Raw genomic sequence first — 66,830 nt, forward strand, 5'->3', positions numbered from 1 at the left:
TTTTTTTTTTTCTTTTTAAGGGTTAAATACTCCAAACCTCCTAAGGTTTTCCAACTTTATTTTTTTCCTCCTGGGGTTTCATTTTTATCACAGGAGGTCCTTGTGGTTTTGATAAATGAGCAAGTTAGTCCATCTGTTAGTTGACCGTTAGGACTGACACGTGGACCAATCAGATGCTGACACGTGGCACCTATTTAATTTTTTAATTTTTTTTAAAATTAAAATAATGTTTTTTTTTAAAAAAAAAAAAGAAAAGAAAAGGAAAAAAAATTGGGTCCTTTTTTATTTTTTTTTAAATACTTTTTATTTTTTTAATTTTTAAAAAATTTAAAAAATTAAATATGTGCCATGTGTCAGCATCTAATTGGTCCACGTGTCAGTCCTAACGGTCAACTAACAGATGGACTAACTTTGTCATTTATCAAAACTACAAGGACCTCCTGTGATAAAAATGAAACCCCAGGAGGAAAAAAATAAAGTTGGAAAACCTTAGGAGGTTTGGAGTATTTAACTTTTTTTTTTTTTTTTTTAATTTCTAGTTGAGATGTCATTTCTTAATTGGAGGGTGCATAATATGATATGACGTTCAAATTGGAGTCAATTGATTACGAGGGTCGGAAAGATAAGGCTGAGCGCTTTATCTTGCGCACTCATCTCCGCGTATCCTGCGCACTCTTCGCCGGGTTCGGACCTCAGACCTCACACACACACTGATTTCAAGCGCACACAGAGCACTTGCTCTATCTCTGATTTCAGGTACCGATGAGTCTCCGTAACTCTCCGAATTTCAGTTTGTCGTTTGTGAGTGATTTTGACTTTGAATTTGGTGGATGAAGAAATTCTGAGTAAGAAACGCAATGTTAGTTCTTTTATGTAAGCCTGTAATTGATCTGCATTTTTCTTTTACTAGTTTCGCTGTATTTGCTTTTTGTTTATATTTGTTTAGCTCTGATTTTTGGTGGTGATTGGTTTTGGTCTGCTGACCTGTGTATGATAGCTGCAAGTGGATTGATTGGATGATATATAACTAGGTGAAAATTTAAAATAGTGATGCAAAAAGTGAAATGGTTTGAACCGTAATGTGCAAATGATTTTCGTTTTCTGATTAAATTCTAGAGTTGAAGTAACCATGTGGGATTGAGGAGGTGGCTGTGTTGTCAAATTTTAAGGTGGATATGGTTTGTATTGAATTGATATGAATGGGAAGTTGAGTAAATATCACTAGATATTTGTGCATTTTGTGTTACTCAGAATTGTCGTGCCGAGAATATAAGGAACGTTGTTGTAATGTGCTTACATGCATGCTAAGTTTGGGTTTGGTTAAAGGAATTTCGTTGTAGAGTTGTTTATGAGCATGTGTTTTGCATTAACTCTAGCGGAATTTCACATGTTTGAACATGAGTTAATTTGCACGGAGGTCGGAATACGATTTCGGTACTGAGGTGGTATTGCAATTATGGGATCACAATGACTGTATACGCATGGAATTTTGAGTTGTTATTTGCATGCCCTTGCAAAAGATTTCACCATATTGTTTGTGATAGATAGAAAATAAAGTGTTTATGAAATAAGTGTTGTCATCCATGGGCAACGATTAGTTTGTTTTTATTGGAAATGCTAAGAGTGTAGCCAATTATATTGTAACATTGGTTAACGAGAAGTCTTAATAAGATCACTTTTAGTCTTGGGAAGATACTTTTTATATGTTGTTTTTGCACAACTCGGATTGATTTAGCTCAATAGATCCTATAATCCCAGCTACATAGACTTGTTACATATATTTCTTCCTTCTCATTTAGCTTCACATAGGTTCATATGGTTCATCTATTGTCACTTCTTCCTCTTGCAAATGACAAGTTTTCTTATAGAGAGAGCTGTATGTCATAGGATAATGGGGGAGTACTCTGACCTGAAATGGGGACTGGCACTGATGTGCCTCAAAAATGCAGGAAGCCCAATGTCTTTTTGCGCATTTATTTTTAATGAATTACTTACTCGTTTAAAAAGATGAAGGAAGTGATTGAAGAAAATTTAAGATTGCTATTTCTTTGTTTCTTTTCCCTTTTTGAAATGGTTCTTTTGTATGCTGACCAGCTTCTCATGAAGCGCTTGGCTGGTCTGTTCTGTCTTTTCACCTCCTATATATCTTATTCATAAAAGTTAGAATTGCTGCTTTGTTTATTTGAAATGATACTTTTTGATCAAACAGGAGGCTCACTAGAGGACTTAGCGAGAGAGAGGAAAGAAAGAATGGAAGCTAAGGCAGTGTTTGGCGGAAGTCCATGTCTTTCATCATCTCTTCCGCGCTTACCAGCTCATAGAATTTGCAGCTTATCCTACACTCACAAGCCTATGCTACGCACCATCCACCACGACCACCACTTAGCTGCATTCCACTCAAAATCCCATCTTTTCTCATATTCCCCATCTAGTCCCCATACCAAAACCACCCTCTCCCGTAAAACCCGTATCTTCCTTCCCCACTTGGTTGCTTCAATGGTTTGCTTCTTTCCCTCTCTCTTTTTGACTTTTGCCTCAAAGTACAGAAATCCAATTTAGCTTTCTCCTATTTTATTCAGTATTTGCAAAGTGTACTAGAACCCCATTTGAAAATTTTCACTTCATTTTGTGCGTGTCATTGTGTGTGCAGGAAGAAGTTGAAGAGACTTATATAATGGTGAAACCAGACGGTGTTCAACGGGGACTTGTAAGCTTTACTCTAATTTGTTTGCCATTTTGAAACTCTTATGTAATGTTTAGTTGCTGAGAGAGCATGGAGAAAAAGTTTTAAGATTTTTACATTATACCTCTAATAGATTGAGGCTTTTAGCCTAATTGCTTGTCCTGATTAAGGGAATTTTATAATTTCCTGGAAACCCTTTTTCTTGGCTTTCTTCGCTGTCGTGTATTTAGCTTTTATCTTGGATAAGTGATTATTTTAATTGTCTCTCTGGTCTGAATTTGTCTTCTTGGGTTGAGTTGTTGTAGGTTGGAGAGATTATTTCAAGGTTTGAGAAGAAGGGATTTAAACTGACTGGCTTGAAGCTCTTCCAATGTCCAAAAGAATTGGCAGAGGTTTGTTGTAGTATTGATACTTGTACTTACTTATTTTGCTCGGAGAAGCCCCAAATCAGTATTTCCATTTCATTATTGTGAATTGAAGTGTTTTCTGCATGAGTTTACATTGTCTGGATTGAAATAAACTAAAGGCATTCAGCAGTTGTGATGTAAAATAATTGAAGAAGTCCTGCATATGAGGATAACAGAACATGTTGCTCCCATTTTAATTAAGGAGAAAGTTGTAGGTGATGTAATGAACTTGAAGTAATATGACAGGATGTTTCCATGTTTTCTGGACATTTAACAGCACAGCAATGTTATTGACCAACTTCATATCTCTTGTTATAGTTGGGGTTGATTGGATGTATGGTTGATGGTTACTTGAGCATTGATTTTTACATCGTCTTTGGGATGCTTAAATTATTATGCATATCATGTGCATTGTTAATGGTTACAGGAGCATTATAAGGATCTCAAGGCAAAGTCTTTCTTCCCTAAGCTGATTGAGTACATCACTTCAGGTCCAGTTGTGTGCATGGTGCGATTTACTCTTTCTTCCCTGTCCCTAACACATCTACATTGTAAATAATGAGCACGAGATATTTGCAAGTATTAAGTTGCGAAAAAATGATTATGCTGTTATTTTTGAAGGCTTGGGAGGGTGTTGGTGTTGTTTCGTCGGCACGTAAGCTTATAGGGTCTACAGATCCTCTTCAAGCTGACCCTGGCACAATAAGAGGGGACCTTGCTGTTCAAACAGGAAGGTTAGGGCCTTTAATCTCTTCTGGTGTTTCACTAGTTTGTGTAATTTAATCACAGTGGGTTGGAAAAAGTTGTTTATTTCTTGAGAGCGAATTACTTGTCTACAGACAAGGTCTTATGATGAAATTTTTTTCGCAGGAATGTGATTCATGGGAGTGACAGCCCTGAGAATGGCAAGCGTGAAATAGGTAATATCGTCATATGGTTAAATGTGATCTTTTCTTGAGTTCTTAATCCCAATTCAGATGCACATTATGGTCAAAACTATAATAAATCAGATAACTAGTAGACTACAGACATGCACATATAGATGTATGTGCATGTGTGTGCCTGGGCACGTACGTGTGGTATGTGTGTGCTTGTGTGTGTCATATAGACCCATACAAGAACCAAAGTTCAGGCATAACAGTCAGCTCTGCTAGACTCCTTTTTGTGTCTATAATAGCTACTTTTCGTGTTATTGTTTTGAGCTGAGATTGGTAATCAAGTAATGCTTGATGGACATAACTCTCTCTCTCTCTCACACACACATAACTTGCTTCTCTGCAGCTCTCTGGTTCAAAGAAGATGAACCATGTCGGTGGACACCAGCTCAAGCACCATGGCTAAGGGAGTGATCTTTCGCCCAGTTCTTTGACCCGCGCAATTTTGAAGAAACTCTCTGAGCACATGTACTTCCAATGCCAAATTATTCTCTCTCAACTTTTTATTTTTTATTTTTGCGATTTTAAACAGTACATGGAATATTTAATGTGAAATGTGAAACTTTGCTGAAGAAGGTTTTGGAAAATTTCTAGTCATAGTTCATAATTCTCTGGCCCATGATGTTTCTTTGTTTGTTGGGGCACATGGAACTTTGGAAGTGGATTTGTTGCAGACAGGAAAAAGGTTGGCGTTTGGATTCTAGGGTAAGCAATGCGTGCCACCTGAAGAAAGCCTTTTAGTGATTTATCTCAATAACATCATAAATAGGGTAAGCAATGTATGTCACATGAAAGTTTTATTTCAAATTTGTTAATTGGTTGGAATGCAAGCTTCAAAACTCTCTGCTTGTTCTGAATGTAAAAATGACTGCCCAAATTCCTATTATGCAGATTGATGTGGATATTGGATCATCCTCTGTAGCAAGGAGTTTCATTGCCCTTGTTCCTGGATATGTGTCAAGCATGGTTGTTGATCATGCGTAGGATAGGCTTGTGAGTGTAGGATAAGCTGCCGTGCAAGTTCTCTGAGCTGGAAAGCGTGGAAGAGATGATGAAAGATGGACTTCCGCCAAATCACTAGCAATTCAGTGCGCCGGCATTTGATTTCTTTTCCTTTTCCCTTTTTGATTATTGTAAGAGTGGGCTATGGGTGGGCACATGAGCCCACGAATCCCACCAAGAGTAGCAGATCTTCAATTTTCTCAATTTTTTTTTTTATTCTGTAGCCACTCATGATTTTTTTATGTGCATGGCAGCATAGGACCCAAAAATAAAAAATAAAAAAATTGATATGTAGTCAAAATGCATGTGATTTTGAAAAAGAGTATAGTTAGAAATCATATTTTATGTTATAATTATTTTACAATACTTTTTTTTTTTTTTTTTTTTTTTGAAGGAAAATCATTCTTATCTCATTAATAGAAAAATCAAGAGCATTAAAACTCTTACAATCACAGAATATAACGTTCTGAAAGATCCTATCCGAAGCTAAAAGATCAAAGTCGTAACTAAAAGATTACACATCAAAGACGCCAAACATCCGCTAACTTATAACTAATTTTCAGTTGGAATAACATATCTGCGTTAGACAAATACAAACTAATGCATAGGTAGCTCTTATTCCTCGATCCTAGGATCAAAAAGACTTCATGCCGACACACATCCTCTTGAACCCGAAAGTCAGGATATTGTTCACATCCACAACCCCAGGGATCTGGACCAAAATAACATCGAGGAGATCAAGAAAGAGGACATGGCCTTATTACAAGCAGCAATAAAAACAAGAAAAATACAGGAAAAAACAAAGCAATACAACTAAAAATTTAAAAATAGGAGCACACTAGGCGGATGACAGCAGCCGGAAGAAAAGTCGATCACGTGCTTGCCGGAAACCGATGCGTAGAAGGCGTTGGAAGCACATCGCGGTGGGGACGTGTGAAAAGACCCAGCAGAAGACAATAAACGGCAAAGCTAGCGCGGAAGAGATCGGCGACGCACTCAAAGAAATTGGGGGAAGTTTGAGTGAATCCCCCATGAGCGGCACCCACAAAGTGTGCCAAAACAAACACCTAGGAAGAAAAAATAAACAAGCAAACAAAGAACAACAACAGGGAAAAGAAAGCGTAATCCAAAAACAAACACAAAAAAGAAAAGAAACACAGATCGGGGAAGAGAGGGGGGAAGGAAAATGGGGAAGGGAGGGGGGAACAAATCAAGGAAAGAGAGGAGGGGGGGAGGGGGAGAAACCCCTCCCCCTCTCTCTTGCTTTATGTTTATATCTCAATGTCAGACAATTAAAACGTATATAATTATTTTACAATACTAACATGGCAGTCTTAACCAATTCTTGAATCAGTCCTAGTAAAAAAGAGTAATGATATAAACTATATTTTTATTTTACACTATTACAAAATGCTGAAGTGTTAGTTTCAACCAATTATTAGATTAGTCTTTTTTTTAAAAAAAATAAAATAAAATTAAGGATTGGTTGAAACTTACACATCAATATTGTGGGATAAAAGAGTAATGCTACACACAATAATGTCACAAATATCCTATTAAGCTGATGTGGCAAAGTTTACTAACCCTTAGATGTCATTGGCAAACAAATATATTCAATGGCTACTAGACCTTATTACCTTTTTACTCTTAAAAAAAAATGCACACGAGAATTACATCCATTTTGAATAAATGGTATAATAAACTGAGTTGAAAATTTCTCCAACCCTCTAACCTAGTTTAGACAAAAATAATAATAATAATAATAATTACAAATTTATCATGCAAATATTCTCAACTGTTTCTTTGGTCCCACCGAAAAAAAAAAAAAAATTACATAAAAGAGAAATGGGAAATGTTTGATTCACAAAAGGCCAATTATTGCAATAACGATTCTACATTAATGTGAACATACATAACGCATGACATCTCACATGCGGTATAATTGCAAATTACAAAATACTAATTTCTTAATCAAGATATTGTCGTATAACAGGACAAAAAACTGCAGTATATGTTAGTTGAACAATCCCTATCCACCATAAATCTAACTGGAGCCGATAAATTTTTTTAATAATTTTGTTATTTGAATTGCTAGTAATTCCAATAGTAAAAATAAAAGAGTTTCTACGAAACTTACTTGTCCGATCGAGCACATGTCAAACAACGTATTTACGTGTTTAGACAGTGAATTTCATATAAGCTCACTTACATTTATTATCTGAATTGCTAGTGATTTGGATAGAAAAATTGTTGATTTGGACAGAAAAATTGTTGGAAATCCAAATGATTTTAATTTTAAATCCACTTTTGTACAAAAGGAAACTAAAGACATATCTCAAAATTTAGAGATAATGATGTTTCATAGTAAAAAAATAATGCCACAATAATTACTGATCCGTGAGTGAGAATTTAATATAGTATGAAAATAAATATTTAAAATTTAAACTTATCTATGTAATTAGAGTGATGATAGAGAGAACACGGGCATGATGCACACCCGTATTTTTTAATATAAAATAATATATTTTTTAATATTTTAATTTTATATATATATATATATATATATATATATATATATATATATTTTAAAAAATATTAAAAAACACAAGCGTAATGCACGCCCGTGTTCTCTCTATCATCACTCATGTAATTAACCGTTTATTTCAATTTAATCTTTCACTTTTTTTTTTTTTTTTGGTTCACTTGTTGAATCTTATTACTTGGTAAAAAGAAGAGTGTTAGAAAAGATATAATGATTAAGAGTTGGAATTTTTTCAAAATGGTTGATGATGAATCGACAAACACCCTTTGAAGAGTATTGACTTTCTGCATTCAACTTGATTAATCAAATCATCACTAATTCAACACTTTTTCAACCTCATCAGCTCACACGAGGAATCCGCAATTCACTAATCACATCTCAATAGTAGCATTACATTATTTTTATTTTAATCTCGCTCTATTTTTTTTTTATTTAAAAAAAAAGGACTAATTATTAATTAAAAAAATGTACAAAGTACTCATTTGTTCAATTTTTTAAAGAGTATTTTATTTTTTTTATTTTTTTTATTTTTAAACAATATTACCGAATAGAGTCGGTTTTATAGAAACTGTTAGACGTGATTTTACTGTTTAACCCCTGGTGTCATAAGTGTGAGGTAGACTGATTACTTAACAATTAGCATGGCATTTAGTAATCAGAAAAATCTGCAAACCTCTCAATTTCAAACCAGTCAGCCCCCGACACGTGCCCAGAAATTTCTTGCAAAATTCAACTTAATTGTTTGAGCGGTCAAGTCTGGCTAGCTTTCTCAGACCAAGAAGAACCAACACTCTTAAACAAATTTAAAAAATAGAAAATAAAATTAATTAATTAATTAAGCAGTATTTAAGTGTTTGTATTAGCAAAAATCCCTGTAATAATACGTACAAATTGGAGTCAATGATTTTAGAGTCGAAGAGAAAGGTCTGAAAGCTAGACAAGGCTGAGCAATCTGAGGTGCTTTATCCTGCCCACTCATCTCCGCATATCCTGCGCACCCCTTCGCCGGTTTCGGAGCTCAGATCTCTCACGCACACAGAGCTCTTGCCTCATCTCTGATTTCAGGTACCGATCCGTCTCTGTAACTCTCCGAATTTTTCAGTTTCTCTTTGTTTTCCTAGTCAGTTTGTTAGTGATTTTGAGTTTGAATTTGGTGGATGAAGAAATTCTGAGTAAGAAACGCAATGTTACTTCTGTTATGTAAGCCTGTAATTGATCTGTATTTTTCTTTTACTAGTTTCACCGTATTTGCTTTTTTGTTTATATTTGTTTAGCTCTGATTTTTGGTGGTGATTGGTTTTGATCTGCCGAATCTGTGTGTATGATAGCTGGAAGTGGATTGATTGGATGATATAAACTCGGTGAAAATTTAAAATAGTGATGCAAAAGTGAAATTATTTGAACCGTAATGTGCAGAAGATTTTCTTTTTCTGATTAAATTCTGGAGTTAAGAGTAACCATGCGGGACTGAGAAGGTGGCTGTGTTGTCAAATTTTAAGGTGGATATGGTTTGTGTTGAATTGGTATGAATGAGAAGTTGGGTAAATATCACTAGATATTTGTGCGTTTTGTGTTACTCAGAATTGCTGTGCCAAGAAATACATTAAGGAACGTTGTTGTAATGTGCTTGCATGAATGCTATGCTTGGGTTTGGTCAAAGGAATTTCGTTGTAGAGTTGTTTATGAGCTTGTGTAACGCATGAAGTCTTGTGGAATTTCATATGTTTAAAATTCCACACGAGCCAATTTGAGCGGAGGTGGGAATATGATTTTGCTACTGAGGTGGTATTGCAATTATGGGGTCAGAAAGAATGTATACGCTTGGAATTTTGAGGTGTTGCCCTTGCAAAAGATTTCACCAGATTGTTTGTTATAGATAGAAAATAAAGTGTGTATTAAATAAGTTTTGTCATCCATGGGCACAGATTAGTTTGGTTTGATTGGGAATGCTAAGAGCGTAGCCAATTATATTGTAACATTGGTTAACGGGAAGTCTCAATAAGATCACTAGTCCCATATCTCTTTGAGACACAATTGTTACTCTACCAGCCCCCAGCAATGGCAGGAAGCGAAGCCTCCAGTCAAAATTCCATCAAGGCAACCGATCCCCTGAAAAAGCAACAACAACAACAAAAGCAAAAAGAAGAGGATCGTACCCACTTCAAAGAAAAAGAAATTGATACGGCGAGGATGATGACAATGAGCTCATACAGAAGGTTCTTCAACCGTTGAGCAAGAAATAGAAAATAAGCACAAAAGAATTTAAGGGTGGTTCGGTATTAGCTCAAATGGTTACGGCTAATACTAATCTAATAAGTGAAGTAGTCGTCGTATCCAATTGGCTTACTCTTATTTCTTGATGTTATAGGAGAATTTGGGTAGGTGAAGATAATACAAGTATGGTAGGTGGAGATAAATATCAAATCAAAAGTGAATACAAGCAAATCTGATTACCTAAAATGTAGGAGATTATAATCAAATCTAATTACCTACAATGTAGGAGATTATAATCAAATCTGAAATCAATTACATTCGAGTAATGCTAGGGACCATCTTTTTATCCTCCTAAAGTTGATGTGGCTTTCAAAATTACCATTGGATCAAAATCCAAATATGATTCATCTAAAATTTAATGGTGATTTTGAAAGCCACATCAACTTTAGGGGGATAAAAAGATGGTCTTTAGCATTACTCATTACATTCAGATTTGAATATAATCAAATCTTTTCATATATTCTAACATTGGGAAGATAGTTCTTAAAGGGAAATTCTAGGTGTTCTTTTAGTGTTCTCTTAGTGTCCTCCCAACTGTGATGTAGCTTTTAAAATCACCAATAGATTAAAAGTCAATAATGATAATCTTAAATTCAATGATGATTTTAAAAGCCACATCATAGTTGGGAGGATATCAGGAGAACACTAGAAAAACACCTAGCATTTCCCGTTCTTAAATGTTGTTTTTGCACAACTTGGTTTGATTTAGCTCAATGGATCCTAGAATCCCAGCTACTTAGATTTGTTACATGTCTTTCTTGCTTCTCATTCAGCTTCACATAGGTTCGAATGGTTCATCTGTTGTCACTGCTTCCTCTTGCAAATGATAAATTTTCTCATAGAGAGAGTTGTATGTCATAGGATAATGGGGAGTCTGACCTGAAATGGCGACTGGCACTGATGTGCCTGAAAAAATGCAGGAAGCCCAATTTTTTTTGCGCATTTATTTTTTAATGAATCACTTAATTAAAAAGATGAAGGAAGTGAACGTAGAAAATTTTAGATTTTGATTTCTTTGTTTCTTTTTCCTTTTTGAAATGGTTCTTTTGTGTGCTGATCAGCTTCTCATGAAGCACTTAGCTGGTCTGCTCTATCTTTTCACCTCCTATATATTTTATGCATAAAAGTTAGAATTGCTGCTTTGTTTATTTGAAATGATACTTTTTCATCAGACAGGAGTATTCTTGAGGAAAAGAATCATGAGCTGCTTTGGTTGTTGTGAAGAAGATGATGTCCGTAAAGCTGCTGACAGTGGAGGTCCATACGTGGTGAAAAGTTCAGCAGGTAATTCAGTGGGCCAAGCTAGAGCTGTTGCATCATGACTGAATTAATTTAAGTAAATATGTAATGTATGACTGTTTTACATCTATATAATCAACATTTAGATCAAAGTAGTTTCTAAAATCCACTGGCCAGGTTGGTTGGAGGCTTGGATTAAGCTGTATGAGTTTTTGATGCTTATATCCATTTTCACTTGACACACACACAGATGTAGCGTTCACATACCAACTCTATGTTGTGTTTTTTCTTTTTCTTTTTGGTATTTTTATTTTATATTCTGTGTGTGTTTATTCGGTTACTGTTTTTATTACTGTAATCTGAACGCACCAACACTATCTTGTTTTTTTCTTTTTCTTCTTGGAATTTTCCTTTTATGTTCTGTGTGTGTTTATTCAGTTACTGTTTTTATTACTGTAATCTGACTTGAATCCTATCCTGTAGGAAATGATGGTGGCTATCATACATCAGAAACTGCACCGAAGGGTGCACAAGCTGTGAAAGTTCAGCCCATTGAAGTTCCTGCTATACCAGTGGATGAACTAAAAGAAGTTACAGATAACTTTGGGACAAATACTTTGATTGGAGAGGGCTCATACGGAAGGGTATATCATGGGGTTCTTAAAAGTGGGCAGCCTGCTGCAATCAAGAAGTTAGATGCTAGCAAACAACCTGACGAGGAATTTTTAGCCCAGGTTTTGGCAACCGTAACTTACTATTTTTCCCGAGTAAATGAAATAAGTTAAGCTTTACATGACAATTAATGTTTGATTAACAGGTTTCTATGGTATCAAGGCTGAAGCATGACAATTTTGTTCAATTGCTTGGTTACTGTGTTGATGGGAACTCCCGTATTCTTGCCTATGAGTTTGCGTCTAATGGATCTCTTCATGATATTCTACATGGTATGTAATATTGAGCTGCAACTGTAAAAGGCTGAAAGCCTAATGATATGTTTATTGTTTTTAGCTGCATTATCTTGGTTCATATATTATAATTGGGAGCTGCTATATTCACAGTTTTAGAGTTGTGTTGGTGTTTCTACTTATTATTCAATTTTTATGCAGGGAGAAAGGGTGTTAAAGGAGCACAACCTGGTCCTGTTCTGTCATGGGCACAACGAGTAAAAATTGCTGTGGGGGCCGCAAAAGGGCTTGAGTACTTGCATGAAAAGGCCAATCCTCACATCATCCATAGGGACATCAAGTCTAGCAATGTACTAATCTTTGATGATGATGTTGCTAAGATTGCGGATTTTGATTTGTCAAATCAAGCTCCTGATATGGCTGCACGTCTTCATTCCACTCGTGTTCTTGGAACCTTTGGTTATCATGCACCTGAGTAAGCAATTTATGGATGCATCATGTTTGTTTTATCTAATATCCATTCATTTTTTGTATGGAGTATGATATAAGATCACGAGGGAAGCTAATCTACTTAATGACATGAAATTTGCTGCCAAAGATTTCACTGAATGACAATGATATGCATTGCCTTATGTAAATCAATTAATGATTCTTTTGGCTGCTTAGATATTTTCTGACATGAAATAAATACTTGGCATTTTTGCCAATGCCAATCAGACTTCAAAAAGGTTACAAGTCTTTTACTTGCCTTTCTGGCAATTAAACTGGGTATCAGCTTGAGCCAGTGAAGTATTCCAATATTTAAAGCATGATGTGAGACTGCATTCCTTGAGCACCATACATTTGTCATTCTTTATTTGTGGTTGGCAGGTATGCAATGACCGGACAGTTGAATGCTAAGAGTGATGTATACAGCTTCGGTGTTGTCCTTCTTGAACTTTTGACAGGGCGAAAGCCTGTTGATCATACATTACCACGTGGGCAGCAGAGTTTAGTTACATGGGTACTAAATTGTGTTACTCTTTTCTCACATCCAGCACCTCTTCTTTGTTTTCAAGCATTTTAGACATAAAAATATGTTGTCCATGCAACCAAGCTGATTACAGGATGGTTTTGACATGTGTTAGGCTACACCAAAACTTAGTGAAGACAAGGTTAGGCAGTGTATTGATACAAGACTTAATGGAGAGTATCCTCCTAAGGCTGTTGCAAAGGTACTTGCTCCGACTCCTTTTTGACTGTTAAATACCACTTTTTTTCTTTTCTTTTTTAAATGGGTTTGTTGTTTGGGGGAGGAGTCTTCTTCCCCTTTTCATGTAAGGTAGAACTCATAACAGGAGCTATCACATGTGGTTAGATAGAGTAAAACTTCTATTCTTTTCATTCGTTTGATAGAGTTCTTGGTGGCTGAAGAGGGGTGGAATCAGAATATGAGTAAAAAAGATTTGTAAAGTCTTAGCCCTAGAAAAATTTATTAACAAAAAGAGACACAGTATAAATAAAATTAAAAGGCAAAAAAACAAAAAAATAATATAATAGTGTAAGAAACTTAATTCCCACCTGGCCTGCGTGACTGCATCTATTAGAACTAGACTAATAAGGCCTCAAAATATCTATCACTTCAAATCATTTTTTGACCCCAAAACATCTAATATAACAAGTCCTTTGCTTGTCTTGATTTGCAGATGGCTGCTGTTGCTGCCTTGTGTGTGCAATATGAAGCTGACTTCCGGCCAAACATGAGCATTGTAGTCAAAGCCCTCCAGCCACTGTTAAATGCCCGGTCTGGACACGCCGGCGAAACACCAAGCTTGTAAACTTCTCTCTCACTCTCTCTGTGAGTTTGTGCATTTGTACACTCATGTGAGTAATGCAAATATAACAAAGGGATTGTTTTAGAAAGTGGTGGTAAATTGTTTGAACAAGGTTGACATATGCTTTCATTATTTACACTTGAATTGTTCATAATTTGTGGGCTGCTTTTCCTCCCATCTGAATTACTCAGTTTTGGCTTCTTTCCTTTCCCCTAAAATGATCGCCATAAGAGGTTTGCTAAATTGTTCTGGGCACTCAAGTGGGGGTTGCTCTTTAGAACGAAAGCCTGTGGCCAAGGAAAACTTAAGCTGACGAATGGATAGTCCCACTCGGCAAATAAAGTTGGTTGGCCGTCTCCTTGCACCTGAAGAAGTTTATCATCGAAGGAGGCTCTATCGTAGGGTCTCATCTCTGATTGGAAGATCTCCACCATTTCCGACACCCTATCCTCTACCCCAACTCTTCTGATTAGGAAGTTTGGAAGATAAACAGAAAGTGTCAAATTCTGTGCAGACAATACGGCAAAATGGGCTGCAACCAGAAACTTCTCTTATTGCATTCCCATGACCCCTCAACCCCATTTTTGTGTATCCCCTTAGATAGCGGACGGATCTATACAATTGTTATGCGTATTTTAAGTAACATGCGAAAAGAACATGCTTTTTTAATAGTTCCAAGCCTCTTTAGAAGAAATTTGTGTGCCAAATAAACAGTTTAATTTGTTCCTCCTTACTTCATCAATCGTTTAAAGAACAATCAATTCATTTCTTTTGTAATCACGGCAACTCCCAATGAAACACAACCTATCATCTTTGTGCTCCAATTAGGTTAGTTCTTTCTATCCACATCAACCATACACAGAATAATAATCTATGATCCAAGGAGTTCAACTTGATTGATTTTGCATTTTTTTTCTTCTAAGCCAATGAAACAAGGGTTACATTTTCATTCTTGATCCAAATCGAAAAGAATGTGTTTGATTTTGCATTTGCAGTTAGCCTCTCACTTTATAAATCAAGTTAGGCTATGCTAATGCTTATCTTGAAAAATAAATAAATTTCTATTTTCACATGCGTCTTCTACAAAAGTATCTTAAAATTTTTGAAAAAAATTGTTTGGCAAAATTTTGGAAAACTATTTTTGATCTTCAAATGTTAAAACTCACCATAAGGGTGGTAGTTGAGTTGGTAGAAGAATTCCTTTCATCTTAGTGATCGCGTTTTCGAATCCACTTGCGGTAGTAGATGCGTGAACCAGATGCTACTTTAAAGGGGCTCTACTGGCTCACACCTTTGTGTGGTTGTGGTGATGGGTTCACCTTTCTAGGCAGTAGCTATGGCTCAAACTGGACATTCCACAGCGAGTGGGAACCCCGATGGTAACGCTCAAGGGGGAAAACTACACTGGTCGCCCCTTCCCACCTTTTAAATTTTTTTTTTTTAAAAAAAAGAAGTTAAAACTCTTCTCAAGTATGAGTTTTCTAAACGAGTTTTCACATGTGGCCATCATCGATGCCACATTAACACACTTTTCAAAACAAACTATAAATCTCAATTTTTACCCTATATATATATATATATTTTTTTTTTTTCAAAACCCAAAATCCAAAACATATATATCTCAAAATTTTATCAAACCAACCAAAAAAGTGTTCATAACAAGCAGTTATCTTAATTAAGATTTTTATAAAACCCCTTCAAGCACTGAAGTGTCAATAATTCATTAATTTATTTTTAGCCTATGTCTTGTGAGCTTAGTGGTGTGTGTTAGGTGGACTTGACCAAAAGCTTACCGCTAGTTACTAATGTCAAACATGGCCACTGGCGACGGCGACGTTTTTGGAATATCTAGATTTACAGACACGACGTCGTCTTCCTCCACCGGGTCTATAAAAGAAACACGCTAATTAAGGGCGCGATTTTCTTGTCTCTACGGATCTCTCTGGCTCACTCCCCATCTCTATCTCTGTGAAGTCCGCCATTGTCTCTTTCGAATCAGATTCGCACTTCTCACTGCGTGAGTAAATCACATTTCTATTTGTTTCCGTTCAGTTTCCATGCTTTTAGTTTCACAAAAAAAAATGAATTGTTTGTCAATGTAATTGTGAGAAATTTAGGACAAAAAACCTGTGTTTAGTAAATGTTTTCTAATTTTGGCGAATAATTAGCAATTTATTAGTACTGCGACTGATATCTATTCTTGATTAGCATATGATCTGAGTTGCTGAAATGCATCTGTATTGTTTAGTGTTTTTAGTTGAAAATTGGTTTGCTGAAAGCGCTGCCAAGATCTGTATTGTAGTTGTACAGAAATATGTGTAACTCAAGGAAGAGAAAATGCTTTGTTACTAATCGTGTTGCTTGGTTTGCGTTTGATAAAAAAAAAAAAATTGAAATGAAGTGTTTTTGTGAGCTGGCTTGCTTTTAATATAATTTTTTTGGGGAAGTGTTTTCTAGGCTTGCCATTCGTGCTGGACTGTGTGATATAATGGCGATCTATGTATGGTAGTTTTAGTGATATGAATTCGAAATCTCAGTGACTTTGCATTTGTATTAATAAATGGCATGTTGATAATCATTGGTGAACAGGGAAAATCTCTGATTAAACGGGAGAATTGGACCACTTTTATTGGGGATTACGTGTTCCTTACCCTAATTTTTTGTTTGAAAAGCTTGTATTCATTGATGATGCTTGGCAAGCAAGTGGTTGTTTGTTGAAGGGCTTTTGTAGGACTCGTCTACCAGAGACAATGATAAGCAGGCAGCATTTGCTGACTTATATTTATCTCCTAGTCTACATATTGCTTTCATCAGGGGTTATTTTGTACAACAAGGTAAGCCGTTCACAGTATAATCTGTCACCTGAACCACGGATATTTTTCAGCTCCTTTTGGTGTCTTTTATACTTTAATCCTGATTTCCATCTGAAAGATTAAATAATGAATGTTGCCTGATTTTCATTCATCTGCAGTGGGTCCTTTCAACAAAGTACTTCAATTTTCCATATCCGATAACCCTCACCATGATTCATATGGGATTTTCTGGTGCAGTTGCATTCTTTCTCATTCGAGTTTTCAAGGTAGGACCGTTTTTGATCTTGTGATGCCGTCACTTTCTTCTATCTTCCCTTCACTGGGTTTGCTACTATCGGTCATTATTATTATTTTTTTTTTGATAAAAAGGGCGTTTGGGAAAAAAAAAATCCATTGAAAATTTTTTTGTGACAGACTCACCCTGAGTAGGCTAATGGACGCTGGAGTCACTGAAACAACTATAGCTTTAATGGGTGGCAACAAGAATGTGATATGTGCTCTCTTGATTTCATTCCCATCTTACTGCATTCAGAATCATTGCACATCTTATGATTTTTACAACTAAAACTTATATAGATTCTTAATCCTTAGATTGGAAGATTTAGTATACAAGAGTACTTATCAAAAAAAAGATTTAGCATACAAGAGTACAATACTTGCACAAGTTCTTGTGAGCTGACCTCAATGTATCAAGGATGCTATAAACTAAGTCTCAAAACATTTTTCCAACCCCAATAGATGGGATTAAGACTTGGTTGAGTGGAGTTGGCTCGAGTACTGGCTTATGTCTTTCTTCCTTTGTAGATCCTTTATTTTTAATTCTTTTCTTTTCTTCTCGTCAGTTTAAAATTAGATTGAGATCCTATGAAGAGTTTGCCTATAGCTATGAGAAGAAATGATTTTTCTACGACATGAAAAAGGAAGATAGGTATACAGATGTACTAAATGAAAACATTGATCCTGCCCCACCTAAAAGATATAAATTTTAAGAAGGGTCTATGAGGGGATAAATGATGATTGATAACTGCTCTAACTTTCTGATATGTTTTTCTTTGATTACGTCTCATCCCTCTTTTTCTTTCACTTTCTTCTCCCATCTTTGATTTGTTCTCTCTGCCTTGGTATACCTTTTCTTTCCTGCAATGTTTTTTACTCTGCAGTGGTCAAACATTTTGATTTCTTAAATTGGTGCAGGTTGTTTCTCCTATTAAAATGACATTCAAAATGTAAGCTTGTTACATGCACTTTGATTTTTTCCAACGTCAAAACTTTCTGCCCTTTGGTAACTTTCCTGGCTTTGCAGATATGCAACTTGTGTCATTCCTATAAGTGCCTTCTTCGCAGCTAGTTTATGGTAAGTAACTTATATTGTAGAATTTAAACTTCTAGTTTGAATCCAATTATTGTTGTCCATCTTAAGTAAAGGCTGGGTAAAATTTCCTGCTATGCAACATAAATGTATGTACATGTTATTACCTGATGTATCTGGGGAAAATTCCAGGAGCCTATCTTGAGGCATTTTGCAATTTATTTTACCTGGGTTTAGACAAGAAGAAATAAATTGTAGCATGTTAGCCTGTTATTTTACTGTTGTTCTATGTATAACTTTGAAATTAAACACTCACCTGAGCTTGTCCCAACTATCGCTATGCAGAAAGGCTTGGGATAATATGGACTTTTATCAATTTTAGTTGGTAGATATTAGCACTTTTTATTGGAAAAGAACTTCTGGATTCATCATCATTAACCCCAATTTAGTTGGGATTAATGCTTGCTTGAACTTATTTGGTTTGTGAAAGAGATCCTTCGCTCTTTTTCTATTGCGGGGTGGGACATGTATCTTCTTTCCATGCTATTACTAAAATCTACATTCAATGTAGAATTTAATGGGCTACACGCTAACTATCAACTGCTTTATAATCTACATATTTTTTTTCTTACTTGAAGACAAGTGAATATGATCACTAGTAAGCCTCTTGGATACGTTCCTGTTAAGATTTTAGCAGTTTTCTTACTTACTTTTGATCCCTTAATGTGTTCTTGATTCGAATAGTTGCTTTTGCACCATAATGTAGATTTCTCAAGATTAATGCTCCTAATCTGAAGCTCGTGATTTCCATATCCACAATGTCGTGGCTTTCACATTGCTTTTCACATGTTAAGTTTTATATTCCAAATCTTTAATGCATTTCCTGTGTCTATACAGGTTTGGCAACACGGCTTATCTGTACATTTCTGTGGCCTTCATCCAGATGCTTAAAGCCCTGAGTATGCTAATATTCTGTTTATTTGTATGTCGTTGGTATGCCTTGGAAAATACTAAATGGCTAAACATTTATTTTTTATTTTTTATTTTTTCACAGTGCCAGTGGCTACATTCCTCACTGCAGTTGTCTGTGGCACTGACAAATTAAAGTATGATGTGTTCTTGAACATGGTGCTGGTCAGTGTTGGAGTCGTCGTTTCCTCATATGGGGAAATTCATTTTAATGTGCTGGGTACAGCTTATCAGGTCATGGGAATGTTTGGTGAAGCTCTCAGGCTGGTCTTAACACAAGTTCTTCTACAGAAGAAGGGATTAACTCTAAATCCTATCACCAGCTTATATTACATAGCACCATGCAGGTATCTTGTTCTCACACATTTGGAACCTTTAAATTATTGTTCTATTTTTGAGTTTGACATGTTGATTCAGGCATCAATGGTACTTCTCTGGTGGTTCTGGAATAACACGGCACTACTAGGCCTCAAACCCCGACTAATTGGGGAATTCATGAATCCTCTTTTGCAACTCAGTTTTTCTTAAAGCAATCTGCTTTAATCTTTATTACATCCTTGACACATGCCGCTCCTAACTACTTTATGTCATTCTTGGCATTCCTTTGGCTCTTTCGGTTCCTTGAACTTAAATCACTCATTTGTATCATTATATTTGTAGGTCTTTAAATAACTTTTAAAAGTGCTCTATGCGTAGTTTTTTATTTGAACTTAGAGGAAAGCCAATCCAGCAACTACATTCTGGAAAATAACATCTTGGGGAGTGTTGGAAAAGAAAACTAAAATTATTGCAGATATGATTCCAGATAAATCAATTGATATGCACTCTGAGGGTATAATTATGATTTTTATGCTGTTTGGCTGAATTACTCATTCTCATCCTGTGTCCTGTGCAGCTTTGTCTTTTTGTTTGTTCCTTGGTATTTTCTGGAGAAGCCTGTAATGAATGTCTCACAGATTCAATTCAATTTCTGGATATTCTTCTCAAATGCACTATGTGCTCTGGCTTTGAACTTCTCGATCTTCTTAGTAATTGGTAGAACCGGAGCTGTAACTATCCGTGTTGCCGGAGTTTTGAAAGACTGGATTCTCATTGCCCTTTCAACGGTTCTATTTCCCGAGTCTGTGATTACTGGGCTCAATATAATTGGTTATGCGATAGGTAAAATATTGGTCGGTCATTAGTTTTAACTTAAAACTTCCAAATTGATATTTAATGTCTACTATAATTCTGTCTTTCTGCAGCTCTCTGTGGTGTTGTCATGTATAACTACTTGAAGGTCAGGGATACTCGTGCATCTCAAATTTCTTCTGAGAGTCTCCCAGATAGAGCAGTAAAGGTCGATATTCTCAGCTATTCTTATCATGTTTTAGGTTGATTAGTATTTATGCTCTTTACCTTTACGTCTTATTCTTAGATATGTTGAAACTTTCCTAAACATTTGGGGAGAGTATGCAATAACCATTTTACAGATGGCCATCGTAAAAATATGATATCTGTCCTTGTGAGGAACCTCATTGTGGACATTTTTCAATGTTTAAAGGGTTATTGCCTAGGAGCAAGCACATAATCTTAAGCTTGTTGCCTCCAATTTTTTGCATCCACTCTGTAACTGTGGCCATCTGATTGAACTGCTTTACCACGGCAAGTTCCTTCAAGAGGGGCAGATTAAGTTGTGGGAACCATATTTATTTTATTTTCACTTTTTAGTAAGGGAGAAGTAATTATCTTGTGCCAAAGTAGTTTTGGAATGGGTGGCAATTTTCAAGTAATTATCTTGTTCTTCTTGTTTCCACATGTTGCAGTAGTTGAAGATGGAGAAGGCATCTGATCTATATGTCCCCCAATGTTAATCGAAACAATAGAAGTGGTGGGAGGAATGGTTCTGCTCCTGATTCAGATGTGGATGAAGAAGCTGGCATAATTCCTCCTTTCAAGGATGTCTCGTGTAGCAGCTATACGGCCTAGGAGCTGATAAAAAATTGCAGAAAGTAGCCAGTCAAACTATACATTCATTTTTGTTCTTAAATGTGGATACAATATATATTTTTTTTAACATAGCATCTTTTCATACGAGTACTATACACTAATCTGCCTAATAGCATGGTTTCAGCACACGATCAAGGTTTAGTCTCATCCATAACCCTAGATTTCGTCAAGTGTCTATTTGGTAATAATTGGAAGGAAGGAAAATGGAGGGTGGATGAGGGTTTTTTTCTTATTGGGTAGGGAAAATAAAGGGAAGCGCACCAAAGGCAAAGGAAGTGGAGATGTTTGTTAAAATTCCTGTTTGTGTTCTCAAAGAAAACGTTTTGCAAGCAACAATTGGACCTGTCTAGTCAATTCGAGACCTACGCGAATTTTATGGAAGTCCTGAGTGGCAATTCAAACAATCAACCGCAGGAAACCTCGGTCGGTCCAATCAAGTGATGGCTCCAACCAAACTTTGTGAGTCATGGGAACAATAATAGTTTAACAATTTGAAGCAGCCAATAGATGTTAGTCTACTTTACTTAGTCGGCGCCATGAAAAAAAAAAAGAATTTGTTGTCGCTGTTTAATGAAAGGTAAAGTAGTAGTGAAAAGCTGGCGAGGCCCAGGGGTGGGTTTGGTAGAGCTTTTCCGGTGACTTCATATCCAACTTTACTTAGGCCTCTTTATTATCGATATATACCTTTTTTGTGCCACCAATCTTCCTACTTTAAATTGCCGAGTAAAAGTTAAAGGCAAAATGCTAAAAGCACACCAACGGACACGACATAGGGCATATATTCCAATTGGACTAAAAGAAGGTGCTGGCCGGCAGGGTTAAGCATCCTAAACAAAAATTTAAAATTCTATCTAATGTCTTTACTGCAATTGTAATTTGTACCCTATATAAATACTTCTATTTTATTTTTTTTTAATTTTTTTTAATAAGGGCCTATTGGCACTAGAAATAAGAAATACAATAAAATCAAAATCAAAATATTACCGTGCAAGATGAAATTAATACGAGTAATACTATAAGTCTTTTTACAGTCCTTTTAGAGTCATTCCAAATATTATGTGACTTTCAAAATTATCGTTAAATTTGAGATGTAATCTGTTGACTTTTGATATATTAGTGATTTTAAAAGTCCCTAAGAGGTAGATTAATCAGCTGGGACCACGCCTAATGAAGCGAAGGTCACTAGTTTGAATCCCCTTTCCCCCTCTTGTGCGGACATATAAAAAAAAAAAAAAAAAAAGTCACATCACACTTAAAATGACTCTAAAAAGACTCTTAAGACTCTAAGAAGACTCTTGAAAGACCTATAACATTACTCAATTAATACTAGGGGTGTAATAATGGTAAAGATGTCAACAAAATGAAATTATAATATTATAAGATATATTTGTAGACCAAAATGCAGTGAATGAAGGGGTCTAAGTCAGGGAGTAACTTATACGCGCCCGTATCTGGAGCGGTGGTCTTCCCGTGGGCCCGTTCATTTAGAAGATGGTCATCTTGGATGGCACACTAGGTTAGACGAAGTAGTTCCTCAAAAAAAAGGTTAGACGAAGTAGCTTCAGAGGCTCCAAGACAGAAAGACACAGCGGTGGATAGACAGACGCAAGAAGCGAAGAATCGCCGTTCAATTCAACTACCAGAAGAAAGATTAGAGAGAGAGAGAGAGAGAGAGAGAGAATTGCAAAATCGAGCGAGTGGTTGATTTATGCTGTAATATAATCGCACGCAGAGGATGGTTGGGGATGTGAGCGGAACGACGTCGTCGATGGCGGAGGCGCAGTATGTGGGGGCCAAGACGTCGGTGTGGTGGGACATAGAGAACTGCCAGGTGCCGAAGGGGTGCGACCCGCATTCGATCGCGCAGAACATAAGCTCGGCGCTCGTGAAGATGATGTACTGCGGGCCCGTCTCCATCTCCGCCTACGGCGACACCAACCGCATCCCCGCCTCCATACAGCACGCGCTCTCCAGCACCGGCATCGCCCTCAACCACGTCCCCGCCGGTACCCTTCTTTCTCTAACCCTACTGCGATATTTCTTCGGATTCTCTCAGATCTGCGATCTCTGCGTCGTATTTTATTGTTATTATTATTAATATTTTTTTTGTGACTTTGGATTCTAAAAGATCTGCTCTGAGCGTGGTTTGATTTAGCTTTTCTGCCTCTTTATTGTCGATGGATGTGGCTGTATATTTGTTGGGTTTTGGTTTTATCTCCGCTTGTTTGTTTTTAGGTCTCATGTTTCGTGTTCGATTATTGCTTTATTGGTAACTTCCTAACGGCGCTTTCGTTTCGTCTATGAATGAACCCTAATTTTGCGATTTAGGGTTGAGATTTTGACTTCCGTCTTCGGTTTTTGCATCGATTTTTCTTTCTTTTTTTTTTTTTTTGTGAATAAGAATTTGGTTCGTTTTCGTTGTGTCCAGCGAAGATTGAGTTTAAGGTGGATTTGGTATTTTACTCTTATTTACGTGAATACTAATTTTGATTAGGAGGCATTAGCTAAATTTATTCTTTTTCTTGCCGTTCAGAGAGGCTCATGTTTTGTTCGGTACTTGTTTTCAAGAATTGTTAATTGCACTTCTATTTTGTCTATGAACCCTGTGTTGCAAATAACTTTGAATATCTCTATCCACGATTTTCATTGTCTTCTTTTCTGGCAAACTCTTTAAAACTTACTGATGGACTAGAAGATAAGATTGTGTTTTTTCGATGTGTATTCATTTTCATTGACATGTGAATGTGTGTAACAGGTGTGAAAGATGCGAGTGACAAGAAGATTTTAGTTGACATGCTGTTCTGGGCAGTAGACAACCCTGCTCCCGCAAACTTTATGCTGATTTCTGGTGACAGGGATTTCTCTAATGCACTCCATCAGCTGCGCATGAGAAGGTATAATATTCTTCTAGCACAGCCGCAGAAAGCGTCTGCTCCCCTAGTTGCTGCAGCAAAGACTGTATGGCTTTGGACGAGCCTCTCTGCTGGAGGACCCCCGCTTTCAAGTGGTGAGTCAACACAGTTACAGTTTACTAACGGTTACCATACCTCTAATCAAGAAACGTCACAATACCCAGTTTCTGAACCCATTCAATTAAGCCAACCCATCAATTCTGAAAGCCCTTCTTTGGGAAATCAAAGACCTCCTAGTACTGGAAGGGTTGGTGGTGATAACAAACACAAAGGGAAATATAACCGAAAATCGACAAATGACCCGAGCATATCAAGAGCCTCAAGCGTGCCAGTATCCGTTCAAGAGAGTAAAAACGGTGATTACACTTACCAACCGGATTATACAGAAGCAAAGCAGTTTAAGAAAGCCCCACATGAATTCTTTGGCAGTAATGAACCTGAACTTTCTGTAAGTCGGTCTACTTCCAATTTCTTTCATGGCAGTTCTGATGCTTCTGGGAGTAATGGCAATAATTTTGTAGGAAATCCGCAAAATCAATATCCTCTTCCCTTGAGGCCAAACAACCCCCATATGCAACCTTCTTTTGGACAGGACAATTTGCATTATTCTAACTCTCATAATCATGGTTTTCAGCCAACTCCTCTCAGGCCTGATGGCCCTAGATATTTTCCAGCACACACAAATGTGCCTGATATGGGTAGGCTAAATGTCAATGAATTCCCCAGCTATGCTCAAATTCCTCCTAATGTTCATCAGCGAACTGGAGAAGAGTTTAGGCGGCCAAGATCGACTGAATCTCCATATCCAGCTCGCGTAAATGTACCTCAAAATGGCCAAATCTTACAGAATGGCCAAACATTTCACCATGATAATATGAACAACAGGTACCCCCGTGGTTCTGAATATTCTCTACCTGCCTCCTCCCCAATGGTTGCTAACACTGCTTCTAGTAATGGTGTCTGGGGATCACAAGGACGTCCATCACCTTCTGAGTTCGTGCAAGGCCTTATTGGTGTTATCCTACTTGCCTTAAACACCCTGAAAAATGAAAAAATTATGCCTACTGAAGCAAACATAACTGATTGCATTCGTTATGGAGATCCAAAATACCGCACTACTGACGTAAGAAAGGCCTTGGAGTGTGCAATTGAGCAAAATATGGTAGTGAAACAGAACTTAGGTGCAATGCAGTTGTATGTTGGTAAAAATGGGAAACTGTGGAAGTGTGTTAACCCTATGGGTGGTAATCACACGCAGCACTCAAAAGTAAGATGGGATGGCATACAAAAGTTTCTAAGTTCTCCAGCTGGCAGGTCGGCAATGATGGCTTCTCAGTGCAGGTAGAGGTGTTTAATAAATTTGTTGCTACTTTGTTTTCCTGGATGAGACATTTCTAACCCCTAAATTATTTGATTTGTTTGTCTTTGTTCTGAAGATATGAAGCAGCCTTGACTCTTAAGAAATCATGCTTAGAAGAGCTTGCTTTGGGTGATGTACTCCAGATCTTGAATATGGTCATTGCTGTGAAGAAATGGATTATTCATCATCACTCAGGATGGCAACCAATTAGCATTACTCTTGCTGAGACTAAAGCTGATAACGGTTTTGAAACTGGTGGTTGATTAAAATCAGATCAGTTTTAGTACTAAAAAGTGGCAGTCTTAAGATGGTTACAGGTACCAGTTTGTCATAATTTAATTGGATCTGTTGACTGGAGGAACATAGGCCACTTTTGAAAAAACTACAATATAAAAAAAGCTATGTTAGATGGAACTTTTAGATTGTGGATTAGGCAGTGTTAGGCTATTTTGTTTTTGCCTTTTTATCTGCTGGAAACTAGCTCTGGTATCCTACAGAAAGCCCACATTTGGTAAGGTCACCTATTAGACCAGTGCAATTCTCCCCCACCGTGGTGGCTATAAGCTACTCTCTTCACCATATTCATCTATTTTGAAACGTTTGCACCTGAACTACTGAGCTTCTGTCAGAACAAGTCGACCATTAGACTTTTGCCCCTTGCCAGATTGCCAGATTGTGCTTAATTAGAGTTATTTCTTCCTAGTCCATTTTTTGAAGGTATTTTAAGAAAGGCACAAGGGAAGAGTCTTAAAGCTTTTATTTTTTGAGAACGTGAAGTCGCAAACAAGTTTCATACCTGTGGATGTATTTACATTTGTAGCTGGCCAGCATGATCAGGTTATGATGATTTGTTTTGATACAAGGCCCTTGGATATTAATTATATTGAAGATGCATCCATAGTTTTGTTGAAGGTTTTGAAAGGATCTGCATTATTTCAAGTGAACTGGAGTGGAACCATTTCGTGTTTCAAATTAGATTTTACAGATTTAATGGTGTACAGTTGTAACATCATTTAAAAATTGTAAATGATGCGGCATGTAGGCAACATATACATCGTTAGATGCTGTGAAATTTAATTTGAACCATGAAATGGTTCCTCTCTGTTTCACTTGAAATAGAGAGTATCTTGTTCCGATGGTTTTGAGATGGCCATTATGACACCGTGGTGGGGTTTGGTGGTTTACAAGTACTGGAGCAAAGCTAAAGAGAAAAAGGTTGAAGCAACTCCATAGACATTAAAGAAGTATACAAGGTATGATCGCTGAAAGATGATGTCACATGGTATTGGTCCTGGAATTACGAGAAGTGAGCATTGTTTATGAAGACTAGTATGCACATATGTCTACTATTTTTGGACTATGGAGGGCATGATCATAAATAAATTTGCTTTTGTGTGGAAAGGAACGTACGGCTGGAGTTTTGTGTCTTAAACTTTTGAAACCATTTGTATCAATTATAGTGCTGGTAGAAAACAAAACAATTGGAATAACGCTAGTGCTATCAATTTGAATATGTATCTCTATTTTCTGTACCTTTATATGTTATGTTGTTTTCGGCTCTACATGTGGCAGCGGGTTGGTTTGGTCTCATGATTGAAATATTTTGGGCATGTTTCCAATTTGATCTTTTCACTATCCATTTTCTGTTCTGTACCCTTTTCATGCTCTTGGACTGAATTTATGGTAAATTGCAACTTAAATATGGTATTGAAGCCCTTATTTCTTACGGAAGGGGGAAGGGGCAAAATATGAAACGTGATTTGAGTTTGTGTTTGTGTTTGTGTTATGTGTCGGAACAAGATGAGAAATAGGTGCATGCCAAACTTGTAATCTGTGTGTGTCCGTGTATGTGTTTTGATCAATGTTGCTCGATTCAAAGTCGCTGGAATTTGTGCGACTATATTGGACAAATGCCAAATAGATGGATATTCCACCCTGGATTTTCACTGGAGTGGTTGATTGTTCAGCAGTTTTAGAGATTGGTTCGGTGGTGCTCTATCATCTATATATACACATGGGTTCTATTTCTACGCACATCTGTGCAGTATCTCTCTTTCGAAAAGGAAAGATGGAAAGAATGACACAGCCACAGCCACAGGTTGCATTTTGAAAGATGAAAATCTTATGTTGAGATGCGATATCGCTGGATCATCTAGATATCAGTATTTTCTTTGTATCTTTTATCATTTTCGGCATTTTCTAATCTTACTGCTAATATCAAATGATTTAAGTACAGTAATGGCTGGCATTCACTATTCAGTCAATGGCCATAACCAGACATGATGGCATCCTATACCTTTTTGACATGGAACAGCATTATTCTGATACTGCTTTCTCGAGGAATAGAATAGTGCGACTTTAGTAGTGGGACCTTTATCGACCCAATTGAGTTGATACTCGTACTGATGACTGAATACTGCCGGTGGTTGATACCCGATACCCAACCCCTGACCAGTTCGTGCTGGAATTAACTGTTTATTATTCCGACCGACCCATCCGATGAGTCTGCGTAAACCAACTAAAACCGATCAGGATCAGGTAGGGTCGGAATTGTCAGGTCAGCCCAAACAAGCAGGCCTACCCGAATCCTGAATTCCAAATGATATACTTCATACTAGAAGGATTCTAATCCAGAGTTGAAGGGAGGGCACAAGGATTTTCACTAGAAGCCCACCAAAATAAACCTTCAAAATACAAGTAATTGACAACATGTACAATACAAGGGAGAAAATTATTACATTTTTCTTCTTTCTTCTTTTCAAGATATCAATAATTTGTCTATATTACCAAATTTTGGGGTCGAATCTAACTTGAAATGTTAACATTCTGCATTTTGCACTCTGACCACCAAATCAGTACATGGTAATAAGAAAAACAAAGTTACATTTATGCATTATAAAGTAGAATAAATGCAGAAAATTAAATAATCTTCCAGAACACCAAAAGCAGCATGACTCCACTAGGGGGCGGGCATCAAGGAAGAAAAGGATGGTGAGAAGGATATGCCTGCTTTTGCTTTTTATAAGCCCTGAGAAGCAAGTAATAAAAAGAAAATATATAACCATTTAACCCTCTGAATATTTTCTTGAAAAGAAAATAACCATCCTTGGAATTGAGACTGTTAATCACCTTGAAGCATTCAATCCCCCTAGTGCAACTGTTCCCAGAATAATAAAAAGGAAAGGGATTCGAATCAAAGCAGGATTTCCTCTTCTTCCCTGTGCCCTTGGAACTCCAGTTCTAACAACTCGTACATTTGTGACTAACCAAGATAGATGATATACAAGGAGGAGAATTAACAAGACTAACTAAATCAAGAGATAATGAAAACGGAGGAATCGAAAAATAATTCTATTTTTTTTAATAAGTAAAACGCCCACGCAAATCAAAAAGAACTATTTACTTTTATTAAAGTAAGTTACCTGAAGCTGAGCCGTCTCCTCTTGCACCTGTAGTAGGCACCACATGAAATGTTATAAGTAGAAGCATGTCAAATCTGTTGTTGATGGATTTATTAGTGCTTCATCATCATCATTAGTATTACTATTTTTTTTTTTTTTTTATCATCATAACCTCCTGAGTACATCCACTACATAATCCTTCCAATATGGAGCTCAGCTTTCATATCATGGTTTGCAAACTCAAAGCCAAAAGTAGATTTTGAATGGACAAACTGTGACTGGCTCAGAATAATATAACTAAATTCGACCTTAAATATTATTAAACAGAACAGGACTAAGGGACTAGGGTCACTTGTATACCAGGGTTTATGGAAAATACAGCTACAAACATAGATATGGACCACATTATTTAAAAAATTGGGATCTAGCAATGGCATTGAATACTTTCAGTTTTTAATCTAATTTCTGTCTTCATTTTTTTTTATAAGAATGAATACAGAAATTAGATTAAAAACTGAAAGTAAAGTAAGATATAGAAATTTGATTAAAAGAACGTATAAATTTGTGCATTAGCAAAAGAAAATTGGCAATACATCATCCACAAGTAGTAGAGCTATCTCCCTAGTACTTGCCCCAAAAAAACCAAAGTTGGATGGTACTCTAAAGAATTAAGATATTGATACTACCAGCCACCAACATATCCAGTGCTGAGAGGGGAAAAGAAAAATGAGTGTAAATAGTGAAGCAGACAAAAAAGTATGGGCTGTGGCAGTTGACTGCCAGCACTGGGATATGCTTACCTACCAAAAGATAGATTTTAATCAAAGAATCAAGAAACTGAAAACAAGTCTGTATAAATTGGCAAGAACTGAATACCTTAATAATAACATATTAAACAACAAATTACAAGAATTGGTCTTCAGTAACACCAAACCACTTATAAATACTCGGTAATAATTGCATATGCATATATAGCTGCTTACTCCAAATTTGATGAGCCATATACAGAATAACTAATCTGTCAAATGCTCAGCAATAAAATCAAGCGCATCATCATCAGTGATTATAACCCCAGCAGAAGGGTTAACATCCAAAGGTTCAACCACACCAACAGATGTAACCTCTTCTGCATGTTTATTTTCTTCATTCTCATTCTCATCCATCTCATCTCCATCGAGTTGCTCCATCTCATTGTAAGGGATCTCCTAAAACAGGACAAAGGATTCAAAAATTCTACTGGACTACTGAAGTTCTAATTCTTCTAAGCAGAACCTTAAGTAATGTGCAAGCAAAAATTCTTGGAAAAGGAAATACGGAGTGGTACCTCATCTTCTTGCAATGCTTGTTTCTCTGTCTCCACAATCCAGTCATCTAGCATGCTTTCCAACATGGCACTATCAAATGATATCATGTCATCAGGCTTACTTCCCAGCTGGCGTTCTCTAAGTCGCAAGTTGTAGTGGACATAGGTAAGTTCATTCCATCTCTTCTGAGACAAACAGTTGCGCCTTATTCTGTGAATTTGATCATAGATATTCCAGGTATGTTCACATCCCAAAGATGAGCACGTCTGACTTAGTATTCGAATGGCAATTCGTTGCAGCTCTAAGCAACTTATCCCATGTTGTTGCCACCATGCAGCTAATAAAACACAATATGAAACAGTACAAATTTTTATGACTGAATTTTTGCCTACTAAAAAAATCTAGAGTAATTAAGTTTGCATAAAGTGTGCCAACAGTATCACCTGGATCAAGCTCTGTTCTAGTACTAATAGCCAAATCTGTTCCAAAGTCAGCTTTGGCGGAAACAAAATCAGGAATCTGATATGATAACAACGGAAAATTGGTTAAAAAAAAATACAGAAAAAATGCCCAGAACAGTTATAACTGCTTTATATGTGCAACCACTGCAGCTGAATGAACATTTTCACCTTGAAACACCAAGCAACTAAATTGCTTTAAAATTAGTTAGCCCATGATAATAGGATGACAGACAAAGAAAAAAGCAAAAACAAACAAGTACCTGCATGGATGCAGAGATTCTTTTCCTACCATCCGGTTCAAGTCGAACAATACATTCATTTAGACCACGAATCACCTCAGGATGCTAAATCATAGAGAAGTAGAAACTTAAAGATGGGAGATAGAGAAAATTACAATAAAGTGCTTATATACTAATTACTTCTCATACCATAGTGAAATCTGGTCGATACCGGTATGACGGGTTGAGAAAGTATGCAGCTACACAGAGAGGATGGTGGAATAGCAAATTCCAGTGGCATTCTATCACACTCCAGAAAGGCCCGTATTTTCGAGCATCATCACCGTGAATGGCTTTAATTGCAAGCTTAGCTCTATACATGTCAATATATATAGAAGAAATTGACCGAGTTTCATCACTGTCTATCTTTTGAAGAGCTTGTGCAATTGGTTCTAAAGATTTCCTCACATATTGCATCTTCTTCCAAAATGTGACATTTAAGACAATTTTCTCAACTTCTTTACCCTCATCTGATTTGGCAAGTTGGGAAGAAAGCCAGTTGTTTGATTGGAACATTCTCTTAAGAACAATCCTTTGGTCCAACAAGCTCTGTAAAGTGAAAAAACTAGTGGCGAACTTCGTGACAGATGGCCTAAGAAGTTCCTGTCCCTTTGTAAATTCTTTCTTCATAAAATTTACCAACCATGTGCTGTTATGGATAAACCTTGTAATTTTTTTGGCTTTATCAAAACATTCTCCTACCCATTTTATGTTCAGAAAATCTTCAAGCATTTGATCAATGCAATTGACAGCACATGGTGTCCAAAACAAATTTCTCCTTTTCGCTTCAAGCATCTTCCCAGCAATCCTAAAACTGGCAGTATTCTTACTAATTACCTGTGATGGAAATTAGACAGAAAAATCTTAGCAGACAGCTTCTCAAGCAAATTCCAAAGGCGACTTTGCAGAAGAAAAATCAAATATGAAAAGCTAAGACTACCTGGACTACATTGTCCTCGCCTATCTCTTCCACCATTTTGTCAAACAGCTTAAAAAGGTTTGCAGCATCCTCTATTATGTCAGTGGCATCAGTGGAAGAAACAAAATATAAACCACGAGGACAAGAGACCAAAAAGTTTATTATTGTCCTACTCTGCACATCTTTCCAACTATCAGCCACAATGGAGCAGCCAGTAACTGCCCAAGATGCTTTAAACTCCATTAGATACTCTTCGAGGGTAGTGATCTCATCCTGAAGGAATTGACCGGATATTAGTCGGCTGAAAGGGCCTTTCAGACCTTGCCCATATTGGCCAACCAACTCTAGCATTTTACGGAAGTATGGGGAGTTTGCTGCATTTGAAGGGATTCCTGCATGATAAAAGAATTTGCAGATAGCAGATACTACTTCCTTCCGAGTTCTCTTTTCACATATCATCTTTGCTTTTACTTGCTTGAAGAGTGGGGATGTCTGGTATTTTAGTGATTTCAAAAATATGGAATCTAATCTTGATCGTTTAGGTTCAGCACCATTGACACTAGTACCAGGAGACCTCCCCTTGACATTATTTCTAATGTCACCGTCTGAAACTTTATCATCAATAGCCTGAATATCCTTACTCATACATTGCAAAAACCCTTCATCCTGCTCTCCCTCTTCATTCTCATTATCTGAATGCAAATAGCATGTAGATGCTGTGTTAATATCTGGTTTGCGAGGCCTTCTGCCAGTACGGTGCCATTTCATGTTCTCCTTAATCTTAAGATACACATCCTCGGGCACCTTTTCACAGTATGCAACTTCTCCAGGGATCCTAGCCAGGTGTTGTTTAAACCGATTTATGCCTCCACTAATTATTTTTTCACAATAATTGCATTTCACCCTTTTCTTCTTTTCATCCTGTGGAATACAATGTTCCCAACCAGGGTCCACACATCCTAATGCCCGGAAAGGGGAGAAACCCCTAAACAGCTTCTTATCAATCACTAATTTCTTGCCTTTCTGTTTATAACCAACACTTGCTTCTCCTGCATAATTATACTCATTAGAATGGAAAGTTAAAGAACCCTGTTCATATTCAGCCTGCCTTTGCTTTCTACCAGAACGGCATCCTTCCAGGTTTTTCCTCATTCTCAAGCATATATCCTCTGGAACCTTTGCACAGTGAGTAACTTCTCCAGTCAGTCTAGCCAAATGTTGCTTCAATCGAAAAATTCCACCACTGACTATTTTCCCACAGTAGTTGCATTTAACCTTCTTTTTCCTTTCATCTTGAGCAATACCGTGCTCCCAGCCAGGATCAACATATCCTGAGGACCGAAGGGGGCTCATCTCTTCAACCATTTGGCAAGAAGACAGCAGTAGAAACTTTACTCTTTTTTCCTGATTATATGATTGAAACATAAGCAAATAAATAAAAAATCTTCAAGAAATAGGGAAAAAAAAAAAGAAAAAAAAGAAGAAGCCGATCCTAGGTATCCAAAAGTTCTAAAGTATCCCTTAGAACATTTGATGCGAAGGGGTGAATGCACCATCACGAAAGAATACATAATCAGTGACAACAATGTTGCAGGAAAAAAAATGATCCCAGATTACTAAAGTCATCCTATTTTCATCGTTTTGTTGAGTCCAATTCCACAGGAAATTACCAAACAGTACAATAAGAATCTTGAAATAGCCCTACACATTATGATAACATTATACATAACACTGAAAATCATAAGCAGAACAGTTCAACAAGACAGTGGAAATGGAAAATTTATTTTTTGTTTTATCACTCTTCTAATCTCAACAGAAAATTATTTGCTCATATGTCTTATACAAACAAATATAATAGGCAGTTGAACAACCAGTAAGTTTCTAGATATTAATTATTTCACGAAAAAGAAAAGGAAAAAAAAAAAAAAAAGGAATACTTGGATGAAAGTTCGACTCAAATAATTGAAAAGACAGATCTATAACTTTATAAAATAGCTTTTCCTTTTGACAGTTCAATTCCGCAAATAGCATCAACAAGGAAAAGAAGAAGAGATTTTAAGTCATACAATGTATTTGCCTCTTTGACACACTGGACTTCCTTCCCAAGTCCAAATCTCCTCATGCATACCCCAGAATATCGAGTTGGCTTATGTATCTTCTTCAGAATCCTTGAATGAATAGCTTGAGCAAGGCTAAGCTAATAATAAAAACCACAGTAACAGGTAAAGGGAACCCCGCGGTGGGGCAATGGAATAAATGAGAGAGAGGGGAAAAAAGAATGAAGCAAATTATAAAACAAGCACAGAGACTATGACACAAAAACTCAGCCAAATAAGTTCATTTCAACAGCTTGGCAGAAACAGCATAAAGTGCCAGGTTAAGATAATGCATCATTCCGAAAGTTCAAAATGTAATTTATTGACATATTGAGCGAACTATGCTACATTATGAGATCAAGAAACTGAGAGTCACAAGTTTGTCCATTTATAGTCCATTTGGGAGTTTGCAAACCATGACTTTGTTGAACTCTTTGGTCTTTCTTAGAATAAGAGAATTACCAGACAGCAGGCAAGAGTATGCTTCTGAAATCTGCAACAAGTTAACATATTAAAGTCTGTTATTCCATGAATACAATAAAACTGAACATTATGTGAAAGAAAATCCAAAGCTTTAGAAATTCATACATTTTATGTGACTGCTTCGGTTAAAAAGTAAAAGAATAAAAAGATTGCTCCGATACTCTTCCAACATAAACAATGACATATGATTTTCTCCCATATGTAGGGCATTCTTTATTCAAAAAGGAAAAAAAGATAACATCCTTTTGTCACTTACAAAAAAAGTACTCCAGTTTTCTACTTGCTCATAAACCTATACATAAGTCATACAAACTCTAATTCTGCCACTTCACTCCATCTAGGGTCGATCTTTTTGTTGATCACAAGTGATTGTCCCAAAGGCTAAATAAAGTAGCACCTTTTTTTTGGCAAGTAACCCAGAGATACCACGAAGCATATCCAAATAGAGTAATGCTACTCTTCACACCCATTTCAGGGCTGAGGTCGCATGTTTTAAGTGATCGACATGACAACCAATTTAAAACAAAAAAAAGAAAATAGAAGAAAAGCCAGTTAAAACATGTCTCGTCAAACGGTGTAAAATTGGAGTGATAAATTTGTGTGAAGACTAGCATTACTCATCCAAATATCTTCCCCAGTGGTTCAAACATTTGCATATAATGATCTATCATATGCATGTAACAATAGTAGAACTGACAATGCAAGTTAGCAAAAAGAACAAACTCCTAAACTTCCGAATGTATCCCTACCAATTTGAACTTAGATTCTGCATGAGGCTTTTCTTGAGCTGGAAAAAGGTCAGGATGAGACTCCCATACCTTCGTTCTGTAAGCTGCTTTAACCTACAAACATAAGTCACAGCACAGTGTCTACCAATCAACCAAATAGAAAAAGAAAAAGAAATTCTGTGCACCAAAAACCACAACTTGTACATCCCCCAAAATCACAAATTATCAACTTGACCCAAATCCAGTAATTCAGCTACAGTCTCAAACTATAACACAAACAACCCCAAAACGCAAAATTGATCCCCGTAGCGGTGTAAACCAAAACAAAAAACCCTGATTTTGCATCACAAATTTATGGGATAAGCGGGATTTACAGAGAGAGATAGGTGTGCATTAAGGAACCTGAGAGAAGGTAGGGCGAGAATCGGGAGGGAACCCTAGCAAGGCCCTGGCCTCATCGCCCTGCATTTCTGAAGGTTCGTCTTCTTCGTGTTTTTGGGAACCTTTATTTTGAGATTGGAAATTCTTGGGTCTGAATGCTCGGACAGGTGGAGGCTTGTAGTTCGTGATCAACGTCCTGATTATGGTCCGACGTATATCAAAATTGAGCCCGAGTAATTCTTTGGAGCTTGTTTGTGTCCTTATTTATTTGACTATTATAATTATCATTTAATTAAAATTTAATAATAATTAATTATAAGTCTAATAATAATTTTAATAGCTACATTTTCTTTTTTTCACAGTTTAAGAAGTTAATTAAGATGAAGGCAATGGCAATTAATTTTTGATAGTTGGGAGGAATGTTCCAAAATTTAGTATTGAGGTCCTTTGTTCTAAATGGGTAGTTCAATCGGCTATGTAACATGTCTCATAAAGTGGAGGTTACTAGTTCGAATTTTCTCTTCTCTTCTTTTGTGTGGACATGTCATAAAATAAAAAATTAAAAAAAATAAGAAAGAAAAGTATTGAGGTCATTTTATAATTCCAAAGATCCATAATTTTTAAAATGCCTACAAATTATGTGTTTTACGAAATAGGCCTTTCAAATTTAATTTTTGATCTCTCAAAAAAAAAATATAAATATATATATTTTTTTAAATTTTGTCCTCCTAATATAGAAATCTAGTTTCGCCCATAATTGCAGTGAGCTGGTGGTGATCAGTCACTACAAAATTGTGGGGCGACCATCCTGAAAGTAAATTAATGAAAAATATTAAGGGTATCAAATTTTTTATTAAGAAAGCTTTATTAAGCTGATATATAACTCATTCATTGGTATCTATTACATTTATCTTAATTAATTATTTTGTTTCTTTTAAATAAATGAGTTATACATTAGTTTAGTAATGCTCTTTCGATAAAAGATTTGGTACCCCTAATATTTTTCTAAATTAATAGTTTGCTTGGCCACTCTTCAAAGTGGTGGTCCGGCCACCTATTTATTTTGCTTTTTTTTTTTTGTTATATATATATATTTTTTAAAACTTTATGTAATTAAATTCATACAAAAAACGAATGGTATGAATCTTTGAAATTTTTTTAAAGCTTTACGTACGGTGTATGGATTGAAGCACAAACAAAAAACACATCAAATATTGTTTAGTTCAGAATAACAGACACACATGAATTTCAACATATTTATAAATAATAGTTAATTATGAACGACAAAGAAGGAAAAATCAAGTCCATGAAAGTCCTGTGTCAACGCAGAGCCATTGAAAGCCACCAAAAAAAACGACTATTTTTTTGGAACTAATTATAGTAATTGCAACGTAAGTGATGAGTTGATAATCTCTGTTTGGGAGTTTGTCGTTACCCTCCACTCAAACACCGGTAAGCCACTCAAACATCAGCAACGCTCACCACCGTCCATGCATATGCACTGACAGAGAACACTAATTTAAGAAACCTTCCCCCGCCACGCTATAAAAAGCTTCCACATGCAACCCCATCTTCTTCAATCACCCGCCTCTTCTTCCTTTAATTAGCATTGGCGGGGGATGCTGGAGCATATATATTATATAGACACACACATATATATATATTTATAAATATACAGTGAATTTGAAGAAGAAGAAGAAGAAGAAGAAGAAAAAGATAGAGAAGATGATTGGCAAAGTAGCTGTTTCGGTTACTTCTGTCATTCTTGTTGTTGGGGTGGCGCTTGCTGTGGTGGCTGTAGTTCACCACAATGCGAGCAAGAACAATGCGGAGAGTCTGTCGCCGCAGATGAAGATGGTGAAAGACATTTGCAGTAAGACGGATTATCTGGACGCTTGCCAGAAGAGTCTTAGCCCTGTGGCGGAGAAGGGAAACACAGACCCCAAGGAATTCATAAAGGCTGCAATCCAAGCCACAATCAACGAGGTTTCCAAATCGGCCAACTTTTCCGACATGCTGGTGCAGAACGCGTCGAACATCCCGAGAGTGAAAATGGCAGCGGAGGATTGCAAGGAGTTGATGAGCTTCTCCATCGACGAGCTACAGGCCTCGTTCACTACGGTCGGAGAAAGCGACTTGCACACCATGAACGACCGGGCTGATGAACTTAAGAACTGGTTGAGCGCTGTCATTTCGTACCAGCAGACATGTCTTGACGGCTTTGAAGCACCCGAATACCGTAAACTCATGGAAGACAACCTCAACGACGCCGCTTCACTCACCAGCAATTGTCTGGCTATCGTTTCCGAGCTCGCCGATATCCTTAAGGTGTTTGGCTTGGAGTTCAACATCAAGCCCCCTGGTCGCCGCCTTCTTAGCCAGGACGGGTACGTACGTGTACGGTTAAAATTAATTACCACTTAAATAATTTTCTCAAAACATAAAAATAAATAAATAAATTTGATATTTTAACAGGTTCCCGACATGGTTCTCCGCCTCCGACCGCAAGCTCTTGGCTTCGGTGGACAACGGCAGGGTTAGACCGAACGCGATTGTGGCCAAGGATGGCAGCGGACAATTCAAAAGCATTGCCGCAGCAGTGGCCGCTTACCCCAAGAACCACAGAGGCCGATATGTTATCTACGTTAAGAGTGGAGTCTATAACGAGTACATTACCATTGAGAAGAATATGAAGAACGTGTTCATGTTCGGTGATGGACCTAGAAAGACCATCGTCACTGGCCGTAAGTCCAACCGCGACGGCTTCACCACCTTCAAGACCGCCAGTTTCTGTAACTACTTTACCCTTCTCCTCCATTTCGGATTACGGATAAGAGAAATTGTATCATCATCTTATGAGTTGATAATACATTTTTCAAAATAATAAATCTGATATGAGATGAGATACATCATTTTTTTTAAATTAATGCTTTCAAATCTCTCTAGGAAATAAAATATTTTATGTGACTTAATATAAAATTGCTTGTGAATGGCAGCGGCTATAGGAGAAGGATTCATTTGCAAGTCAATGGGTTTCCAAAACACTGCCGGACCGGAGGGACACCAAGCGGTGGCTCTCCGCGTCCAATCAGACATGTCGGCGTTCTTCAACTGTAGAATGGATGGTTACCAAGACACGTTGTACGTGCAGGCCCACAGACAGTTGTACCGCAACTGCGTGATTTCCGGAACCGTCGACTTCATCTTCGGCGACTCCTCCACGGTTATCCAGAACTCGTTGATCATTGCGAGGAAGCCCATGGACAACCAACAAAACACGGTGACAGCGCAAGGCAGAGCCGACAAGCGCGAGACGACCGGGCTGGTGATCCACAACTGCAGGATCGTGCCGGAGCAGAAGCTGTACCCATTGAGGTTCAAGATCCCGACATACCTCGGGAGGCCATGGAAGGAGTACGCCAGGACTGTGATCATGGAGACCACTCTTGCGGACTTCATCCAGCCCCTCGGATATCTGCCATGGGCGGGAAGCTTCGCGCTCAGTACCTGTAGCTACTTTGAGTATGCCAACCGTGGGCCCGGCTCTAGGACTGTTAGGAGGGTGAGGTGGAAGAATGTGCGAGTCATCAGCAGGAGGGAGGCTATTCAATTCACTGCCGTTCCTTTCCTCCAAGGGAACTTCTGGTTGAAGGCCACCGGATTTCCTTTCCTGCCGGGCTTGAGGCGTTGATGATCTCATGCCATTCATGCATGGAGGAGTTTAGATATCGTGTTGTATTTTTTTTGCGTGGAGTGTGTGGATATATGATGTGGACGTACGAAAGGCTTCGAGGGAAACACAATTAGATAAGAAAAAAGAAAAATTAATTTATTCATATAATGGGCTTAATTTGTACGTTTAATTATGTCGTTAGGATTCTTTGAGGTCCCTCTTTGTTCCAATGTATTTTGATTTTGGTATACCACTTTAATGCCAGAAAACTTTGAAAAGAATATTATTTTGTCTACTTCTCTACATCAAAAAATACTATATATAATATATATGGTATTATTATTTATAATATTTTATAGTAATGTCATCAAAATGTATGCACTTGACATGTTCACAAATTAACGAAGTAATTTACTCTCTAGAATTCTTTTCTCTCTCTTTTCAATCATCTAATCAACATTAAGAAAAACTTCAAGAGAAGAGAAGATCTAGATTTAGATCTTCTCTCCTCCCCTTTCATAGTTGCAGTGCTTGGAGTCTTCTCTGTAAGCTCCACCGGGCTCTATTTCTAACAGGTTGCTTTAAATCTAATTTGTAGATTTAGATCTAGATCCAGATATAGTCTATTCAACCTTAGATTTGATCGTTTTCTTTTCAGCCAAAGCGTGTTTTCCGAATGGATGTCTACGATGCCGTACTTCTCCACTACTACTTGTAGGGGTTTTTGTTTTTGTTTTTTGTTGTTGTTGTTTGTTTGTTGTCGCTGTTGTTGTTTTTATTTTATGGTCTTAGCCATTGGGCCGAGGATGTGAATAATGCTTCTGGCTTTCGGGCCGAGAGAGGAATGGTTTGGGTATGAGTTTTTTGTTCATACATGGAAAATGACTTCCTGTACTCCTAGAAGGAGTCTGCGTTAGCATATCTGTTCTATAATCTGAAGATCGGGATAGGATAGCGGATGTTTGACGTCATAAATTAGTTTTTCATTGTAAGATCTGTTATGTTTTCAATTTTTGACATGTAATCTTTTAGTTTTGGCTATAATCTTGCATAACTGTATGTTCTGTGATTGTAAAAGTTTTTATACTCTTGACCACTATTAATGAAATCAGATTGATTTTGCCTAAAAAAAAAATGAACGTAGTAATTTACGTGATACTTATACCATGTCAGCCAATAAAACATGAATTTCTAGCTAATAGTTTGTGTGAGATTATTTTTTTTTTAAAAAAAAAAGAAGTAGGAGAAAGATTTTTTTGCCCCAGTCTCTTCCACAGAGATTATATCTGTTCAGTAGTGGGCCACTTGTTCGGCCCAAAGCCTAATCGGCCCGCCTTTGGAAAATCACCTCCACCTAACAGGTTTACATAGCAGGCCTCACATGGCCCTTTTATACTCATCAGAGAAAGAAAGGAAAAGAATACGAAGTAAGAAAGAAGAGGAGGAAGAAGAAGCAGTTTCAGAGCGTAAAACCACATCGGCCTCGTCCTCAGCTGATTAAGAATGAGGTGGCGCAATCTGGTGAGGGCTCTGAAGCAATTAGAACCCTCCACTTCGATTTCCAGACATTTTCGCTCTTACTCAACCGGTGAAGCTTTCTCTCTCTCTTTTTGTTTTATGAAAAAAGAAATTTATATTTCCGAGGTTGAGAACAATCGTGAAAAATGACAGAACTGCAGCAACCTCAGCTGTCGCCCGACCTCGTCAGAATCATGGAACGAAGGCTGTCGGCTATAGAACATAGGAGTGCTAGCCTACACAATCTCATCAACCAGGTGATACTTTTTTTTTTTTTAAAAAAAAAAAATTAATAATAAGCGTTTCTTATATGTTTGATGAAAATACAACGAGAAAGAAATGGTGGGTGAGTTGTTGATGTTGAATGAAGACAGCCAGAAGCGTCACCGGCGGAGTATGCCAGGGCCAATAAGGAGCTGAGGAAGCTCAGTGGGTGTATGGACCTTATATCGCACTTGAGGACCAAGCAGAAGGTGATACTTCTACTCTCTCTCTCTCTCTCTCTAAATGTCGTCCTTTTATCTTTTATTTATTTATTTTTTTTGGGGTTGGGTTTTCTGTTGAAAGTATTGGTTGCTTCTTCCTGATGATGAATGTGTGAAATAGGTGGTAGTGCGGGCGTTTATGCCTTTGTTTGTTTTTCATGGGGTTTTAAGTGAATTGGTGCACATTCTAGTTGCCTTTCCGTGTGCTGCGTCGGTGGTTCCAAAGATATAGGGATTGTTTGATTATGTAGTAGTCATAGCAAATCAAATTTAAGTGTGGCCGAGAAGTCACTGGCTTTGAGGTCCATCATGTTCCCCATCTTCTTGTTTCTTCTTTCAACTGTTAGAGCTACCAAGCAAAAATCATGCCCTCATTATTTCAGTTGCCTTTTTTCTTTTTTCCTTCACCCACGTTTGAAACTTTGATCTCGGGGATAGGAAAACATCCAACTATCAACCAAGCTTAAGAAGTTTTGGTCTTCATTATTTCAGTCTAAACTTTCTTTGCTTAAAAAATTCCAGCTTGTGATGGTTTTCATGCTTGTATTGTAATTGAAAAAGTAAAAGCAGTCGAGCCGTCACGGATAATCTAAGTCAGTTTATTGTACATATGTTCTTTGTTTTGATGGTTCTTGCATGGCCAATTAATTAATGACGCCGGGTGGTAATTTGATGGTTGTCTTTTCATTTCTGCAGGAGATTGATGGGTTGAAGTCACTGATGTCTGAATGTCCGGAAGACAAAGATATGCTCGATATGGCAACTGAGGAATTAAGTCAAGCTATTGAAGAAGAGAAAAGGCTGCAGAGTTTGCTGCTCAAGTCTTTACTTCCAAAGGATGATGCTGATGAGAGGGACTCTATCTTGGAGGTGAGAGCAGGTAACAAATACCTATTGAGACCAACTTCCTTGGTGTCAATGTGTTCTAAATTTTGTTTAGGCATTTATTTTCCTTTTGTTGTCTTTTGATGATGGATGGAACCTTTAATCAGGAACTGGAGGGGAAGAGGCTTCTTTGTTTGCAATGGACATATTTAAAATGTAAGTTACTGCAACTGGTTTAGCATCACAAGTTGTACATTATTTTACAGTTTCTCAGTTGAGATGATTAAATTGTGTTAATTATGACAGGTATGAAAGATATTCACAGAAGAAAGGTTGGAAATTTGAAATTGTGGATATAGCAGAGTCTGATCTTAGAGGATACAAGGTTTGTGTTCTGTCATCTGTTGAATGTAAAGCAAAGGGCCCTCCTTCGATAAATGCTAGTTAATTTTTGATTCATGTGGCTTACCACACATAGATAGTCCTTAGTTTTTCCATATTACAAATGAATTCAGTTTGTCTTGATGACTCCTCGTTTTGACTCAGTTATCCATTTCAGGAAGCTAGTGCAGCAATCTCAGGAGTTGGTGTTTTTGGGAAACTTAAATTTGAGAGTGGAGTTCATAGAGTTCAGGTTTCATGAATAATTACAGCCTGCCAACCAACAATTATGATATCAGGTACCAATGCCAACTACTGACATATTCCTTTTTGCAGCGAGTTCCAGTGACAGAGAAGTCTGGACGTGTTCACACCAGTGCTGTTTCTGTTGCCATCCTTCCTCAGGCTGATGAGGTGCTAACTTTTTCAGTTGACTTTGTATGACATGCTATCTGAATGACTCTGGGATCCAACTACATGTGAGAGTTGTGTTTCGTTCCCAGATGGAACTTCCTATTAACTTTCAGTGTTTTTCGTCACAAATGACTTGTTGCTTATGTTGTTTGTCAATAGTGAGATACTATGGAAGTATGAGTATCTGATTGATAGTTCTGTCACTGAGGTTTGTATTTTCATACTATATTTGGAGTCTTCTGCAGGTAGATGTCCAGTTGAGGAATGAAGACTTGAGAATTGATACATACAGATCTGGTGGTTCTGGCGGGCAGCATGCAAATACCACCAATAGTGCTGTTAGAATAACTCATATTCCAACTGGTATGACAGTGGCCATACAAGATGAGCGATCTCAACATATGGTACTATTTTTTAAACTTCTGCAACTGTTTTGCATTCTTACTGCCCTGCAAGCTTCGGCACAGAATTAGCATTTCTTCCATAATCTGTAAACCATTGTCATTTAAACAGTAGTGCAGATTCGCTAGATTTGACACCATTTCCCTTATTATTTATCTTTGAATTCTATGTGAGTAATGAATTTATCAGTGGAAAGGAAAGAGTCTTCTATCAAAGCATATAGTAATTTGCGTTGGCCTTAGTTGGATAATGTTTTTTCACCTAACATTTATTGTTGCATCTCTTTTTGTTTTTATGTGGTACACAATTGTGAGGACTATGCTCTTAACGCAGCTTTCCCCATCCTTTCTCTCTCTCTCTCTCTCTCTTTTGGCAGAACAAAGCCAAAGCGCTTAAGGTGCTGTGTGCAAAGCTATATGAAATAGAAAGGTCTAGAATTCAGATCAGTCGGTCAAAACTTCGATCAGAACAGGTACAGGAGGGTATGAAATGGATATTGATTATCTTTAGTAATTTACTTTAAGAATTCTAAAGATTAGCTCAATCAGCTGGAGACCACATCTTATAAAGTGGCCGCAACTAATCTGAATCTCCCTTTTGTCCTCTCCTTGGAACCAATTACTTATTTATTTACTTTCTTTTTTTCTTTTTTTTTTTTTTTTTCCAGAAAAAAGGTTTACTTTGAGATTGATATAGAACTTGTCACTTGAACAGATTGGTAGTGGTGACAGATCTGAACGGATCCGTACATACAACTTTCCTCAAGGGCGTGTCACTGATCATCGCGTTGGCATCACTCATCATGCAATAGATGATGTGATGCAGGGGGGAAATCTGGATGTCTTCATAGATGCTCTTCTTTTGCAGCAGGAAATGGATGCAATTGCATCTTTCAGTTCTTCCATTGATACCAGTTGATTGATAGTAGTCCACGCTGTTTCTATTGGTGCGTGATTCTCTATTGTTTTTCTTTTTATCACTGTTTAGCATCATAACAAGTGTACTTTATGCTATAATTTTTGTATGTGGACATGCATAACTTTTTTATGGTACCAATTCAATTGAAAGTTGTTTTTTCCATTTCTTAATGGACTGAAAGAGACTGTATTCTAATCTTTTAAAGGTATGATAGTGTTGTGTCATCATCCTAAATGGATGCTACAGGATTTGGATCCGGCGCAATAGATCTGATTCGAGCTGTTCATTTTAAATGAATGGTTCCGATGGTTTGACCACTTCAAACTGGCCATTGATATATTTTGCACTAGATCTCAATTCATGCTACAGACACAGGTTTACCGCCATTGTTATGCAGCCACTTATTTGCCTTTTGTGGAGTCAGTGAGACATTTCTTGTTTTGAGCCAATTGCATTACTAATGCAACGATGACATAATAAAGATATTAGTAGATAATCGACAATGTAATTTTAATATTTGCCGTTACTTTATTCTTCTGAAGTCGTCAATACATAAATTCATATATTGAAATAAAAAATCGATATATGAGCAAGGCAAGTTGTAAGCTTGGCATTGGGGCCAAGTTTCACATATATTCTTCGGTGCCAGCTTAGTTTGGAGTATTGATTACGAGTAGACAGTGGCAGAGTGATTTTAAGCAAGAGTCCACTTTCCCTAAAAGCCCTTAGGTCCGTTTGGAATTGCGGTTTTAATAAATAATTTTAAAAATAACGTTTTTAAAATTGTTACTTTTTAAAATTATAAAGGTATTCAATAAAACATGTTAAAAAGTATTTTTTTATTAAATATTTGTTACGTGAATTCATGATTTTGGTTTAAATTCGTACTTTTTCAAATAAACACTCCTAGCTTGCTTATTGAAATCGTAGATTTTTTTTTTTTTCTATTTTAAATCAAGTGTTTTTTTAAATTGTAATGCTAAATGTTTTTCGTTTTGCAATATCTTTTAAAAACGTAGATTATTTTTGTAAAATCGTAATTTCAAACGCACTTTTAGAGAGTCTCAAATAAAATATCTATATTCTATCCTTCCTCAAAAGAATGATCACCACTCCAATTTTTTTTTTTTTTTTTTTTTCAAGAAAAAAATTACTGACTTGACCGTTGAAGGCTCCCTTCTTGGAACCACTCTGGTAGTTTTCTCTTTGTTCTGCAAAAAGCCCATCAGGAGGCATCAGGTCATCACATAGTCAGACAAAATTATCACACATTATTCTAGAATCCAAATCATTATCTTTATAAAATTCCATTTATTAGTCAAAATACTTCTGAAAGTCCATAACTTTTTGGGGGATAATTTATTTATAGAATCTTATTTATTTTGTCCATGTTTTTTTAGGGGGGCTATAGGGACACTTGCCCCCTCTATAGTCTATAACCCACACCTAACATACTTGTATTACATGCAATACGGACATTTTATTATAAAAAAAAATTCAAATAATTTTAAATTCAAACCTATTCGAACAAATACGTTTTGCCGGACACTCTCTAGCCACCTAAATCCCAATTTGAATAGCAGAAAGGGTTGTGGCAGGCACTTATAAGGTGTTTGAAGTTGAGATGTGGGTATTTGATGCCGTGAGATTTGGGTTAATAATCATGACTTATCACCAATCCTTATCCCTTGGGTTGAAGAGAAACCACCAATCAGCATCCTCCCATCGTCATCCGAAAGCAGGTAAATATGCCCCACCCCACATCCACATTATACAAGAAAGAAGATAATAAAGCATCATGATTGTGTTATCTTCCAATTAAACATAAAAGATAATATATAGATAATCATGATTTGTAGTCTAATCTTCTAACAATAAAAGACTTAAGCAGCTGCTTCAATAAAGGTGGCTGTGGGGCGAGAGAGAGAGAGAGAGAGCGGGCCATGGGATGGGATTGTGTAGGGTGGGTGAAATCAGTTGTGGGGCACGAAGTTGGCGTAGAAAATATGTTGCCACTTTTTCTTACAACTTCTATCTATCTTCCTGACATACGAAGTAAGACAAAGAACAAAGAAGTAGTGCCATTATGATTGTTGACAATCCCTCTAATTATAATCGCATCAAATCGAGTATTACCAAAAAAAAAAAAAAATTCCTGAACTTTCATAAATTTTGAGAAGATCTTTAAAAAATTTTAAAATTATTAATTTTACCGATTGAACTTTTAATTTGATACAATCTATCATCTCTATTAGGGTTTGGCATTAAACAGACGTTAGAATGGATAAAATGACCTTTATACCCTAAAACTTTTATAAAATTTTAAATTTACCTTTAATTTTAGGGAAATCATATATAAAATTCTTAGGTCAACGCGCTTTTTTTAAAAACTCCTTGGGTATTTTTTTTCGGAAATTTAATCCCTGGGTCACTCGAGACTACTTAAAAACTCCCTACCGTTAATTTTTGTTAACTTCCGTTATTTGAGTTAAACGCACCGTTTTACTTAAGTCCACCTCAGTAGAATTTTGTATCCTACGTGTTCACATTGGACACGTAGGATATAAAACTCACCGTTTTGGACCATCCAAAACGGTGAGTTTGGCTTAAAATTGAGGCCTTCTTCTTTGAAACTCTCAAGTTTTATACGGTCAAAATACAAGCCTTCCGATACACCTCAAGCGGCAACCCACCAACGCAGACGCCACCGACGCAGACCCTGCCGGCGACAGAACCCACCGAAGACAGAACCACCGGCGACAGAGGCCACCGGCGACAGTACCCACCGGTTAAATCACCCATTCCGGCGTCACTTTTCAGGCTAGGTTTCCGTCAAATCACAATATTTTGAATCGGAAAAATCTGGTTTCGACGAAGGTATTTTCCGAAATTTCTTTGTGGGTTTTGTTGATTGACTGAAATTGAAGCCTTTAATAGTTGTTTTTTGAATTTTTTTGTTGTGTTGGAAGCTTTTGGTTGAAACCTCATCCCCAACCTGTTGTTTGTCCAACATCTGTCGAATATTGCGATTTTGAGCCAATATTATTGTTGATTGGCAGTGGGTGTGGTCCACCTTGGTTGTGGTCCTGGAATGAGACAGTTGTTTTTTCGTGTGAACTGGCAAGTTGGTCAAGGGGGATTTTTTCATCTGTATAACTATTTATTTGATTTTTTTGCTTCTCTACTCAAATGGTGGATTGTCGAGGACATGAAAATAGGAATTCTTTGTGCATAGTTTACGCCAGCATCATCATGCTACAATTGAACAGTATTTTTTGAAATTTTGGTTTTTTTTTTTTTTTTACCTAATAGTTCATGCCATACTTTTCTATGCATGTATTTGTTTTTAGGTCCTCCAATATTTTTGCCACCTTTTTAGTTGATAAGAAGAAAGGTCAATTACTGGAAGAAATGTTAAATGGGATATGCGTCATTGTTCCACCGTGGTGCATGATTATATTGACAGCCATATCTGTAAACATATAAACGAGTGTAAGAAAAAATATAAAAGAGTGTAAGAAAAAATATTTGTCAATACAAGAAAACACAAAAAACAATAATATCTATCTATTGCATGAAATGAAATGATTTAATGATATATATATATATATATCATTAAAAATTATACATGCATGTTTTGGACTCAAGATGCCCAACTTAAGCTGATTTTGGAAGTTAGGTTGACATAGTTGGCAACCATTCAATTGGGAAAAAAGGACAAAACATAATAGTAATAATAAACATATACTTTTGCACATGCATGTTATAGGTGCAAAGTGCACTTTTCGCTCATTGTTATATGTGGAAAGCTCAACAAATGCATACAATACATGTAAAAAATTTCTCTTTCTATAAGAACCATTAACCTATTCAATGCCTTAAATTATGCAAAAATTCATCAATATACGTAAAAGATGCAGGTTTAAGTTACATTTGCTACTTAATAACTTTCCATAGGATCACTATTTTGCCAAAGTCACCATTACATTATATTAATATACATGTCCATCATGCTTGCTAAATATTAAGAGAATGAGAGATTAGAAACTGTCTAATCTGGAAATGTTATGGAAATGTTAAAGATAAAGTTTCTTTAAAAAGAATTTTAAACAAGCTTATAAATAAATAAGTTTTAGATTATAGTAAATCCCACCAGATTGACATGAAATTTACCATGCACAATAGCATGGAGGGCATGTAATCCAAGAAAGTAGTTGAATATAGGTACAATTATATACACTTGTGAGCGTGAGAGATTAAATCTCATATTGGAAAGCTATCACAAGAGGATATAGACAATTTATCCTAGAAGACAGCTCATGAGATAATAAAACCTTCTGTTTAAGGCAAAATGTGGTTGAGCTAACTACTAAAGGAAAAAAATTTTAAATATAAAGAACAGTATATATATATATATATATATACCATCTTCAAATTACTATTTCATTATCAATGCCTCATCCAAATTAAATCCCATATTAAAATAACAGATAAATTAAACACCAAATTTGACTTCTACAAATTCAGAACATCAATCCCCTTCTAGAATGAGCACGGTGAGTTGTATATTGAGCAAGTTGAGTTGTACATTAAATGGAAGGAAATTAAGCCCCACAGAAAAAAATTGATAGAATCCCTTCTGCCTAACACGACAAAATCCCCCTTGACCAAACCTGCCAGTGCACACGAAACAACAACTGTCTCATTCCAGGACCACAACCAAGGTGGACCACACCCACTGCCAATCAACACTAATATTGGCTCAAAAGTGCAATATTCGACAGATGTTGGACAAAAAACAAGTTGCGGATGGGGACAGATGTTGGACAAAAAACAGGTTGGGGATGGGGTTTCGACCAAATGCTTCCAACACAACAAAAAAATTCAAAAAACAACTATTAAAGGCTTCCATTTCAGTCAATCAACAAAACCCACAAAGAAATTTCGGAAAATACCTTCGTCGAAACCAGATTTTTTCCGATTCAAAATATTGTGATTTGACGGAAACCTAGCCGGAAAAGTGACGCCGAAATGGGTGATTTAACCGGTGGGTACTGTCGCCGGTGGCCTCTGTCGCCGGTGGTTCTGTCTCCGGTGGGTCCTGTCGCCGGCGGGGTCTGCGTCGGTGGGCGTCTGCGTCGGTGGGTTGCCGCTTGAGGTGTATCGGGAGGCTGGTATTGTGACCGTATGAAACTTGAGGGTTTCAAAAAATAAGCCCTCAAGTTTAAGCCAAACTCACCGTTTTGGATGGTCCAAAACGGTGAGTTTTATATCCTACGTGTCCAATGTGAACACGTAGGATACAAAATTCTACTGAGGTGGACTTAAGTAAAACGGTGCGTTTAACTCAAATATTCCCTTAATTTTACATTAAAAAAATTTTAAAAAATAAAAGAAAAAGAAAAGTTGATGATATTTTGGTATTTTCGTGGCATCCTGGTTTGTTTTGAAACATGTATTAATTAATGATGGATAAACGCATCCACATCTTACTCAAAAAATTTTAGCTAAAAAATCGCTTCTTTTTTATATATATATTTTTATTTTTTATTTTATAATATTTCAATTATCTACGTTTCTAGTCTCACTCTCTATTATATTTATTTATTTATTTTCATTATTTTGTTTTAAATATTTTTTTATCCACTTTCACTATCCCCATAGAAGAAAGAAAACTTAATTGATTTGTTTTTTATTAATTTATTTATGCATTGTTGAGCAAATTTGTTGAGTATGATAACATATAGCCATTTTTATAGATTAAGATGAGACTATTTAATTTTTTCTTCTATTTTTTTTATAGGGCAAGCTAAAATAATCTTTGATGTGAAATTAATTTGAACCATCAATATTTGAAAAGATATTTATTACTTGACAAACTGAACAGTCTTCCAAAATTTTGCTAAATTCAGGCTAATTGTTTCCGCAAGTATAATACAAGATCGAAGTCATAGATGATGAGTGATTCTAGAAGTTTTTTTTGTGTTTTTTTTAGTCCTTTAAAAAATGATATAACTATTAAAATTATCATCAGATCAAAATTTAATTATAATTAATCATAAATTTAATAATAATTTTAATAAGTATATTATTCTCGTAAGAATTCAAGAGGGAGAACTTTAGCATTAGTCATAGACTCATAGGTGATAGATACTATGGAAATCCCCTTGATCCAGAACTGTCCGGATTGAAGGAGACACTTAAAGACATCTGACAAAAAGCTACCTCACCCTAATAAGAATTAAGAACCTTCATACAAGGAAAACCAAAAAGTGGGGCTGCCTGATTTTTCACTCACGACCATGTCCAATCAAGAAAATTCATAAATAAAGAAATATATCCCTTTATCTCTTTTGTGCCTTTGGTTAATCTTTCTACCCTAAAAAGTCCTTGATATTGACGCCATTGTTAATTGTGATGGGTTGGAAATCTATCAAAAAGATCAGGCATTATGTAATCCCACCCACACAAGTCTCTTTCTTTTATTACAAGGTAGAAACTTTGAAAGATAATCCACAGGCAGTGGTTGAAATCTGTCCCTTCCTTTCTTTCTATTATTGGGTCGATTAAATTCTAGCCTTGAAAAAAAAATAATAATTTACATTTGATTTGGCAGACTAGGAAAAAGAAAAAAAAAAGTAGGAAGGAATAAAAAAAAACAAGAGATTCTTGATCTTGCAAGAAATGGTTAATGAAGTGTTGGGTTTTGTCTGTTTTTGATCATTGGTTTCCAGTTTTGGGCCAAGGGGATCAAATTGATATAATAATAATACTACCACATCAAGATGTTAAGATTATTTTATATATTTCATTGCTTATGTTTGTTTTAGATCTGAGCTGAGGGCCTGTTGTCTCCGACACAAACTCCTCCTTAATAAAGACAAACATAAGAAGAAGATTTGCAGCTCAAAACAGATATCTGACACCCCCTCCAAACACTCAGGGGTGTTAGAATCTGGTCAGGAGATTCTTCTCATCCCATATTTTTGTTTTCGATGAATACTAAAATGTAACTGAATTATTGGGGTTTCCCTACTTTTCTCAAAGAATCCAAGTGACCAAAAGGGTGTGGTCTAGAGCTAGTAATATGGATGATTTTCCCAAGGTTTTGTGTGGGTGGAGCTGGGAGGAGAACAAGTTATTTGAGCTGGCTTTGGCAGTGGTTGATGAACAGGCCCCAGATCGGTGGGAAGTCGTTGCAACCATGGTTGGAGGCAAGAAGAGTGCAGAAGATGTGCAGAAACATTATGTGATCCTTTTGGAGGATTTGCAGGTTATAGAGTCTGGTAAGCTTGACCATAAACTGGGGGAAGCTCAGCCTTGTGTTCAGGTTGATTGCACACAATCCATATGCTGGACTGATGAAGATAACAAGTATGCAATTCTCTCTTGTTGCAGCTCAATAGCTTTAATCTCCCTCTCTCCTTTTGTTTAGTTTAGATTTGCTTTGCATGTTCAAGTTTTTTGTTATTCTTTTATGTATGTCTTTATCACTGTTCCAATCTCATTAAGATTTGAAGGAAAAAAAGATATACACCGGTTTCACTTTGGTATTCAAGGAATTTGTTCCCTTCTTTTCTTTGGTCCCCAATCTGTCACCTTCTCAGCATATGCGCAGTGGAACTAAATTGAAGTTTTGAAGCTGCATTCTTCATCCACAGAAGGGGAAGATAATCATAAAATAAAATCTGTATATAGAGTTTTGTATTAACTGTCATCTATTCTTGAAGATGTGTTCAAAATCTCTTGAATTCATCCAGTCCTATTATGGTCTAAACATTCCAGTTTCAACAAAAAAAAACGAAGGTAAAGTAAAATTATCAGGTTACAGTTCGTCCTGCTTCTCTCCTGCGTCATCTGGGGCCAAAATGCAGATTAAAGTATATGCCTTTGTCTTTTCGGTGTGCTGACTGCCTTTGTTGCGTGCTGTTTGGTCCCCCACTCATCCTCATAGTCTTGTGCTCAGCAATAAATACTAATTTGAAAACATATGCATCTCTTGCAATAGAATAAGCATCAAGCATAAGTTCTTCTCAAAAAATGCATAACATTTACGCAAAACGAAATGCTTTAAAGATATCATTTTACATACAAAACAGATATCTGTGTTTAATAAACATGGATCATTAAATATCCCTAAATTAGATATTAAAAAAAAAAAAATCTGAATTCTATGTAATAGCATCCAGAACTCTGCCCTATTTGAATGTTTCATTTAAATTTTCTGGTTTGCTGGTCTGGATAGTGGGATTGCAGAAATTTTTGTTCAATCCGGAAGCGCAATGAGTCCTATGGTAGGACTGTTGAAGCTGTACCAAGAAGTAAATGATGCCTCTATCAAACTGTTCATTTTTCAAAAATTAGTTCACAGTAAGTTGTTTGCCACTCATCATATGCTCAATGAGATGAGGTTTCAGATCCATGAGGTGTAAAATTTGGAAAAGTGGAAAGAGAAAACAGCGGAAGTTCATGTTGATAGCTTGACCCCTTAATCATTTCTGCAATCAGTGTTTGCAGAGTATTTGGCCATCAAAATGATGTGTAAATGGCTCCATTTGTTTCATCATATTATGCAGTCATGTGAAATGAGTATGTCGAATGCTGCTGGATACAGAATGTGGAATTTCGGTTGTCATGTATGTAATAACTTAAGAAAAACGCTATTTACATTTGCATTATCACTCCAAAATGACTAATTCTTTTAGAGTGATGGAATAGGTGTGGCTAACGCTTTTCTTGAATAGTTACAATGTGGGTCTTACACATCGCTGAAAAATTTGCATAGGGTAGATTGAGGCCTGCATACCTGGCCTAGCTCCCAGTAGAGCTATATATTAGACAAATATGAAATGATTTTTCATTTTGTAATTCTTTGATTTCAGCTTGCTTGTTCGATTGGACATAAGCTAATCTCTGGAACCAATGGGGCTATCAACTGAAGCAGATTGATTTGTCTTCAAGAACATGTCCCATGTGAATATTCACATGGCCAGCCATGGGGCTATCCCACTGAAGCAGATTGATTTGTATACAAGAACATGTCCAGCCTGAACAAAGCTGCTGTTTATGGGTTAGTGTATCAGTTTAAATTTTATCCGTTTATTGCAAAGATAATCAATCAATCTTTTTTCTATAACACGGAAGGAGGTTGTCTGTGAAATTGCAAGCAAGCCCAGAATGACTGAGCTTCCACACTGTAAATAGCAGAAATGGGGTTTATAGCTTTGTTCATCAACTTGACTCAAATTACATACACAGCCTGTGCTTGGCCCGCAAACCATAAATGTGGCCCCAGCTCTAAAGGTCATGAATGTGAAAGAAGTCGATGATGCACATATTTGCAATAATGGTTTCCACTACCAATTTCAGCTGTAAAAATGGATGTGAACACAGCCTAGGCAAGTCAAAACAGAAGAAATGGATGTGAAATTGCGAGCATGTATTTCATTCACTTGCCAAACAATTGCTATTCTCAAAACTCTACTTCCCAGCATCATCCTTAAACACCCTAGATTGTTCCAAGTTCCCAAGAATCGAATCCTGTTGAATAACATGTGTTCTCCTGAAACGGCAGTTTCCTGCACACAAAAACCTGCCTTTACAAAACCACATCGACCTCAGAAACACAAACTCCATTTTGCCACCATGTTTACCCATCTACTTCTCCCGTAAGCCACATGATGCAAGCTTCCAGAAATCTTATACGAGTCCCAGATACCCTTACATATAAACCCATGAACAGATTCAATCTTTTCAATCAATTTACTGAATTCAGGCACACTCATGTTAAATCACCATTTGTTTCAAAAGATTAAGCCGATAGAAAGTGATTAATTAATTTATATTCTAACACTCTTAATTTGTAGGCTCAAATTGTCTCTTAATTAGTGAGACTCAATACATAGAATATGTAATTGAAATTGAAGGTGAAGGCTCAAACTCATATAATATATAGCAGTTCTTTTCATTTCTGTAAGATAAACCTTCTTTTTCTTCTTCATCTTTGCCAGCATTGATGCCCTTTCGATGAAAGGACACATTGATGACCCGTTTGGTAAAATGATTGGAGAGTTGTTTGACAAACGGGCATCTTATGCAGCATGGCGTGGTGGAAGCTGACGTGAGAGATTGAAAATCTTGTTTAGGTTTGCTTACCAAAACAGAGTATTTTATTACAGTATATATAAGCAAATAATGCAGTACACGTCAAGGCTAGAAGTTGTAGCAGTTCAAACTATACATGATGTAATCCTAAACCTAAACTATACAAGTACATCTCTCGTTTAATAACACCCCATGATTTCATAAACAGATTAATTGTTTTTCTATCTACCACTGGCTGGGGGATTCAATTGTTGAGATCTCTTCCAGTTTTTGTAAACAGTAGACAAATGTGCATTCACCTCTTCAGTATCTGAAGCACATTTGTCTCTAACAGCTGAATCTATGAAAACATTAGAGCTCATAACTCTTCTGCAAACCCTAGAAAAATCTAGGAATAATAGCAACTACTCAACTGTAGCGAGTGGCCAAGCCGGCCTTAATGTATTTAATTAGTATTAGGGTTTCAACCTTAATGTATTTAATTAGTTTCCCTCTAGCAATGTCACTTAAGATTTGATAGTATGCTCCACATGAATCAAAAATATTTTTACGATCAAATAATTTTGTCGAACTAATTCCCTTCTAATAAAGTCTTGCCAAACTTGATCGTAACTTACCCCTTCATTATATATTATGGAAGGGATTAAATCCGATGACAATCCATTAGGGTTTCAACCCTGAAAGCAAAGTCGCTCGAACCAACAACATCAAGCTAAGGTTGAGCGAGATTTCTTTATTCACAAGTAAGAATGGAAACAATTACAAGGGGGAGGGGATCCTTGCTACTGTCTAAGCCAAATATGAGAATGCAGCCAGAAAAAAAAAAAGATGTGACAACACCCCATCTACTCACACTATGGTGCAGAAGTTTTAGCTTCTATAAACTTTCCTAGCCAACTAGGAGGAGCCAGGAGGAGGCAGGGATGAAGAATCAGTGTCAAAGAGCCTTCCAAGGATGAAATTTTCCCAGAAGAGTCACGGCAAACAGCTTGAGCAAAGAGAGAAGTCTCTGATGGAAGTATCATTTACATGCTCTGTGTCTTTCCTCTGAGCTTCTCTGGGCCTCTGGCAGTTTGTCCAAGTGGAATGTACCTCTCTCTTGGTCAACTATTATGATTCATATCGTCATTTTAGTTGTAATTCCTCACCTCCCACGGTCCCACCCATTTGAAAAAAAATGCTTTGTCCTGCATATGAAGTCACCTCGAAAGCATTTATGCTTAAATAACGCTATTCTTCCCACCTACTTTTCACATTCACTCTAAACCAACTGTCATAAAAAATAACTCAAAACACACAACATGTGCCTCAACAATCAGAAGTATATGCAGTGTGTGTGTGTGGGTGACCCAATAACAAAAAAATAAAGGGGGAGGAAAAAAAGAAGAGAGGCACAGCCAGGGAAGAGGCAGTGCATGAGTAGAACCACGACAGGTTCCTATACCGTCGATAGCTCCATCCATGCTCTGCCTATTCCCTGTCTATGTTTGTCCCTTTGCTGTTCCTCCCTCCCTTTCTCCCCCATATTTACTCTTACCTCGTATTGGTCACCATCTCAGCTAGCTGTCGAACTATAATCAGGATTGCCTCAACGTTCTTTCTCACCATTCAAGGGGGCTTCTCTCTGTTTTTGTTTGTTCTAATCTATATATAAAGGGTGGTGTTGTCGTACATGTACATGTGAAGTAGTACACCAAATTTTGTTGAACCAGCTGACCCTGTACTACCTCTTTTGTGTACCAAATTCCAGGAAGAATAACATGTACTATCATTCTGATCCTAGTACTTGCATCTAATCAACTGTGGTACTGCACCGTGGTTTTTGGAACCCAATTGACTAGAAGCTTGAATTTTTAGAATAACTTTTACTAAAATTTTGATAATTAATTTTTAATTAAATAATTATTAGAATTTAAACAACTTTACCTTAAAGTTACTTACTCCAAAACACTTGAGAATCTTGATCCACACATTACGTCTTGTTAAAACAATTCCTGTATCTTTCCCTACCCAATCTCATTCAAACGATCAAACTTATTGATATGGTTTGAGTGCAATAAGAAATATCTAAAATGAGATATGAGTAACATTCCCGCTCAAACTTGGCTCGTTTACACTCCTATTTCTTTTGCTGTGGCTGCTATTATTTCGGCCATAACATAAAAGCTCTCTGCCTTGGATGGGAATAGAGGGTAGGCCTATGCTGCTTTGGAAGGTGACTCCTTAACCGCAATCCTGGCAATCAATCAAGCAAATCTTTTCTCTGATTGGGCAATTTCACCTATCATTGCCGACATCTAGCTCAAGCTTCAACAAGTTCAAGTCGGGACCACATCAACCTCTACAAGTGTCAATTTTTATGCGCATGACATCGCAAAGTGGGCCGCTTCTAACCTAATGTTTAGAAGTATTCCCAATTCTTTGGTGGAAAATACCCATTTGCATAACGTTCGCTTGTTGCCCTGTATTGCTCAAAAAACACTAGTCAGTAACAATACAGTCAATACTTAGGAATCCCATCAAATATTAAACTTTAAACCAAAAACTGCTAAGAAAAATTGATCAGACAGACTACTATACATTCAGCTTCCAAATTAACCTGTGTAAGGATCCCCAGCAAAGCTTAGCTATCAGAAAAACAAAAAACCCGTAAGAGTCTTTTGCAACTGGTTTCCTTCCGTAGTCATTCCGAGTTTTTTCTAATAACATAACTAAATTATATTAAGAGTATCAAACTCAGCCAAAAAAAAAAAAACTAAATGGGCTTGTAGAAATCTTATGCTTGATAAGGGGTTAGCCAGCAGCGCACAAAAACTATGATCTTAAAAAATATGTACTTTTGGTTGCATATTTCAAGTGTCAAAGCCATTAGGCATGGATAGTGATGATCACAATATCACGTAATATAACACTTGCACATTTTCTTATTCAACTTCACAGAACAAGAATTTGCCTCTGAAGCTGCATTGCAAGCGCCTATCTTAAGCAGCATATGAAACAGATGTCCAAAAGAGAAGTATACAGACAAGGGTAAAGAGTAACAAACCTGACCCACTGAGCAAGGTTCCAAGAGAGGAACAAGAAAGAAAGAAAAACCCTAGCTTTCAGAGCATCATTTAGGCAAGCAAAACCTGGATTTTCCAGGTTGGTTTTGAGAAAACTGAAGAGAGAAACAGGTGGGAAGCAAAATTTTGTTTTTAAAAATAAATCAAGGGGTGGGCAAGCCACCTCCTTTGGCCAAATGGGGATCCCTAGATTTTTTAATTCTTTTTATTCTTTTAATTGTTAAAAAATATTAATGTAGCTTATGAGACACGTGTCAATCTGACGTGGCACACCATTAAATTATTGTACAAAACTGCATTTATCAGATGTACCATTTGCAATACCTTTTCAAACCAAGGAGTTCATTTGATTTCAGTTTCACATTTTTTTTTTTTTTTTTTTTTTTTTATGAATAAGAAAACTTCATTAAGAGCAAAACAAACCAATCAACAAAGTAGCACCATATACAAACCCTTCCAAAAGGCTGTAACCACAACATCATAGAGGCTTAAAACCAACCAGAAACAAATTAGAAAAAACACAAAGCTGCATACAGCTTGCAATCAGCAAAAATTACAAGCAAAACAAAAAAACCCCCACCAAAAAGCCTTCCCAAAATAGGATCAGCTTTTAAAGAGAACACACTCAACAACCAGACCAGACTCCACAAACCCTGCAGAAAGCCCTACAGCAACAAATATGCAAGTAAATTCCACAAAGAGACTAAAATCAGATTCTCTCTAGTCTTAGGGAATTTCCCCTTCCCAACTAGTTTGGATCTCACTTTCCAAAGGATTTTCTTCAATAGCTGCTCCTCAGTGCTAGGCTGACCAAAGTGTTTTATATCATTCCTTGTGCGCCATAAGTTGTAAACTACAGAACCTAAGACCAGGCGGCAAAGGACACCTTTAAGAGCATTATTCCCCCATTGACTGATGCCTAACTACATAATCTCACTCCAAATTACAGAAGGCTTGTCCACTCTACATCGAAGCATACAAAACTTCTAAATTCGATAGCTGAAACTGTATTCAAAAAACATATGCTCTTTACTTTCCATTTGATTATGACAGAAAAGACACATAACATCACTATTATATCCCCAACTAATCAACCGATCACCTGTTATAATTATGTTCTGCATAGCTAGCCACAAAATGAAAGCATGTTTGGGAATGACATGTGGAAACCACACCAACTTCCACCAAAACAATCTCCACCTTCTTTTCCCTAAGAAGCTCTCAAGTTTATGAGGTAACATAGTTCAGTTCCAGTTTCACATTAAACCACATGTCCTTGACTCCTTGTAAAGTTTAGCCCTTTTTATTTTTCTTATATATATATTTTTTAGGCATGTTATCCATCACTTTTTCAACCATCTCTTTTTGCAAATCTAATAGATCGACCATTAAATTTGTGGATTCATGTGGGTCCACACAAATCAATGGTGGATTCGCTCATTCACAATAGGAGATAATTGAAAAATATTTGAAAGAATAAATTTTATCATTTCTCTACTTATTTTTAATAAAAAAAATTAGGCCTCGGTGGTTTTCTAGTACTTGCCCAAATAATTTCCACACCTCAAGTTATTGCTTTCACACAAATCCTCTCACGGTGACAACAATTATTGATGTGGAAATTTTTCAAACAATAAATTTGTGTTAGTTTAGATCAAACTCCACATCTTTATAACAAGAAGAAATTCTACTTGTTTACAAAACTGTAAGTACTATTTAGTAGACTCTCATACGATTGTCATATAATTATGATGGCGTAACAGTAAAAATTAATATTTAGATCAACAAGCACTTTTAAAAGTAAAAATCAATAACTAATATTCATTGCCACATCTTCGTAATAATATAGCATTTGGTATAAATATAATTTCTTTTGGCTAGTACTTTCTCACCAACTATTGAGTTAAAGCCGGAGGAGAAAATTCAACCACCACTAGATGGCACCGTCATAGACTCATAGGCTCGAGGTCGGCAGGGACTTCGGGTAAACTCATCTTATTTTGACAGTGACGCAACAAGGAAAAGCCGCAATCCAATTTGCTGGAGCGCGTCACATCTGTTTGGCTTTATGCGTAAACCAAGAATCAGCTGGATTTCGTTTGCACATGATGGTAGGCCCATTCCACTCTTGCATAACCAAACTACCATAATGCAACCAATGATTTTGTCTCCTAACTACGTCTACATGAATATTGCCAAAGTTGCAGGTGGTTGGGTAGGAGCTGCTACACCATATAAATGGATACTTCATACTTGGAACTAATTTGCTTGGATAAGTTTCCAATTTGTTACAAAAATTAAGAACACTGGATTATATATATATAATTTATTTCCTCTTTCGTAGAAAAACTAAAGAGTCATTCTTGAAGATCTTTTGATTCAACTCTGCATTGAGAATTCTAAATTGTTATGTCCCAAGGATGTGGAAGCCTGTCCTTACGGATCAGAATCCACTACAATTAGTTTGTTTGCATTTCTAACACCACAAGAGAGCATATGTAAAACTCACCTTCTTTGGGCAGCTTAAGGTGTTGGAGTCCACCTGCACAGACATTCGGACACCCTGATTTTAGTAGGGATTTTTTTTTTTTTTTTTTTTTTTTGGGGTGGTTTTCTCATCCTCTCACACTATATCTGCTCCATTCTAAATACAATTTGGCCTTTTATTTTATTTTGCTTGACTTGGAAATAAGAGAAAACAACCAGAAGAAAAGGTTGGAAACTATTTATGAATTGGGGATGTGTAGATCAAAACATCGAAGTCGCTGAGAGTCCATTCTGCGATTTCATCTTTGTCACTAACAAAAATTTCAGTACCCACATCTATGGATGTCCATATTCTTCTAGCAGGAGGAGTACCAGGATCCTGCGATAGACATAAACGTATAAGCAACAAAGTAATGCTATTTAGAAAACTGTTATACGACTACCATACAAAATTAGTTTTTGAATCAGTAAGGACTTGTAAAAAAGAAAAATCAAAAGCTAATTTTTTTACTGTCAAGTAATACCAGTCGTATAACAGTTATATAATAGTATACTAAATAACATTTCCCTAGATTCATTATATAATGTAGTAAATGAGTAACTAACCTGGTAGAAGTAGAGTCTACTTGATAACCCACCAACATCAAGCTCCCACGTTCTTCCATCACCTACCCATCCCTGTCCTTGCTTGGTTGGATAGCCATACTCAGCCCATATGGGGTGAGGCAGCAACTGAACAAGCTCTTGCGCCTGAGGATTGCTGTAAGGATCACAAGTGCTTACAGGTTGCTCCAAATGTTTTGCATTACCTGGAGCACAGTAGTAGTGATAAGCTTGGTATGGGAAGTGAGTGGTATCATTCCTGTAGATCTTTTTGTCGTCTGGAGTAATATGATATGGTGGGCAACTGCCCAAACTCTTAGGGCTGCACCAAGCTGGAGTGTCAGGGTTAATGATCATCTCACTGTATCTGGTTACATCAGTTAGTACATCTCCATCGCAGGGATAACCATTGTTCTTCCAACAGCTACCAATATCTGTTAGGTAGAACTGGCTCTTGGGCCCTCCTCCTTGTTTGATATCCAAAGTCAGCCTGACCTTAAAATTAGGTGACTCTGGTAGCTGAAATAGAGCAGAAATTGTTACTTGTGGAATTAAAGGAGCACAGGGAAGACAGCAGGCTGAATGCTTTTTCCTCAGTAATTAAGAAACATAAACAAGGCCTGAACTCTCAACTGCCAACTCTGGTTTATTAAGTCAAAGTGTCCAACTGGTCACAAGGTGATATAAAATTAATAATTAATGCATTCTACTTCAACAAATAATCAGGCCATCATGTGCAACAGAGTGTAAGGCACCTCCGGTATATTGGAAATATACAAGAGAAATCACCTAGTTGGAAGGAGAGTTAACGGAACACATTCAAGATGATTATTTAGTTTAAAGGCATTTAGAGTGTTATTTCAACTTCAATGAAGATGCTTATGAAGTGACAGATGAGAAACCATTTTTTCCCCCTTTTCTGTTGATTAGTTGGGGATAAAACAACGTCTCACTTCATGGTTTGCAGTGCTCAGCATTAACAAAAGAACAAAGAAAAAACCTAACTCATGCATGCATTTGCAAGCTAAATATGCAGGGCTCATGTGATCTATTGTGACCTTCAGGGAATCTTATTCAGGGTCTCTCTGTACTGGTTAAACCTGCTCTAGATAAAAGTTTTAAAAGCACAAATTAAGGTCGACTCTATGTTTGACCATGATTAGGTGTGAATTTTTAATTCATATTAACCAAACAACTAATCTATTTAGGACAAAAGGACAATGGACAGATAAACCATATATGCCTTGACCGAACTATAAAGTTAGACCCAATGTAGAATCAGTTTTGGTAAAAATTGCAGGAAGGTCAATTAGCAGTCCAATTACGGGACTCTCTTGTTTTTAATCAAATGATTGATCTGCATAAAAAGCAAGGAAATCAAATCTCTATATACGTTTCTGTCATTAAGAAAAACAATGACTCATTTTCTTATCTATCTTGTCAGTAGAACAGATGTCATAATATTACAATGAAAATGAAGACAATTTCCATTCTAGCCTAGCTGTACATTCTAACTATTATAGAGACAAAAAAGCTACACATGGATCATGAACTAATGACTTAGAAATGATAAAAATGATTCCAAATAGCTTATACTTACTGTTTTGAGCATTCCTCTTGTGTCATAATGGTAACCTCCGGAGAATCCTTTGGTTGCATCAGCTCTGAGGTACAACATCAACCATGGGTACTTCTTCGAAGTCTTCAGCTTATGACTGAATACCCAACTCCCAAGACCAACTTTCTTCTCCCAAACCACCTCAAAGAAAGAGATTCCATCAAGTCCACCCCTAATATCAGAACCTAAATCATAAGTTCCATTGAAACTTCCTCTCAATGTATCACCACCTAATAGTTGTGTTTGTTGATGATACAATATGGGCTGATTCATACAGCCCTTTCCAAAGCAAGGAAACCTCCCCGGATTAAAAGGAGGCACCTTTTTCCCATTCTCAGGACACAAGCCAGATTTAGTGTCATAGTTACCATTTTTCAGCATAATCATCCAAAATTGCCATGGACTTGGTGTATCTGCAACATGACATAAAGAACCCAGATAGAGCTCCTTCTGTACAGCATAAAGGTCTACATTATTTACAGCTCCCGGGTCCAGCTCCGGGAATGTTTTACCCACCCCAAGCTTGTTATCTGCTTCTGCAACCCTGTGTATCATAGAAAAATCTGCCCATTGTACCAGTATTCATCATCCAATTAGAAAACAGAGAGAAAAAAAAACTAAACAGCAATTATCAAGTACCATAAGAAGAAAAGAAATGATGTCATGGGTGAAAATGAGGAAATTGTAAAAGCAAATAACAAATCATGCATTCAGAGCATTAGCAAATAAATGGAAGCTAATAATGAACATGCCCATTGGCCTTTGCCATGATATTCTGCTCATATACAAGGGAAAAGATTGAGTTTCTGACATCAAACAGGGAAAATGATAAACTTAAGAATTAAAAAGCAAAATACATAGAAAGAAAAAGGGCATTCTGCTTTACTCTTACGTTTTTCTCTACGTTGGTGCTTACTTGAGAGATCAAAACAGTCAGCAGCTCTTGGGCTCCCCATGCCAGGAGCTTCTTCACCAACCTCATTGCAAAAGTTCCAAGCTTCAAAGGCCACCCTCAGTTCATCTCTTTCCATTCCCGGGTCTCCCACCGCTGAGATATGCTGTTTCCCTCTTGCACCAGAAACACTAATCACAACCAAAGTCACCCACAAGAACAGCACGTGCAACTGCTGCTCCATTGCCATTCCCATGGTATTGCTTCACAGACACAGTAGTAGCCAGAAGGGGTATCTTCTTTATACAATTCTGAATGAATTGAGTTGTTGTGTTCTGGTGACTTTGGCCTTTCCCATAGTTTATTTTATTATTATCTTGTGCCAGTGAAACATTATGCTCATTTTTACTTAACCCCATTGTCAGCTCTGTGGCCCCAGTTTTTTCTCCCTCGAAACCTTTTTTTTTTTTTTTGGTAGTAATTAACCACTTTATCACAATTCAGAGATTATTAAAGGAGCAGCATTTTTTTTTTTTTTGAGAATTAATTAAAAAAAAAAAAAAATAGTGCTGCTGCCGTGCTGCGTGGCACTTTTGTAATTTACAAAATTATAAAGATGCCATGAAACAGCACTTTTTTCCGGACGAAGCACTTCTAAGAAATTCCTTCATTTTCTCTTTTGTTTTTTTCTTTTGAATTTGAGGTGCTTTGTAGTTGGATTGATTGACTTGTGCAAAAAGCTACACTCATTTGATAAATTTGTTGGCCTTTGGGCCCACCTTAGCTGGTTTCTAGTAGAAAGTTGATGAAAAAGGGTTTTAGAGTAAAGTCTATATGCCTTCAAGTTCGGTTCATTCAATTTTTTTCAAATATGCGTTGAGTTTGCTTATTATTAAGTTAGATATTTTGTTCAAGTTCAATTTATTTATTTTTTGAACGAGCTATATATATATATATATATATATATATTAACTCGAATCTTAAACAATTTAATTTCGAGTCTATATGCTTGTCTTATAATGTCTATACATTCATTACACAAACAAACCCGCTCATATACACACAAATACAAATACATCTATATCAAAATTTACAGTTACAATAATTAAGTTATACTTATTAAATTATTAAGAAAATTCATTTTATTTTTTTAAAATACTTAACATTTTTTCATTATAAAATTAAAAAATAATAAAAATAAAATTAGACAAATTATGCAATTTATACATGTTGAGTTTATATAAATTCAACTTGTTTAATAATCGAGCCTAACTTTATGTTTAGGGCCGACTCATTTATTACATGAGTCGACACCGAGTCAATTCTATCGAACTCAACTCAAGCCTAAATAAATTAACTGTGGGCGGCCTCTCCGGCTCATGCCAATGAAGTACGGAGTAACGCTTTGAGCGTAAATCCACAGGTTATTACAAAAAGGAACAGGCATGCTGGAAATGCTTTTTGGACATGAGCGTGGAAAACGAGGATTGATGCTGTCGTTTCTTATGTTTACTTTTCTGAATATGGGTTAAGGGATTGTTTTGTTTTAGCCGTTTTAAAAAAATTAATTTTAAAATATAGTTAAGTTTTTGAGGAAAATATAGTTCTGCTTTTAAAATACCAATTTAATATTTAAAAATTTAAAATCGTGTGCTTTTTTTTAAAAAATACATTATCTTCCTTAAGCTTTGAAAACGTAATTGTTTTGTTTTTGGGTATTTTAAAACCATACACCACTTTTAAACGGACTCTATATGTGGTTAGCTTTGTTTTATGTTTCCTTTGCTGCCAAGAACAATAAAATAAAATAAAATAAAACACGAATAAACCTCCTATGCGGTCCATCTGCAAAATGGGTCTTTTGCAGCAACTAATAGCACAAAGACACATCACCTAAAGTACAAAAAATGCACACAAATAATCTACAACTTAATGCACTGGATTTTGAACTCAAAAGCAAGAAAAAAGAGGCAGAAAGAAAGAGACCCCTGTTTGTCTCCGCTGAAACGCTGGCCATGGGTCTCGCCAGACCCACGGCCAGCTAGACCCAACCATCTGGCCAGACCCACAGCATGGGTCTCACCGTGGGTCTGGCGCCGGCGCCGTGAGTGGGGTTTTTGTCGTGGGTCTCGCAGCTCCGGCTGGGTTTTGAGGCATTAGTTTCTAAAGGTTAACCTTTTCCTCTAGGTTTTAGTTTTTAATCCAAAAACTATCTTTGAGGCATTAGAATCGATTTTGGAGGCATTATAATTGATTTTTTAGGTTGGATTTGGCAGAAAAGTCGCCGGAGAGGGTGGCCCAAAGTCACCGGAGAGGTGACCCACGGTTGGGTCACGACCAGACCCTGCCGTGGGTCACGCCAGACCTACGATGGGTCTCACAGACTCAGACCCACCGACCATTTCTTCTTCTCTGCCACACCCACGCCATTTCTTCTTTCTCCTTCTTTCTCTCTTTTCTTTCTTTCCTTTGTTTTCATCCGATGTATTTGGTTGTAAGTTGTGTTTGTGCACTTAGCTTAGGTGGCAGTAGTTGATTGGGGGCTGCAAAAGTTGGGTTTTGCAGCCCGACCGCATAGTAGGGGCTCTCAAAAACACAGGCTTTTTTTTCTTTTTTTTTTTTTTTTTTTTTTTTTTTTTTTTTCGCCGAATTTCCTTGTCTCGAGACTTAGAAGGGATTGTAATCGACAACTAAACCCTTAGAGGATGCATGCTGTTACAATAAATCAATAATAAATTTATTTTTTCTCAGTATAAATAAGTTAAACAATGCCATACTTTCAATATTCTTATAACAAGCTTTTAATGTCTACCTCCATCAATCTCCTATAGATGCCCAAACACATAGAAGAAGATTGTGTTTTGTGTGTGGAGAGAGACTATTATTCTCAACCCTAATTTTCACATAATGACGTAGCAAAGCCTAATGGGCAAACTTCACTTATATAGGGTGAGAGTAAATGGTTTCCTCATATGTTCACAAAATTAGCTCACCTCATTATGGGCCCAAAATAAAACAAATGACTATGTTAGTCCACCCAAAAGGAATAAATACAATAATCTCCCACTTGAATAGCATAAGTCATTTAACCACAGATAAACACAAATAAGCATTCTAAATGCACAACCTGATCAAAATGTATTTGCAAGTAACAAGTTAGAATACACTGATAAGATTCATGACAAATAGCAAGCACTCACAATCACGTGATCAAGGAAAATGGAATGCAAGTGTAAGACACTAAATAACACAATATTGGGTGGTCCCTTTTATGTGGGGACCACATGGGCTAAAAGCCTATAACAAAACAATAGGGTTTGTTTTGTAGTATAAAAGAAACACTTATATGTGTGTTTCTTAAGTGAGACAAAAGAAGAGAGAAAAAAAAAAAAGATGAAAAGAAAGAGTGTGGTGGCGCAGGGAGAGAAAGAAAAGTAAAAGAAGAAAAAGGGTTTCGCCTTTTTCACATCCGTCAAAGTTTGGAAGGTCGTTTGTGGTCCAATCTTGATGAAATTTTAGTACGTTGCTCCTAATAATAAGTGCTACGTATTGACTAGTGTCGATCGTTGGAATTCCTCTCCAGTCATTTGGTTGTTAATACCTACTTGGTGAGATCTTTCTTTATTCTTGTTGGAATCCACTTTAGGGTGATGAATTTATGTCTAATCCAAGAATGCATGTATTTTTGATGTGGTGATAACCTCTAGATATTTCTCTAAGGAAGATAATTGTAAACTCATTATTGTTGATAGTGAAAGATTTAACTGGACTAGGTCCCGTGGTTTTTACCTTCGCATTGAAGGGTTTTCACGTAAAAATCTTGGTGTCTTGCTTGTGGGTTGCTTGATTATTATTTTGGTACTGCGACTATTTAATTTGCACAAAGAAGGGTACATTAATTCCACTGAGCATTTGAAATTGGTGTTCACTCCTAACAAAGTGGTATCCGAGCCTTTGCTTCATTGCTCGTGTGGAGTTCTTGTGTAAATTAAATGGAAGAGTCATCTAATAGCATGGTTAAACTCACAACTTCGAATTATTCAATTTGGAAGACTAGGATGGAAGATATTTTGTATTGCAAGGAGTTGTTTGACCCCATTGAGTTGAAAGGTGTCAAACCAATTGCTACAACCAACGATGAGTGGAAGAAATTGAATAGGAAAGCTGTTAGATATATCAGGCAATGGGTTGATCAAAGTGTCTTTCATCATGTAGCCAAAGAAGTTGATGCTTACAATCTT

General features: G+C 36.7%; 10 protein-coding genes across 22 annotated transcripts; 7 read left to right on the forward strand and 3 right to left on the reverse strand.

The window, feature by feature from the left end:
• The first annotated feature begins 602 nt into the window (after window positions 1–602).
• Window positions 603–5,313, forward strand: LOC132172769 (nucleoside diphosphate kinase 2, chloroplastic-like). 4 transcript variants are annotated; one of them, XR_009439183.1, is made up of 10 exons: window positions 603–756; window positions 2,210–2,499; window positions 2,651–2,707; window positions 2,989–3,075; window positions 3,518–3,598; window positions 3,712–3,824; window positions 3,961–4,010; window positions 4,372–4,493; window positions 4,686–4,795; window positions 4,917–5,313. XR_009439183.1 is itself a non-coding variant. In XM_059584340.1 (8 exons), exons 2-8 carry the CDS (start codon window positions 2,251–2,253, stop codon window positions 4,437–4,439), a joined length of 705 nt encoding a protein of 234 aa, XP_059440323.1. In that variant the 5' UTR covers window positions 603–859; window positions 2,210–2,250; the 3' UTR covers window positions 4,440–4,632. The 4 variants fall into 4 exon arrangements, 3 of the variants coding, with proteins under 3 accessions (XP_059440323.1, XP_059440322.1, XP_059440320.1); XM_059584340.1 differs by lacking the exons at window positions 4,686–4,795; window positions 4,917–5,313 and having other exon boundaries at window positions 603–859; window positions 4,372–4,632; XM_059584339.1 differs by lacking the exons at window positions 4,686–4,795; window positions 4,917–5,313 and having other exon boundaries at window positions 603–845; window positions 4,372–4,632.
• Window positions 5,314–8,392: 3,079 nt separating this feature from the next.
• LOC132172786 (pto-interacting protein 1-like) lies at window positions 8,393–14,002 on the forward strand. The gene is made up of 8 exons (XM_059584356.1): window positions 8,393–8,634; window positions 11,016–11,127; window positions 11,566–11,816; window positions 11,900–12,026; window positions 12,189–12,462; window positions 12,858–12,990; window positions 13,115–13,201; window positions 13,673–14,002. The coding sequence occupies exons 2-8, from the start codon at window positions 11,043–11,045 to the stop codon at window positions 13,802–13,804; spliced, it is 1,089 nt and encodes a 362-aa protein (XP_059440339.1). The 5' UTR covers window positions 8,393–8,634; window positions 11,016–11,042; the 3' UTR covers window positions 13,805–14,002.
• Window positions 14,003–15,709: 1,707 nt separating this feature from the next.
• LOC132172472 (probable sugar phosphate/phosphate translocator At1g48230) lies at window positions 15,710–20,991 on the forward strand. Its single transcript, XM_059583987.1, has 10 exons — window positions 15,710–15,818; window positions 16,391–16,635; window positions 16,773–16,880; window positions 17,809–17,840; window positions 17,918–17,968; window positions 18,821–18,882; window positions 18,978–19,239; window positions 19,788–20,053; window positions 20,137–20,231; window positions 20,698–20,991. The coding sequence occupies exons 2-10, from the start codon at window positions 16,552–16,554 to the stop codon at window positions 20,698–20,700; spliced, it is 963 nt and encodes a 320-aa protein (XP_059439970.1). The 5' UTR covers window positions 15,710–15,818; window positions 16,391–16,551; the 3' UTR covers window positions 20,701–20,991.
• Window positions 20,992–22,367: 1,376 nt separating this feature from the next.
• Window positions 22,368–26,715, forward strand: LOC132172785 (uncharacterized). 2 transcript variants are annotated; one of them, XM_059584355.1, is made up of 4 exons: window positions 22,368–22,887; window positions 23,637–24,241; window positions 24,428–25,134; window positions 25,230–26,715. In XM_059584355.1, the coding sequence occupies exons 1-4, from the start codon at window positions 22,617–22,619 to the stop codon at window positions 25,414–25,416; spliced, it is 1,770 nt and encodes a 589-aa protein (XP_059440338.1). In that variant the 5' UTR covers window positions 22,368–22,616; the 3' UTR covers window positions 25,417–26,715. The 2 variants fall into 2 exon arrangements, with proteins under 2 accessions (XP_059440338.1, XP_059440337.1); XM_059584354.1 differs by having other exon boundaries at window positions 23,637–25,134.
• Window positions 26,716–28,351: 1,636 nt separating this feature from the next.
• Window positions 28,352–34,105, reverse strand: LOC132172436 (uncharacterized). Of its 3 annotated transcripts, XR_009439139.1 has the most exons (10): window positions 34,075–34,105; window positions 33,583–33,713; window positions 31,538–32,920; window positions 30,748–31,434; window positions 30,580–30,663; window positions 30,302–30,377; window positions 29,879–30,195; window positions 29,538–29,759; window positions 28,576–28,602; window positions 28,352–28,415 (listed from the first exon to the last, which is right to left on the reverse strand). XR_009439139.1 is itself a non-coding variant. In XM_059583939.1 (9 exons), exons 2-8 carry the CDS (start codon window positions 33,640–33,642, stop codon window positions 29,568–29,570), a joined length of 2,799 nt encoding a protein of 932 aa, XP_059439922.1. In that variant the 5' UTR covers window positions 33,643–33,713; window positions 34,075–34,105; the 3' UTR covers window positions 28,586–28,649; window positions 29,538–29,567. The 3 variants fall into 3 exon arrangements, 2 of the variants coding, with proteins under 2 accessions (XP_059439922.1, XP_059439921.1); XM_059583939.1 differs by lacking the exon at window positions 28,352–28,415 and having other exon boundaries at window positions 28,586–28,649; XM_059583938.1 differs by lacking the exons at window positions 28,352–28,415; window positions 28,576–28,602 and having other exon boundaries at window positions 29,386–29,759.
• LOC132172438 (protein CAJ1) lies at window positions 33,840–35,411 on the reverse strand. The gene is made up of 3 exons (XM_059583946.1): window positions 35,226–35,411; window positions 34,845–34,937; window positions 33,840–34,105 (listed from the first exon to the last, which is right to left on the reverse strand). The coding sequence occupies exons 1-3, from the start codon at window positions 35,289–35,291 to the stop codon at window positions 34,001–34,003; spliced, it is 264 nt and encodes an 87-aa protein (XP_059439929.1). The 5' UTR covers window positions 35,292–35,411; the 3' UTR covers window positions 33,840–34,000.
• A 1,396-nt stretch (window positions 35,412–36,807) lies between these two features.
• LOC132172435 (pectinesterase-like) lies at window positions 36,808–39,136 on the forward strand. Its single transcript, XM_059583937.1, has 3 exons — window positions 36,808–37,591; window positions 37,680–37,996; window positions 38,201–39,136. The coding sequence occupies exons 1-3, from the start codon at window positions 36,930–36,932 to the stop codon at window positions 38,893–38,895; spliced, it is 1,674 nt and encodes a 557-aa protein (XP_059439920.1). The 5' UTR covers window positions 36,808–36,929; the 3' UTR covers window positions 38,896–39,136.
• A 1,160-nt stretch (window positions 39,137–40,296) lies between these two features.
• LOC132172437 (peptide chain release factor 1, mitochondrial) lies at window positions 40,297–44,137 on the forward strand. Of its 6 annotated transcripts, none has more exons than XM_059583942.1 (12): window positions 40,297–40,465; window positions 40,549–40,652; window positions 40,770–40,868; window positions 41,577–41,760; window positions 41,873–41,921; window positions 42,012–42,090; window positions 42,265–42,339; window positions 42,423–42,500; window positions 42,746–42,904; window positions 43,279–43,374; window positions 43,617–43,848; window positions 44,026–44,137. In XM_059583942.1, the coding sequence occupies exons 1-11, from the start codon at window positions 40,381–40,383 to the stop codon at window positions 43,818–43,820; spliced, it is 1,212 nt and encodes a 403-aa protein (XP_059439925.1). In that variant the 5' UTR covers window positions 40,297–40,380; the 3' UTR covers window positions 43,821–43,848; window positions 44,026–44,137. The 6 variants fall into 6 exon arrangements, with proteins under 6 accessions (XP_059439925.1, XP_059439926.1, XP_059439924.1 ...); XM_059583943.1 differs by having other exon boundaries at window positions 44,035–44,137; XM_059583941.1 differs by having other exon boundaries at window positions 44,067–44,137.
• Window positions 44,138–50,307: 6,170 nt separating this feature from the next.
• On the forward strand, window positions 50,308–52,973 carry LOC132173089 (protein RADIALIS-like 3). Its single transcript, XM_059584661.1, has 2 exons — window positions 50,308–51,194; window positions 52,703–52,973. The coding sequence occupies exons 1-2, from the start codon at window positions 50,908–50,910 to the stop codon at window positions 52,728–52,730; spliced, it is 315 nt and encodes a 104-aa protein (XP_059440644.1). The 5' UTR covers window positions 50,308–50,907; the 3' UTR covers window positions 52,731–52,973.
• A 5,832-nt stretch (window positions 52,974–58,805) lies between these two features.
• LOC132170897 (uncharacterized) lies at window positions 58,806–62,933 on the reverse strand. Of its 2 annotated transcripts, none has more exons than XM_059582047.1 (4): window positions 62,614–62,933; window positions 61,680–62,260; window positions 60,083–60,598; window positions 58,806–59,855 (listed from the first exon to the last, which is right to left on the reverse strand). In XM_059582047.1, the coding sequence occupies exons 1-4, from the start codon at window positions 62,843–62,845 to the stop codon at window positions 59,712–59,714; spliced, it is 1,473 nt and encodes a 490-aa protein (XP_059438030.1). In that variant the 5' UTR covers window positions 62,846–62,933; the 3' UTR covers window positions 58,806–59,711. The 2 variants fall into 2 exon arrangements, with proteins under 2 accessions (XP_059438030.1, XP_059438029.1); XM_059582046.1 differs by having other exon boundaries at window positions 62,590–62,933.
• Window positions 62,934–66,830: the final 3,897 nt, after the last annotated feature.

The sequence above is a fragment of the Corylus avellana genome, chromosome ca2, assembly GCF_901000735.1.
Source record: "Corylus avellana chromosome ca2, CavTom2PMs-1.0".
NCBI classification, from domain to species: domain Eukaryota; kingdom Viridiplantae; phylum Streptophyta; class Magnoliopsida; order Fagales; family Betulaceae; genus Corylus; species Corylus avellana.

What these genes read in the sequence shown, in the direction of transcription:
- LOC132172769 (XM_059584340.1), top strand. Translation starts at nt 2,251, where the DNA reads ATGGAAGCTAAGGCAGTGTTTGGCGGAAGTCCATGTCTTTCATCATCT. An exon ending in GTCCAAAAGAATTGGCAGAG is followed by an intron (nt 3,076 to 3,517) that starts GTTTGTTGTAGT and finishes TAATGGTTACAG; the next exon opens with GAGCATTATAAGGATCTCAA. An exon ending in CTTGCTGTTCAAACAGGAAG is followed by an intron (nt 3,825 to 3,960) that starts GTTAGGGCCTTT and finishes TTTTTTTCGCAG; the next exon opens with GAATGTGATTCATGGGAGTG.
- LOC132172437 (XM_059583942.1), top strand. Translation starts at nt 40,381, where the DNA reads ATGAGGTGGCGCAATCTGGTGAGGGCTCTGAAGCAATTAGAACCCTCC. An exon ending in ACTTGAGGACCAAGCAGAAG is followed by an intron (nt 40,869 to 41,576) that starts GTGATACTTCTA and finishes TCATTTCTGCAG; the next exon opens with GAGATTGATGGGTTGAAGTC. An exon ending in TATCTTGGAGGTGAGAGCAG is followed by an intron (nt 41,761 to 41,872) that starts GTAACAAATACC and finishes ACCTTTAATCAG; the next exon opens with GAACTGGAGGGGAAGAGGCT.
- LOC132172438 (XM_059583946.1), bottom strand. Translation starts at nt 35,291, where the DNA reads ATGCAGGGCGATGAGGCCAGGGCCTTGCTAGGGTTCCCTCCCGATTCT. An exon ending in CTCGCCCTACCTTCTCTCAG is followed by an intron (nt 34,938 to 35,225) that starts GTTCCTTAATGC and finishes TTATGTTTGTAG; the next exon opens with GTTAAAGCAGCTTACAGAAC. An exon ending in CAGAATCTAAGTTCAAATTG is followed by an intron (nt 34,106 to 34,844) that starts GTAGGGATACAT and finishes AACTTGTTGCAG; the next exon opens with ATTTCAGAAGCATACTCTTG.
- LOC132172785 (XM_059584354.1), top strand. Translation starts at nt 22,617, where the DNA reads ATGGTTGGGGATGTGAGCGGAACGACGTCGTCGATGGCGGAGGCGCAG. An exon ending in CCTCAACCACGTCCCCGCCG is followed by an intron (nt 22,888 to 23,636) that starts GTACCCTTCTTT and finishes TGTGTGTAACAG; the next exon opens with GTGTGAAAGATGCGAGTGAC. An exon ending in ATGATGGCTTCTCAGTGCAG is followed by an intron (nt 25,135 to 25,229) that starts GTAGAGGTGTTT and finishes TTTGTTCTGAAG; the next exon opens with ATATGAAGCAGCCTTGACTC.
- LOC132172435 (XM_059583937.1), top strand. Translation starts at nt 36,930, where the DNA reads ATGATTGGCAAAGTAGCTGTTTCGGTTACTTCTGTCATTCTTGTTGTT. An exon ending in CGCCTTCTTAGCCAGGACGG is followed by an intron (nt 37,592 to 37,679) that starts GTACGTACGTGT and finishes ATATTTTAACAG; the next exon opens with GTTCCCGACATGGTTCTCCG. An exon ending in CTTCAAGACCGCCAGTTTCT is followed by an intron (nt 37,997 to 38,200) that starts GTAACTACTTTA and finishes TGTGAATGGCAG; the next exon opens with CGGCTATAGGAGAAGGATTC.
- LOC132172436 (XM_059583939.1), bottom strand. Translation starts at nt 33,642, where the DNA reads ATGCATGAGGAGATTTGGACTTGGGAAGGAAGTCCAGTGTGTCAAAGA. An exon ending in GTCAAAGAGGCAAATACATT is followed by an intron (nt 32,921 to 33,582) that starts GTATGACTTAAA and finishes TCATATAATCAG; the next exon opens with GAAAAAAGAGTAAAGTTTCT. An exon ending in AAGCATTGCAAGAAGATGAG is followed by an intron (nt 29,760 to 29,878) that starts GTACCACTCCGT and finishes GTCCTGTTTTAG; the next exon opens with GAGATCCCTTACAATGAGAT.
- LOC132172786 (XM_059584356.1), top strand. Translation starts at nt 11,043, where the DNA reads ATGAGCTGCTTTGGTTGTTGTGAAGAAGATGATGTCCGTAAAGCTGCT. An exon ending in ACGAGGAATTTTTAGCCCAG is followed by an intron (nt 11,817 to 11,899) that starts GTTTTGGCAACC and finishes TTTGATTAACAG; the next exon opens with GTTTCTATGGTATCAAGGCT. An exon ending in TCTTCATGATATTCTACATG is followed by an intron (nt 12,027 to 12,188) that starts GTATGTAATATT and finishes ATTTTTATGCAG; the next exon opens with GGAGAAAGGGTGTTAAAGGA.
- LOC132170897 (XM_059582046.1), bottom strand. Translation starts at nt 62,845, where the DNA reads ATGGGAATGGCAATGGAGCAGCAGTTGCACGTGCTGTTCTTGTGGGTG. An exon ending in GCACCAACGTAGAGAAAAAC is followed by an intron (nt 62,261 to 62,589) that starts GTAAGAGTAAAG and finishes TACAATGGGCAG; the next exon opens with ATTTTTCTATGATACACAGG. An exon ending in GTAGACTCTACTTCTACCAG is followed by an intron (nt 59,856 to 60,082) that starts GTTAGTTACTCA and finishes TGTCTATCGCAG; the next exon opens with GATCCTGGTACTCCTCCTGC.
- LOC132172472 (XM_059583987.1), top strand. Translation starts at nt 16,552, where the DNA reads ATGATAAGCAGGCAGCATTTGCTGACTTATATTTATCTCCTAGTCTAC. An exon ending in TTCTCATTCGAGTTTTCAAG is followed by an intron (nt 16,881 to 17,808) that starts GTAGGACCGTTT and finishes AAATTGGTGCAG; the next exon opens with GTTGTTTCTCCTATTAAAAT. An exon ending in TATAATTGGTTATGCGATAG is followed by an intron (nt 20,054 to 20,136) that starts GTAAAATATTGG and finishes GTCTTTCTGCAG; the next exon opens with CTCTCTGTGGTGTTGTCATG.
- LOC132173089 (XM_059584661.1), top strand. Translation starts at nt 50,908, where the DNA reads ATGGATGATTTTCCCAAGGTTTTGTGTGGGTGGAGCTGGGAGGAGAAC. An exon ending in TGGACTGATGAAGATAACAA is followed by an intron (nt 51,195 to 52,702) that starts GTATGCAATTCT and finishes CTTTGATTTCAG; the next exon opens with CTTGCTTGTTCGATTGGACA.